Raw genomic sequence first — 70,877 nt, 5'->3', positions numbered from 1 at the left:
GACGAAGGCTTAAGGACGTTTCGCAAAACGCGATGCAGATTAACTGTTCCTTTTTCTGGAATGCATAGTACTAGTACCCATACGTGTAAACCCATTTGGAATCCTTTAGACCGATATCCACGGGTTATTAGGAAAAACCGTGGGCTGGAGCCAAATCTAAGGCAATCGCAGACTAGTGCGAGTTAGACTGGGACTCTAGGAGTACCACGCCAATGCGTCCATAATAATGCGTCCATAATTTATGGTTATTGAGTACAGGTCAGTGCACAAGTTTTCGAACCTACTTTTTAGCTGTTCGGAAATCTTGAGACGGAGCTCTTCGCTTCACAAACTGTTGCGGCTATTCAAACGACCGCACGCGTAGGCGTAAAAATTCACGCATGGATCAACGGTTTCATTCAGTCTGGAGACGATTCACGGGCTGAAAAATCACAACGGCTGACTTATTGTAGTGCCTGACAACGGCAACAGTGTCGGACTTAATTGTGTAACGGTATTTTTGCATAGTAGTATCGTGACCTTTAGCATTTACCCACCATCATGATTTCTAGCGCCGTTTTGCTAACAGCTTGCAGTTGTCCATGAGATACAAATTACTTCAATTCGTTATGTCTGCATTTGTTTATACATGGATCGGGTGTGTATCGGTTGATTTTTTTGGACCAGTTAGTAAGAAGAAGTTGGATTGCATGAATCGGCATTACGTCAAACGCACCAATGTCATGTGGATAAAAAAACTGCGATGGAAGGGAAACCAGTTTCAGATCACTGCTTATATTCGTTCAGCCTTGTGGACGCAATTTTATGGCATAAGCCAACTTGGCGGAATTCCGCCAGACCTTCGCATCCCGACAGCGCGAATGTCACACCCATCCAGGATTTTTTTGTCGGCTGCCCACACATGTTTTTAACACTGGATCATATCGCCGCACGCACTTTCCCGGGATTGCCTGCGCAAACTTTGCTGGGGAGATCGTCGCGCTCTTTTTTACTCCGAAAAGCCGGTAAATCAGTACCCCTTTCAATCATGGCTTGTACGATGTCCTTGGAGACTTTCCTACGTAAAATTTTCTTTTGACCCAGTTTCATAGTCTGCGCATAATTATCCTGCAAATAAGCGGTCGCGGGCGTAAGGCGCTGGTCTTCCTTGCCAGATCCAGGGCTGCCATAATGTTGCCGTCAAAAGCTCGTCGCACGAGATTTCGTGCGACTTAACGTCTTTCGCAACCTTGTAAGCTGCCTTCACGAACGGTAGCGTATGCGATCTGGGCAGGTTTCTGGCAACAGGGAAAGTGCGAAAACTATTGCTGGAACTGCGGGCAGGGCTAACGGAATTTTCATCATCCGAGGCTGAGTGGTGGCGGGTTCTTCGCGCTTGTTGTTGTACGACTTTGACGGGAGGGAACATCGTTGCTGGAGGTGGCCACGAAAGAAGAGTTGACAGCGTGCTGCAGAACAAAAACCTCAAGCTGATTGCGGTCGCGGGCGTTGGTGATAAAGTGCAAGTTGTCCGTAAATTTCCTGACCTCTGCCAACAAGGTAACATCACCAGAGTTGTATCCGTTGTGCAGTTGGGGAACAAACGCCGTCGGAAATTCCGATTGTTGTAGCCAGGTCAGATGGAGAGTCACCTACCTGCTGCAGCATCGTTTTCCGAATCAAGAGATTCATCTGGACGAAACAGATCGTAAAGTCGCAGGACAAGAGCCGGTTTCGTTTCATCGAACGCCTGCTCGCCTTCAACTTTGATGATGAGCCGTTTGACCTCTGCGAGGTCCAACGGCCCACCTTCTTCTGATTGAACGTGCGAGCTTCTTCAAGACAAACAGACATGTTAGATATATGAAGGCCACACGACCACAAACGTAAAAGAACGACCGTTACTGTAAAAAAATATTACTCAGCAAGCGACAGAAGTTGGCGCTGAACATTTCCCAATTTATACCATTTCACATAATATAAGTACACTCATAACTGTAACAGGGAGACCACTAAAAGTAGGCGTGTCATGTGTCGAAAACCCGTATTTCTTATCCCTCTGAATACATTCCAACAACCAGTCCAAACATAATTAAATTTAAAGAGAAACTGCGCTTAGCGGGAGGGGCACATTCCCGGGCTCGGATGAAATATCCCGGAAGTTTGTTTGTGTTTCATCTTACCGGAAAGATAAATTTAAATGTTATTATCTTTAGACCGATTACTGCTCAGCATTGGCACGTGTTTCTGTATTACTGATTATGTGTAGAGTACAGAATCAATTTCTGAATAGTATCTTAATTTTCTATTGTACAGCCGTACAGATACAGATAATGGGGATCGACATCCACTGTTCTGCCAAGTTACGAAACTTCAAGCCGTTTGCAGCCACCATAAGGCTATATTGTAACAGTGGCCTATCTGGCTGCTGTTCTAGTGGGGTGGCGATCAGCCTTTACCACGATTATGCGGCTGTTGGTATGAAAGGTGGCACGGCCGGCAACGATGCTGGCCGAGGACGCTCTTACAGATGTAACGCAATTACACTGGTGGCTCCGATTGGGATGACGCTAGTTCATCCCAAGCGGTCAAACGCAACAACGTAACTCAAGGCATGTTCAATGACAAGGGAATGAAGAACGCAGCAAGGTTGTAAGCAAGGGTTTCAACAAGAGGAAGAATCGAGTAGATGCAAGCTGTAGCAAGCGAGTGTCAAGACTGAATTCTAGAAATTCATGAGAAGGGAAACTAGCCGGTAAAATGGACACAAATTCATAACGCGATGGAATGAGTCATCATAACTGGGCGGTCTTATCGGGTGTACAAATATTATCGCTACAATATAACACCAGTTAGAAATGTTGAATTTTCCGATTACAGCGCTATTACCAAACAACACCACTATCAGCAGTTATAGTGTTAACAACAGCATTCTGTCTGTAGCAGAAAATGTAGTGTCCATGAAAACTGCCATTTAGAAAATACAATAGTATGAGAACTGATTCATCGTGTCAGATCGTTAACTGGAAATTTTGAATAAGATTCAGCAATCAGTAAAACACATCACGGGCAGTCTTTCAGTTATCTGGCAAGAAGGGCATTACGCCGAAACGGAGTACATATGGTACCCGTTTAAAGTGGATGACTGCATTTTTTTCGAATTTTGCCCATACTTTCCCTCTGCGCAACGTCGCTTGTGAAAATTAATGTTTGCATATTTTACGTATCATACTGTTGGCAACCATTTTGCACGTGAGCCACATACTTTTTTCATCACAGTGTGTGAACAAACAAGTCCAAACGTTTCACTTTTATAGAATAATTCGAACACAGAGCGCAAGATATGAGAACATGATAATACTAGCGGTGGTTGCGAACCACATTATTGCACGAGCGCGAGCGTCAATACCACTGGGAAATGGTATTGCGGTTGTGGAATTGGAAAAGCGTGACGTGCGCACTTCGTGGCTTCGGAGAAATTTTATGCTCTTGACGAAGACTTATTGCAGCACCTCGCGCTTCGCGCTCGGTGCAAATAATAATAAATAAATATAACAGATTAATCTCGATTAATTTATAGTCTAAGCTTGTTATGAATTACGACTCAAGTAAATAGCTATTTTTTTAGCAACAGTTAGTGCAACTGCAATGACGCTAGCTCTGTCAATTTTTCAATTTGATGATTCTCTGGAGTCTGGGGACAAGTTTACCGCTAGAAATACTTGAAGTAATGATACAAGCAAAAGTACATTTTCAGGTTGCTTGTGTTCATTCTTTTAGATTCTCTATCGCCACTCGCTTGAAAGAATTCCCTATCGCTTGTCCCTATCGATAAATTGTGAATAAATCTAATTTTTACTGTAAGGAAATTTGTCTACGGTTTATGCGAGGTTTTTCGGCGATTCCGTTAAATACCTATGTACCGATTGCATTCATTCAACAAAGTTTTTACTTAATGGGGCAATCATGATTCATGAGTACTGATTTCCCAGAGGAACAAAATCTCTGGGATGAAAATTCTGATTTTATCCGCAAAAAAACAGGCTGTTGGAAATGCGTTCAGCACCAGCCGCATATGGGCGCGTAATTTGCAATTTGCATATTTCTGTCTAAAGCGTCAAACGAAAAGAGGCACCAACCTAACGCTAGCATAACTGCCATTTCGATCTGCATTGCATTTGCTGCGCGTCGTGAATTGATGATTATTGCCAGGATGCCGCCCTGCGGCGGTTGGGAGCCGTGCGCCTAATTAGGCGCACCTTATAAGGTGCGCCGGGAAGTCTTCATAGGCCCATCACAACAATTTCTTATCCCGACACTTTTTAAACATCGCGCGTACGCAAACTGTAATGTTTGTTAATTGGTCAGAACCATGAAAATTCACAGAAAAAAATACAAATTTTTACACTATTTTTACTTTTACTATACTATTTTTATGAAAATTCACAGAAAACCATCCTCTACAAACGAACAAAAAAATGTGTGATAAAGTATTTACAGTATTCTTAAATCATGCGCCAGTGCTGTGGCCACGGTGTTGCACCACCGCCCGTATGACAGCTCACGAACAGAATCAGCTCGAATGCGTAGACCTCCTGTTAGCGCACCGTAAAATCCCTGTTTGCTAGTGACGTCAAAATGACACACTGCCAGTCTGCAATCCCGGCAAGAATCAGTGCAATGTGGGACCTTCCGGTTTTGCGCGGAATTAGTAAAAATGACACATTATACACCAAAAAGGAATCCCATAATTTATTATTTATTTTTCGACCACAGCAAGGCAAAACGAGACTTCTTTTCAGACAAAACTTCGAAAATCAAAAGAATGAGATATTTCAAAGATTTTTATAATGCTAGGCGAATCATGAAGTCAAACGGAACGTTCACGCTGCGGCACGCGTCGGAAATCCAAAGAATTCTTTTCTTTTAAACGTTTACCGTTGAGGTCTTTGGTAGATTTCAATGTTTGCGGAAATAAGTGGCTATTTGAAGGAAATTATTTATACACATTTCGTGATACGCGTGTCAAAGCGACCCCAGGAGTTATTTTAGAATTCTTAGAAATAAAGCGGTCGTTTGTTGAGAAATGTCCAAACTACTTTTAATTTATTGCAAAAATCAATCGTTATAAACTTTCATGTTTGATAAGGTCGTCAGTAAGACACATCCGAAGTACCATAGCTACGCTGCATTCCATAGGCGCTGAGTCTGAGTCTGAAAATGCTGAAGAAGCGAAACGTGGTCGGCAACTCTCGGTACGGGTGCTGTCACAAGTGTTTTGTGGAAAACTTACTGCAGTTTCCAGCGCTTCAGCTTGCTAGGACTGCAAAATTCCCCGCCGCTGTACTTCACATTTCCGACAAGCCACAATAGCCGGTACAATTTCGATGTTGCTCCGGTATTGCTGAAATTTATAACCAGCACAATTTTTCCGACAATATTTCAAAATTCTCCAAATTGGAAGCTGAATCTTCGAAAAACATTCTACACTTGAATGATTCGATAAACAGCGTTGGTATATAAAGACCTGCAGGCACATGCATAGACTACGTTAATCCTCTACTGATTCGGATTTTAAAAGGTCTATACACTTTTTTAAAATTTTCAACCGCCACCTTGCAAAATGTACGCCCTGCTTTTTTTGTCGTGCATAATTCTGTGCGGTGTGCAGCTCATCGTATACGCTCAGGATACCGCCGATTCGAGTAGCTTTCAAACTGGAGCTCGTACAGTTGGACTGAGCCTAACCGGACCAAACAGTGAATCAGCTGAAGAGCCCAACGTAAGTTATTTCGGTTGCTTGTAGTTTTTTTCTCATGGCGTTGTGCTCTTTCGTTGAAAAATCTTGAGCGATGAAATACGAGAAAAAAATTGCTGTAGTCGGATCTTAATCATACATTATTATCGTTCTAGTTGACTTGTGACATAAACGCTGCGTGTTTCTTTTTTAGGTTTACTGTTTAGTCAACGGGAACGAAAATACACCTATGTGCCGCGGTTTTTTTGCTGGATTGCAACACAGGCGTACGTAATGCATTATAATTAGGATAAACTTAATCAAAGGTCATTCATTTCATATTACCCAGCAAATTTAAGACACTAGTCAAAGTCTGTGGTGGAACAATTAATTTATGCTACCGACTGACCGAAACTGTAAAGGAAACTTTATGCAAACAGGCTTTGTTCACACTTCGAACCGTTCGTGTACAAGAAGCGTAAAGGCAATAATATTATTTTTTGCTTCAATAATATTGTTATCATTATTTACTTTTTTTCTGTGAAGCAGTTTGATTAATAGACCAGTTAGTTACAGTGAGCTGGGTTTTGCTGTAGTTGAACTTAAATCATAATTCACCGCTTGTTCGTTTTAGAAACACGCTGTTGAAAACGTTTGGAATGAACTTGCCATGAGTCTCCTCATAGGAAGTGCAAAGATTGAAGGAATTTTTGTTTATTCCTCCTGCTTTCCTTAATGTACGAATACGAATTGTTTTACTGTATTCGCTCGCACATCTTGAACCACAGAGTGTGTGTACGGGAAAAACGCGCATTCAATATACACACTCTAACCGGGCCAAATGCGCGATTCGCGATTTGATAAATTTCTGATGTCTTTGTAACATCTGCTGTGGAGAACTTCTTGAATATTAAAAAAAGTTAGAGCTCTAAGAATTTTTAACCATGTTTATGCTCGAAAGCAGCCATTAACATACAGCTTTGCCGTAAGCACGAGTTACAAACTGATTTGTTGTGGTTTTTGGGGTGCCCCTGGAGGGGGAGGGGTACGTTCAGCGTCAATATTCTTGATGGCGATGAACCACAGACAATGCTTTCAGCTACAGAACCTTTTTTTCCAGAGTGAACTGTCATTTAAATGAAAAGTCTTGATTTATTGGATAAATTCACAAGAAGAACTGTTCATCTTGAAACCAAATGAGCAATATTTCTTAGTCGTGCATTTTGCCCGGTTAGAGTGTGTATATTGAATGCGTGTTTTTCCCGTACACACACTCTGTGGTTCAAGATGTGCGAGCGAATACAGTATGTCTTTGCTGTATTAGGCGGGTTTTCCCCGTAGGGCAATGTACCCCATGGTTCCCCTGCCTCGATTCGTGTAGAAAATAAAATTTATGCGGAAGCAGTATGCAGTTTTCTAAACGAAGTATCGAAATGTCGTCATGCATGAACTATGCATGAACTATACTTACAAAAATAATTATTGGTGCGCTGACAAAAATCCAGCGGCTTGTCAAATACGCGTCAAAGTACTTATAACAAAATACTCCACTTCGGTTTACCATGGCACGCAAAAATTCACCGAAAAAAAAATTTTCGAATACTGCGAATTCGTCCTGATTCTACGGCTTGCGCTGCCAACTGCATACGGTCCTGGGTCGAGATTGGCAGGGAAGGCTGACTCTGGGTGCTTGTACTGAAAATTTCCTCCACACAGGCCGCACTCAGTTAAAGCGCTGGCATTCGCCCAAAGATTTTCAGTGGTAGTGACGTGTGGGAGTAGGATCACACGCCGGATGTACGTACGGATGCTGACTGTCCGCCTTCCACCTGCAACACAACGGATAATCTAGTCAATCTCTACTGTGATTTGTTGTTCTCTTTTACTAGCGATGTATATGATGTCATAACGCGAAGTCTATATAAGTTTTGGTTGTCACTAATATCGGAATCAGTAGTCTGAGATTGACTTCTGAGACTGCTTCTAATTACAATTTCCTAGCGTTGTGAACTGTGATGTGAATTGGATAAAGAGACAGCAATACTTGTTCCTTCTGATGTACATGATCGTTCCCGGATTATTGCATAGAATACAGGTTTGCTCGTGACACAATCGTCCTAGCTCTTGCCGATCCTCACAGGACTTACGACCGGAAGTTGTGGTTAGCCCGTTCCTGAGGGATTCCTGATCTTTCGTGTTCCTGAATCATCCGTCTTATTTCCACCATAGTTCCTCTGTTACAGTTTGAGAGTACGAGTGCCTACCGACTGACATTTACAGGCGTGGAAGAGTAAAGATTGTTCATGGAGCCTTAAACGGCGTGAACGCTTATACACGACATGGCGCCCACCTGTGTCTTTTAATTTTCCCGATGTAACAGATAATTATTGGTGGAAAGTTTGGTAGTAATTTACAGTAAAAGTGGTCCGTTTTGAAAGGCGTCGAACCGCAAAGGTGCGCCGAAGGAGGTCAGCGTTCCAGATCTGGCCTAGTTAATTTATTTTTAGCGTGCTTCCTCGCAAATGTGAGCTTCCTCACTGGTGAGCTTCCTCGCCAATTAAATTAAGTTTAATTAAATTGGACCGTAGGATTAAACAGTTGAAACCTTAAAGGTCGGCTGTGTAATTAATCGGTATTTGTGTGGGTAATTTCCGGGTTGTCTGCGCAAAGCAGTAACCGCGGTGAATAAAGCGTAATCTGCAGTGTCAGTGTACCTGGCCTGCAGATAGAGCAGATAGCAAGCACCGAACCACTGTCAGTGGCCAGGTGTGATAACGATCTCCAGCAGACTGATAAAGGCAAGCCGCAAGCGGTAGCCAGAATCAGCAGCCAGAGAGAGTTGACCGTGAAAAAGGTAAACACCGGCAAACGGTGATTGACCTGTGAATCTAAAATTACAGCAGCACGCAACGTTCAGCAGTGTAATTTTAGGAATTATTTACAGTCGAAACCGCAAAGGTCGGCTGCTGTTAAACTGTCACTGAACAATTCAAACCTAAAAGGAGGATTGGGAAGTGATTATTATTATTATTGCACAATAGCAATAACGGCAATTGTCGGAAATAGTGGCACAATTGCTGCTGTAACTAATATTTTAATTAACCGGAAAGGTTAACTTAAAATAAAAGTAGAATGTCGGGTAGCACAGTCGCAAAGACTCGTCCGCCACCGCGTAAAATACCGGAAGATAAGGTCATAATTGGTGCATATGAAGGAGCAATGGCTCAGACCCGATTTCGGTTTAAAACTAAAGAAATTCCGTTGGCATTAATGTATTTAGCTCTGAATGTTGAACCACCAGAAGCACAAGATGCGTTCTGTGGAAAAGAGTGGGTGGAATATCAGGAAATTAAGCGGTTCATTAACTCAAAAACAAAGCAGCCAAAATACCATAAGACGTGGGTAGACCACGAGGAGTGTATCCCAGAAGCTTACCTGGACATCACTGATGAGCAGTTCGCAAAAGCAGTTCAGGATGCGTACAAATGGCATGCTGGTTATATGGAAGATTTGGGTAAGCGCAGGCAAGCAGCCCAAGCAGCGCATGCAGCGTCTAAGGCGACGGAAAAAACTCCCAAAAGACAGGCGGCAAATGAGCGAGTCACGCGGGGTACCAAGGACAAAAATCCAGCCCAGGCGTCTGGTGCGATATTGGATGAACCCATATCGGAAACTCCAAGCGTGGCTGAGAGTCAGACAGAACCCCAGTCGTCCCAGTCGGACAATAACTTGATAGCAGTGTCGGCTGCGGATAAAGCGGATATATCCGAGGGATCTGAAACAAGAGCAAGTAAAAGCATTCGCGGTGGAACAATGACATTCCACCCGGCACAACTAAAATTACATAGTTTTATGTCTGAAAAGATTTTGAACCACCCGATGAGGACTTCCTGGCTCAAGCCATGGAAGTAGATGAGCAACTTGCAGCAGCTGAAACAGATCAGGATGTGGGATTAATCGCGCGAAAAACCATGCCGGTGTTGCTTCAGAGCCTTCGTACGCTCATCGCATCTACAAAAACAAAAGTAGATGAAATGGGTAATAAAATGTCTTTAGACGCCCGTGTCGATGAGGAACGAAATGATAAATTAAGGTTCCAAAACGATTTCAATGAAATGCGTATTAAATTTGAAAATGAACAAACAGAAAATGATAGGTTGGCCAACGAAATACGCATTGCGAATACTAATCTACATGACCTTCGACAAGCCAATAGAAATGCGGAGGTCGCGTTTAATGCTATGAAAGATGAACGCGATACTTTAACAGACACGAACCGAAATCTGGAAAAACAGTTGGAAAACGCTCAGAGAGATCTTTCAAACGCGAAAGCTACGATTGATGCTCTCAGTGCTCAACCAACACCGGATTCAGCGAAACAAATAACCGATTTGAACCAAAAACTGCTGAAAGCTCAGAAAGATTTTAATTCTGAGAAAGACGCGCACAAATTAGCTAATAAAAATTTAACGGATGCGCAAAGCCTGGTTACGAAACTCACCAAAGATTTGGAAGATGAAAAGAAGCGGGCTAGAGATGCGGAAGACTCTCTACAGCGTGAACTCACGCTTGTGAGAGTTCAGCTTAACAATAAGTCTTCGGTCGGCCCGATGCATATTCCCAAGGAAAAAGATGATCTGTCCCAAAAAGAAATTGAAAGGTTACAGGGCTTGTTGAATACTGAACGGGAAAATGTTAAGAAAGCTCAAAAGGAGTTAGATGATCTAAAAAATAATAAAAAATGTGATAATTGTGAGAATGCGACTCAGGCGAAGAATAAAGCACAAGCAGATGCTTATGAGAAAGCGGACAAATGCAATCGATTGTACGAAGAAAACACCCAGCTTAGAGCACAATGGTATGAAAAGCAAGAGCAACTTACCAAAATGGAAGATGATCTTAAACAGGCGGCCGAGGAGCTTCTCCAGTTTCGAAATCCAGACACTGCTCTTGGCGGCGGTGAGAGACACTTTCAAAGGGAAGCGCCGGTAGCAACAGGAGACGTATTACGTCCTCCTGCTTTTACACCATTTAATCCCCAAAATTTCTCGTCTTACGTGGATCAGCCTTTAGCTACTGGCAGTAATCCGGCTGGTATCTTGCGGAGGCCTAGACAGGAATCGCGAGTCGAATTTTCGGAGGCTCACTCCATGCCACGCTCGTCCTCAGAGAGCCAGATTCCCAGGGAAACGGTGCCACCTAAGCAAAAGAAAAATAAACCAATAGATTTACTCCAAGAGGTATTTAGAAGAATATCTGACGACGCTGGTCGCCAGATGCGCGGAACTGAAAACAGGGATAGTTCTGACACTGAGAACGAACTGATGGATGATGCCCTGATGGAGGATGAACACCGTCGCCCTAGCAGCACAACCAGTAATGAATCTGCTTCCAGAAATCCTCAGCTGGAGGAATGGCTGATTAAACAGACTCAAATTTCGGATAGAACTACGCTTACACAGGAAAGTGTTGTTGAACTATTAGCGAAATTTTCGGAAAAAGACAGTGATAAAACAGTGGGAGGCATGAAATTACTTGCCTTTGATGATGCTCACCCGGAAAAAATTCAAAGATGGCTCATGAACGTTGAACAATGCAGAGCCACGAATAACTGGAATGACGAAACAACATGTCGCAGAGTAATTGGTGCATTCACCGGGCCGTCTTTTCAATGGTTCGAAAAATTCTGGAAAGACAATAAAGGCAAATCGTGGTCAGATTTCTTTAAGCCGGCTATTGTAGAGCATTTTAACGGCTCTCTTTCTAAAGCCGATATTCGTCGGAAAATGAATAATCGCAAATTAGAATTCTATGAACCAGTTCGCGCCTACCTGGATAGTTTTCTTCCATGGTTTGAAGAGTTAAAAATATCCGACGAAGAGCAAGTTGAAGCACTTTTCGATGGCGTGCAAGATCATCGACCAGCCTGGTTCCGTGAAATCTATAATGCAGCGCCCAAAAATTATGTGGAATTTGAAAAGAAGTTACAGGAGTGCGAAAAATTATGGAAACGTATGAATAAAGATAAGAAGACACCTGAATCAACTCAGAGAAATGCTCCTGCTGAACCCAGAAGCGCTGGCAATAATAATAATTCGAATTATGAAAGTCGAGGCGGCCGCGGTGGCTCGTCTCAGAGAGGAAATTATTATTCGAACCGGGGAGGCAGAGGAAATTTCGGGAACAATCGCGGTGGATATTCCCGTTCGTACACGGAAACGGTGATTCCGCAGCCGCAGAATCCATCAGCTCCTGTTCAACCTGTCCTGAATGTACCCCAGCCGCAATTTGTCCCAGTTCGGGTGTACCATCAACCGCAATTCGTTGAACAGCAACCGGTGCAATTTGCGCAGACCTTTCCACAGCCTATTCCCATGCAGGCTGCGATGCCTGTTCCTATGCAGATGATGAATCCGATGATGCCGGTTATGCAACCGCAGTTCCAGCAACCGGTACAGAACTTTGATCCGCAGTACCAACAGGATGGCCCTGCGAATAATAACAATTATAATGGTGGCAACAATCGTGGGAATTACCGGAATAACAATAATAATTATCGCGGACGCGGTGGTTATAATAACAACAATAATCGCCAGCAGAATCAAAATCAGAATTACCGACAAAATCAGCAGGCTACTAGCCAGCTTCCGTTTGATGAGCGTAATATTTTAAAAGACAAATGGCGCACTAATCGCGGAGTTGAAATTTGCTTCCGCTGTCATGGCCTTCATCCGGCTGCAGGTTGCACGAATCAGTTTGTACTTCCCCGACAGTACGAGCCGTCTGCTGAATTATTGGCTCGATATAACAACCCGCAGCAACAAATAAACATGATGGAGTTGGACTTACCTGCTGGTTTGTCTTCTCCGACGCCGCAGTGTAATAAAATGGAAGTCCAGGACTTTTCGCAGTATCCTCTAGCGGATCATGTGTGTTTGTTGCCGACGCTTGACGCCCAGGCATGGTACTCCGTAATTGATATCAACTATCAGAAAGTGAAGACTATGCTGGATACCGGTTCTAGCATTTCCGTTATGTCCCTCAAAATGGCGAATGATTTAAAGTTGAATATTCACCGGTGCCCCGATCACATTAAGGGCAGAGTCGTCCATACGGCGTACCAGGGAAGACAGTTAATTGAGCCGTTGTCTGTGGTGGTCACCATCCATGAATTTGGGATGGCCTTCGAACACGCGGTGCTTGTGAGCTCCACTTTTGATAGGGACCACGTTGTTTTAGGTTTGGACTTTTTAGCTACAAAGCCTTTTATTTTAGATATGAATACTATGACTTGGCGCCTCTCGCGCAGACAGCCTAATGCTCCGGCATTCTTTCGTCGTGAAACTCACCTGATGTCGGATGTCATCCGCTCACACGATTTTGACCCGTTAATTCCTGCGGGAGTTAAGCCGTCCCCGTCGATTCCAGCGTTGATGTTAACAGAGCGCATCGGTGTCGCTAAAGAAGCAAAATTTGTGCTTTATGAGTCGGCTCATTTAATTTTAGCAAAAGCAGATCCGGAAATTTGTATTTTACACTTACAAAAAGCCAAGCAGGAGTGGCCGCGTCCAGTCGCACCGCCACCAGCGATTAAAGTGGCTGATGCTCCAGCAAGAACGGAAGTTAAAGAAATTGTGCCCGTGCAGGCGGCACCGAATAAAAAGGGATCCGACCAGCGTGATGAAGAGTTTGTGCGTAGTGTAGTACAGGAGATGATTCGTCAATATCTCCCGAGAGCAGCTTCCATCGCGGATGAACCTGTTCGCCCTGCAATCAAAAAGGAAATCAAAGTAGAGAAAAACCCAGAACCAAGTCAAGTTCGTGGGGGAGGCGGTGAATTAATTGTGAATAGTATGCAGTCAAGTTCGCGGGGGAGAGAACAGGCGTCCTTTCAGCCGCCAATTAAAAAGGAAAAAGTTGTGCAGCCGTCTCCGGCAAGCAGTTCGAGTACCTCGTCTTCGGCATCGGTCAGTCCTGTGCCTAATTCTGGCTCCAGTCAAGTTCGTGGGGGTGAAGACTCCCTGCAACTTCCAATTCAAATTTCGTCAGTGGACGCAGTATTGAAGCAACATCCTGCGGCAAAGTATCTCTACATGGGCGTTTTAGAGAAATCAGTGAAGGTTGTCGAATGTCTTAGCATGGATAATAAGCTGTTAAATGTTATACCTGTTGAGCGCGACCGCAGAGAAGTCGATGACGTCCACGATTATCCGTCTTACATGGCACGCAATCCAGAGTTGAAAAAGTGGATGACGCCGATGGACAGGCCACAGGATAAGCAGCTATTCCCTACAGAGAAAAGATTTCGTAATCCGCAGTTTTGGCGCGAAACTCAACAGCAGTGTGTTGATAGCCGGATGTGGTACAAGATGTACAAAAAGCCGTCGCATGCTAATACGAATTTTACTAAGTACGAAATAAATCGGTTCATAATCTGCGAAGGAATTCTATGCAGAGTGCCCGATCACAGCGGCGCGTGCCCGAGGATTTACGTGCCGCACCAATGGCGACAAAAGCTGATAGCCTGCTTTCACGAAATTTTAATTCATAAGCAAGCGTATGGCCGGCATGAAAAATTATATCCGTATTTGGTAAAGCTATTTTACTGGCCGGATTGTATAATTGAAATTGAACGGTATGAAAAGAATTGTGACGTATGTCGAAATTCAATAAATGATCGTCGGCATTTTGAAACTTTGAAGCGTACCGAGCAGTTACACGCACAGAAAGCGTCAGGAAAACGCAAAGTTACCTTTTCCGTCGATAATCCAGCTCCGGCAGGAGAATTCGTAAATGGTAGCTTTATTCCCGCAGACGGTATGCAGCCAATCAGTATCGGCTCGTGTCCGGTCTCCTACGAAGATAAACAGGCGGAGAAGCAAAGGGAAATTAACTCCCAAATAATTAATAACTCACCGCAGAAGGAGTGTTTGGAGTTTACGTCAGAACAGGCCAAAGTGGCATATGACTTAGCTAAAAATGTTAACATTAATGAACAGTGGGAAATCTGGAATGAAATTCAGAAACAAAAAGCATTGAGCGAATCTGCAGCTGTTAATCCAGCACAACCCACCGTGGAAAACTATGAATTGTCACCGGAAAGTTCGGGAAGGAGTTCGCCCAGGCGTAAAAAATCCAGTTACAGCCGCAGAATTCGGCGGGAATACGCAGAGCGTGAGGCTGCAAGCCAGATGTCAGCTGAAACGGTGCAGCAGGCCCCCGTCCAACAGTCACAGGTGGCTAAAATTTACCGAAACGGTCTCAGGACGTTCGTGAATCCCAGCATGCGTGTACGGGAAAGATGTCATCGAGTTGGCGTACAGGGACGCCCATCTGAAACAGGCGCAAGCACAGGTTGAAGTCAATCCGGTCGAATATGATATTTACCGTTTTGAACCAGAACCCGGTCCGATCGATTGTTTTAAAATGGAACTGTTTCCAGCTTCACCGGTCATAATTCAGCCCCATTCGCAGGGAATTATTCGCGCTACGACGTCTATGTCCGATGAGCAATTCATGGAGTTCCAGGATGAGTATTTATATACTCAGCCGTTTCTCTATGAAGGGAAAATTCCTGAATCAAATAAAAATGCAGTACTGTTGGACGGCGTTTTAACACTGAATGAGTACGGTAATTGCAGAGTTTGTGTGGTTAATGTTTCGGATAAACCTTTGGTTCTAAATGAAGAGACTAACCGCGGAGAAGTTGCGCTTGTCGATGCGGTCTATCAGATGGACTCTCCGGAGTTCCAGGAGAATTGTCAAGAAGCCATCGGTGGCGTTCCCAGTGAGGAGGAAGGTGTCCCGGCACCGGAGAAAATTAACAAATGTGCGGCTATGCAGTTGCCGCCACCCGCCGTCAGCGCTGTTGATCCTCAAACGGAAGAAACCTTTGCGAAAATTAAAGTTGGAGACATTTGTCCGAGTAAGGATGAATTAAAAGCTATATTTTACCAGGCGAAATCAGTGTTACCAACTAAAGCGCGTCCGGTGGGATGCTGTACCATATATGAGCACTCAGTTGATACTGGCACAAGTTTGCCGGTTAGAACTCCTCCGTATCGAACATCCTTTGAAGATCGAAAATGGCTCCAGGCTAAAACACAGGAAATGAATAAAACGGTATAATCGAGCCAACAAATTCGGCTTGGGGAAGTCCTATATGCATCGTTAAAAAGAAAGATAAATCCCGGCGTTTAACCGTGGACTTTCGTAAGTAAAATGAACGATTAATGGGCAGTAGTTACCCGCTTCCCAGAGTTGACGACATTTTGAACGCGTTGGATAAAGCTACGGTCTTTAGCAAAATTGATTTAAAGAGCGGATTTTGGCAAATAAAAATCAAACCAGAAGACCGGTGTAAAACAACAATGGTGGGCGAAGAATTCACATTTCAATATAAAGTCTTACCTTTTGGGATGAAGGACGCGCCTTCTGCTTTCCAGCGCGCCATGGACTTGACGCTCGCAAATATGAAATGGAGGAACGTGTTGGTTTTTATTGATGACATTATTGCCTTCAGTAAAACCTGGCAGATCATATGCGGGATTTACAGGAGCTTTTTCTGAGGCTCCAGGAATGCGGCTGGACCATTAACCCTGAAAAGACAGAATTATTTGTAAATTCAATGACGTTCCTGGATAATCAAACTCAATATCAGAGTCATCCGAGTCGGGTTCCAGTTGTTCTCCTGGATTTCTGCTCAAGGCGTCAGCAATTACGTTCTCTTTGCCAGGTATGTGAACAGGTTTAGTGTTAAATTGCTGGATATACAACGCCCAGCGCCCGAGGCGGCCAGCGGCATCACGCATATTATTGAGAAAGACCAGCGCCTGGTGATCAGTTTGGACTTCGAACTGATAGTCTGAAAGATAGTATTTCCATTTTTTTAAGGCACATATAACCGCATAAGCCTCAAGCTCAGTAGGGAAATACAATCTTTTCTGTGTCTCAGTCAACTTGCGGCTTAAATATGCGATAGGACGCCAGTTCGTCGGCACATCAGTCGGTTTATTCCGCGGGCACTGCATAAGTACTGCCCCGACAGCAATAGTGCTAGCATCGACGACGACCCGCGACAAAGCCTCTGGATCATAACGGGCCAAGACCGGCGCCGTCACCAAGGCCTCCTTTAGCTGTTCGACTGCACGGCACTGATCTGTTCCCCATTCGAAGGTGACTTTTTTAGGAATTAATTTCTGAAGCGGCTCAGCGATTTCTTGAAAGTTCTTAATAAATTGGCGATAATATCCTACCATGCCCAGGAAGCGCAGTATATCCTTTTTGTCTTTTATAGGGCCGAATTCCTTTACCGCCTGGATTTTTTCTGGATCCGTGCTGATACCGAACTGGTCAACCGTGTGACCGGCAAACTTACCCTTTTGCCGGTGATGCAGCGGTGATTGAGTGTTGCTTTGCGGTTTTGGAGAGAGATTATGTTGATGTCCGGTTTGAAATGATGTTGGCCGAGGTGAAGGCGGTCTCTCAAGATGATATGCAAGCCTTTGACGCCGATAAAGTTCAAAAGTTGATTACGGATGACAAAGCCTCACACTGGGCCGAGGAGCAGTCTCGAGATGCACGGATTGTCCGATGGCGATTGCTCCTAGAAAACAAAAAGGAAAAGATGTCAGAGCATGAGAAATTACATCTAAACAAGTTTGTGGTGAAACAGGGCGTCGTATACTACAAGTTTGAATTAAACCGGAAGATTTATTATTGCATGTATGTGCCCGTGCATTGGCGGTTACAATTCCTTCAGGATAATCATGACTCACCATTAGCGGCACACTTGGGAGTTTAAGCCACCTATAAACGAATGTACAAGTATTTTTATTGGCCCCGTATGTTCGAGTCTGTTAAAAACTATTGTGTCTCTTGCCCAGCGTGCCTTGCACAAAATCCTCTTGCCACGGCTCCGGCCGGCGCTCTACAGTCAAACCCGACCGTTCCTCCTCGGTTAGCTTGGGCAATTGATGTTGCCCCGGCCCTCCCAACGACGGAATCTGGAAATAAAAACATTATTATTGCAGTGGATTATAGAAGCAAATATATAGTTGCAGAGGCAGTTGAGAGAAATGATGCCGCCACATTGGCGTTGTTCTTTTATCGTCGTATTCTCACGGTCTTTGGTATGCCTGTACACCTCACTTCAGACCGCGGCAGTAATTTCATGTCTGAAATGTTTCGGGAGCTTCTCGCTCTCGCTGGTGTTGCTCACGCACCGATGGCGTCAGGCCACCAGCAGGGCATTGGACTTGTTGAGAAACGCGTAGGAGAAATCAAAAAGGCATTAGCGAAGTATGTCAATGAACAACAAAGTGACTGGGATATCTTCCTTACAGCCCTCTGTGCTGCCTTTAACAGTAAGGTTGTGGAGAGAACGGGACGCACACCATTCTTCATGATGCACGGCACCGAGATGCGCTTACCGTTGAATAACTTCCTGCCATTTGAAGAGGATTTCGTGATTCCCGCTCACGTCTATGTACAGCAAATGCAGCGTGGCCTCGGTGAGGCTTTGGACTTAGTAAACGCAGAGGAGTTTCGCCATAAACTAAAAGATAAAATACGATATGATTCGAATATCTCACACGCTACGTATAAAGCCGGAGATCAAGTCTTGGTGTACGTATTACATCGGAAAGTGGGGAAAAATCCATCCCTTATGCCCCGTTGGGCTGCTGGATGGGAAATTGTTCGTCAGTCAGGGCCAGTGCATTACGTAGTTAAGAGTAATAGGCGTGGGAACGTCAAAACTGACACAGTCCATGTCAGCCGCCTAAAGCCGTATAATTTTTGCGATGTCGATACTATCCTGCAAGATGAGCACCTACCGAAATTGCTCGACTGTGTGGAAAAGGAATGCCCTGATGAATTAGTTGAGGCACCCGCGCCGCCGCCGGTGGTTCCGTCCGTTGATTCAGCATCGTCGCGCCTTGATGCTGAGTACGCAGAATACTTGGACAGTCAGATGGAGGCGGTTCCGCTTTTAAAGACTCGCTCCGGGCGTGTGGTCAAGCCTGTCGAGAGACTGGTAAATCAAATGAATGATAAAAAGCGTAAAAGAGACCCGTCGGTTGATGTTAAGAAGCGTATGGCCACAAGTAATAAAGATCCGCTTATTCTGAATGTATCCCAGCCGGGAAGGGGCCAATCTAAATCAGTGGAGCCAGTGGCCAGTGATATTCCGTTAATCACCTGTAATGCAATGGAGATCGGGCTGCAACAGCCAATGAAGACTTCGCCGCCTATCGTAGAAGACAGAATTCTTCCAGCCCCAGCTTGGGCACGTCCAATTGAGCAGTTCTGGCCTCAGGGCGTAATATCCGATAATGCCTTAGACAAGCAGGAATTCTGGAAGTATCGCCAGCTGGAGTGCAGTGACATGATGTTGTGGGACGCCGTTGTTGACGGAGACTGTACCTTAGAGGAATCCCCGTATGCTGCCTGGCACCTTCCCCTTGTACTAAAAATAAACGGCATTATTTGCCATTATGGTGAAAAAGGCGACATTCCAAAAAGAATTCCAAAAATTCTGATCCCGTTTCAATGGCGTAAGATAGTGGCTGAATCAGTGCACCGCCGTTTATTGCACAAATATTGTAGTGCTATTACGCCGTATGAGTACTTGTATAAAACCCTGCGATTCTTTTGGCCAGAGATGAAATCGGACTTAACGAAGTTTTCCCGGATTTGTACTTTATGTAATAATGATTAAAGAGGCCGAGCGGCCGTGTAAATTTGTACATTTATTTTATTTTATTTTATTTTTGAATTTTAAGACTTGAAATTTTTATTCTCTACTGCATTAAATTATCTGGAAAATTCCCAAAAATTATTTGTACGTACAGATTGAGTGTGCATAGTCGCCAATGGACAGTCCGCAGTGACGTAGTAGCGTTCGCTGCTCCTCCTGCATATCAGCTGCGTAGAAAAGCTGCCTTTAGCTGGCCACAAAAGCGATTTTTACCTGCAAAGATCAGTGTCATTTATTAATTCGCTCTCAGTCTTGTGCGAATTTGCTTCTTCTCTACACTGATTTTACGGCTGATAATTTCTGATATACCGCTGTAATGCATCGTCCAAAAGTGCCGTCGCATCCTTCCTATCAGCATGAGGATATCACGAGTTCCTCGGAGGATTCGGTGCAAGTTGAAGCGGACATTCCGCCGCCAGAGAATCCTGATCCTCATGTTGGATGGCCAGAACCAACATTCGAATGGTCGACGCGTATGGTGGATTGTGGCCTTCGGCCATCTCCGTATGATTATGCTCGTGGAGCGGAGAGCTACATTCCTCCTTCGGGTCTGCAACGTTCTCATTATAGTCCAGATGCTGAATATGTGGAATTGCATCCGGATACTCGTCTGCGTTTCCGTGGCAAGATTTTTCACAATGGTTCGCAGATGATGGTGGACAAATATAACCGCTTTGTCCACACTCTGAACCTGTCAAAAGATGCCCACTATGCTTTACTTCGATACCTGCGGGTGGACTTCCGACAAGGATGGCTCATTGGGCAGATTGTCTGCGAGCTCCGACGGAACTATGGTATTAATGTCGTGCGGAACCCAGTGGAATTTCTCACTGCTTTGAATTATCATCCGGGAGAGATTGGTGACCGTGGAGCCATTGTCACGTTGGTGGACGTCTACAATCAGCATATTCAGGATGATGTTTCGATGATTGACGAAGACTTACGATTGGAAGCGGAGCAACGTTATTATCAACGCTTGGATGCTGTTCAGCAACGCTCACCTGGTCGAAAAAGGCAGGAATTGAAAGTCCGTTGGCTCTTGGCGGAAGGACAGGAGAAACGCGGCCCGGGCAAGCTGGATGCTCCGATCGCCAAACGTCACCGCCCGCGCCGTGATGACAATGATGATAACATGGGCGCAGCTGTGTAACGAGTTCCCTTTTAAGCACAGCATTTAGTTGGCTGTTCTGTATGTTCTCTTTTATGCACCACGTTTTACTACGATGTAGAGTTTCACGCAGTTCGAAATGACAGGCCTCTTCCTTAGTTTTTAAGCTTCTGTACAGCCTTTTATCTGTCAGATTTCTACAATTGGCCCTTTGGCACTGTTTCACAGTATGCATATCCTTCTACGAATTGGCTTACCGTTGTTGGCCTTGTGGGATATAAAATTAGCAGCCTAGCAATAAATAGCGGAAGAGTACTTCAATCCGGTTGTTCAAAACAGAATTTGGTGAAAATTCCGCGGAAATGATTCAGATAATTGCAAAAGTCTAAATCTTATAGTTCTCACAAGAAAAACTGATATTCCTATGCTTTCAAATGTAAACATTCCTGTCGTCGTGCTGACCGCCTGTATGTAGTCAAATGTTAGGGCAGTGGCCGTCTGACTGCACATAGCTGTTTCCGGTTGGCTACAGTGTATCAGCACTTTTCTTGTTCAGACTTGTCAGTTGACTTTCGCTCGCGCTTTTGCGAAATTCTAAATTTAGACTTTTGGTGTAAGTTTAAGCTTCTATCCACTCGGTTTTAAAGATGGACTAATTCAAAGGCCCTTTTAGTTACAAGGGTAGTTTCGGCCGTATCATTTCCGACGAGCATGCGGAGGAGCTGCGATGTAAGTGTGTCGAGCTCCGCCTATTTCTGAGACTAAGCCACTATGGTATTTACTGTATTTGATTTGTGATAATTGCATGCCGTATGCCTTTGTGAATAAGTCCAGATCTTGACTTTGCTCCTCTGTCAATTTTAGTGGAAAAACCTGAAGAATTTGAGATGTTGGTTAATTATGAGGAGGACAGAATCCGTGCGGATCGAACGGAGTTTTTCTACGTCCGTAGCGGAATCTGGCCTGGGCCTGATACTTTAGTTTGCCGTGCTGCAGCGGATCGCATCCGTGCTGATCTGGGTCTTTCCCCGATGCCTCCTAGACCGGAATCTCCGCGCACACGCCGCCGCCGTGCAGAGGCCGAAAGAGCTGAAGAGAAAATGCGCATGGAGGAGGAACTCTGTTGCGTCGACTGCGAGAATTTTGGCCCAGGTACCTGCGGTCGTATTCGATGGTCTGAGCCTGAGCTTTAACAGGCAGCTGAACCAGCTGTTGAAGCTGACGAACCAATCCCGAATATCTGGGGATCTGGCAATCTCGAGGACTGGAAAGGGCCTGACTCGGATCTTGCTGACTGGTGGGCAGAGAACAAGCTGGACATTCTGGATCCAGTCAAGGTCTTGCACGTGGATATGCTGTGGGTGGATGAAGACTTCGGCTCCGATCAGAAACCGAAGAAGAAACGTAAGCACATCGTTGTGCAGCGCCACTCTCTGCCTGGCATTCCCTACAGCTATTGGAAGTGAGGATTTTTGCCGATCGGCCGTTTGCGTGTCAGATTACGGCTTGATGATTTAAACTGTATGGGCTCTTTTTGTTTAAATCTCTTGCTGCTTTGTCCTTTTCTGCGCGTTTTAATAATGACTCAGCACGCTTCTAGTGAATAATTTTACAGCCGCTGCGTTGTAATCCTCAGAATGAGCGCTGTTTGCTCCTCTCAACAGTTGTGATAAGCCTGATCGTTGGGGCTTTGTTTTCTGTGAATTATGCGGTGGTTCTATAATTTTCAGGTACTGCTGTATATCCTTATATCTCTTTGTGAATGGTGGAATAAATTAAAATAGTTTCAAAGTAAATGGAAATATAGCTGTGCTGCAAAGAATTGACGGCAGGCCCACCGCCGGGTGGCACTCTCATTTGATGGACTTCGCTGGTTACGAAGCATGCGGTCGCCAGCGTGGACGGTTGTCAGAATCGTAATCTGAATGTATCCTAGTTGGTACTTTTGTTAAAATTTAATCGTTTACAGTTTTCTGTGTTTTATTCCGCTAAATTTAGCTGCATGGACTTTGTCCAGAGGAATTTAAGAAATAATCACCATCTCTTAATCACTATGTCACCGCCGGCTAACGAGAAGAAGAAAGCGGCCAAGCAGGCGCTGGAGAACCGTGTCACGGCATGGACGGAGATTGTGGCGCAGAAGATGGCCGAGCGCACAGAAGCCCAGCAGCGTTTTGAGCGTGGCAGAATTGCTGTCAAGGAGGCCGTGTCCAAGCTCCCTCCGAAAACCCTGTGATATGGCGCCCTTAGATGAACTTTCAGAGGCGGATTTCGCGCAGTAAAAGTCCAGTGTTTTGTGAATGGAGAGTGTGTAATGTCCCTCAAGCGTACGGATTTTAGGCACCTTTATTCTTTTACTTCTTATTCTTTTGATGGCATTTGCACTGGTTGATCTCATATTATGGACATTATTGATCTTTTAGTTTTTCCGCCGTGTTATTCGTGTCGGATGTGTTTGATCATTTTTAGGTTCAGTTTTTGTTTGATTGTGTTAGTTGTGTACGGTTTGGGCAGTATCGATTTTGCGTTTGGTTCCGTGCCGAGTTTATTTGGTTATTCATTATGCAGAGTGCGAATTTAATAAAGTCTAAGTAGTCACCGTCGGTGCTGTCTGTCGGTAATTTCGGAACAGTGTAACGTACGACCGCACGAGACTACACTTCCGTTGGGACGTTGTGTGGGTTTTCATGCAGCTGGTCACTTGGGTGGGTAGGTCACAGGCATACTGACTACTGTTAGTATTCGCCTTTGGCGCTGCCGTTTTTAGGGATTTTTGTGTAGGGCGACCCCGCTGGTATAGTAGTGGCTTCCGTTGCTTCGTCATGGCTGATCGGAGGTTCGAGTCCACACAAAAATGCGATTTTGTAAATACCCCTCTTTTTTGTTTCTATTTTGTGAATCGTTGTGTTTCTACTTACGGGGCTTAACTCTAGGAATATTACACGAGTCGCTGTTGAGAGGTGTTGATACAAATGCTGACATTGCATCCAGTGTTATTCGCAGTATTATCGTCGATGACTCTTGTAGTCGAGTGGTCTAGTAAAGTGGACAATACCAGGCGAATCCGTTTACCTGTTGCTGGTCCTGGGTTCCAATCCCTAAAAATTTAAAAGCGTTTTCTTAAAACCTTCTTTTTCGTGTCTAAATTGTTGCACTTTGTTGTACTTACATATTCGGTGTGATACCGTCAATTTCCTATTAATTTTCAATCAGCGGCGCACAGATGTACAACCCTTATCGTTCGGATTTTGTTCTTTTGCCGTAGGACGTCGTAGTGTAGTGGTTGAGCGGCCAATTTCCGCGATCACCCGGTCAATTTAGGGCCTTGGGTTCGAAAACCCTACAAGTAATGCACATTTCTTAAAACCTCCTTTTTGGGTTTTATTTTGTTGTAATAACATCGAATATGCATTGCTGTTGACCGTTGTAATTTTATGCTCCCCTCCGATGTGTGAATTCAAACGTTTCGCCGTAGATAATTCCGTAGTGTAGTAGGAAGATCTGTTGAACTACAGCAACGGGGAAATTAAAAGGTTTCGGGTTCAGGTCCCTTACAGCTAATTTGCATTTTCTGAGAAACTTACTTTTTTCATTCTCTATTTCTGTTTTCGCCTTGGGAAAAGTTTTGACAGTAGTTTCCAGAATATCAGAATTAAACTCAAAGAGCTGGGCGTAAAATTGTATGCACACTCGATGCTTGCCATTGTATACGGTCGTGTGTTTCCTTGCATTCGAATGACTTCGTAGTTCAGTGGCTATGAATGATGGCCGTTCGTTTCATGTACTACCTCCTTAATGTCTCGGTTCGAATCTCAGGGTTGCATGTTGCATGTTTAAAACTACATTTTTCTGTCCTATATTTTTGTACTTTTGTGGAGGAAGTTGTGCCCAAATTCTGGATTTTCCGATTAACGGGAAGAGCAATTTACAGGCCGCTCAGTGCCTTTTTGCAGTCTGAATAAATATACACGACATGGCGCTTCCGGTGTTAAATCTAACCTGGTTTTAACGTAGAGCAACTTGTGGCGTAGTGGCTAGACTGACAATCCATACCGACCCGCTTCTTACAAAGTCTAGAGTTCAAATCCCTGAAAGTTAGTTCGTTTAATTTAAAACCTCCTTTTTGGGTTTTATATTTTTATATTAATATGCAGTATTGTGTTGGCTTTGAAATCAGTAATTTTCCGATCAGTCCCGATGAGCGAATTAAAAGTTTAACGTCGTAGATTGTTGTGGCGTAGTGCTCTGAACCGTTGAACCACAACAACAGGTGCAATGAAGGTTGCGGGTTCGAAACCCTTTGCAAATAATTCGCATTTTCTGAAACCTTACTTTTTGGTTTCCATATTTTTATTGCCACTATTGTGAAAATATTCCCGTTGTCGGAGTGAATTTTATAGCCATGGTGATGATGAAATTTTAAAACCCATCCGCGGCTATGGTGGTGAATTCTCGTTGTATTGTGAATTTTCGTAGTACAGCGCCTTTAGTGATTGCCAAATTAAAAGTAAAATGTGGTATAGCCATGCTAGCGTATGGGCAAGAGCAGGATTAAGTTGTCCACCTAGATGCAAGGTTCAATCCTGCGTGAATACAAATTTTGCAAGTTTTAAAAGTTTCCCTACATTCTTTTTCTTTTCTTTGGTGATTTTTGTAGCTTTATTCCCCTGATGGAATATTAGAATTGTTTTTAGCATTTCATTCACGGTTGCGGGTGTGGTATTTGATTTTAAACTGTTAATTTGTCATTCTACACCGGAATTTACTGTAGTTACGATCGCGCGCTACTGTTACACCGATTTTATTGCAGTTATTAAAATGCTACATAAATCCAAAATTAATCCCGGATTAAAACAAATCTGTCCGACCAGCACAATTAACGACTATATGAGAATCTGTATGAATGAGAATTATAAAACCAACAGGAGTGAGATTAAACGGAAGAAATAACAGTCGGCTGAATTTCGGAGCACAACTATTAGACAGCTGCGGGAAAAACAACGCGTATTACAACATCGCCGTTCAGTCTAAATCCAGTTTATCCTTGGCGATTTTCAAGTTATTTAGACGCTGCTCCAGCGCCTCGCGGATGTATGCGATGTGTTTGGCATCCATCGTCGCTCGTGCCTTCAGCGTGTTTACCAGCGCTTTGCAGTTGTCCATAATATCTTTTTCGCGCTCAACCTGCTGTAGTAATTTATCGATGGCATCCGGTTCAGCAGCGCTCACTTCAGCGCCAAGTTTTTCAGCCTTCTCCCTGGTCTTCTGGTTTTTCTTTTCGGTATCCGCATTTTTCGATCGGGGAACGTATTTAGGACGGCCGCCCCTGGCTTTCAGCTGAGTGAGAGTGATAATTGGCTCTCTTTCAATTCGCGCGTCCTTGCTGGCCCGGATTACCAAATTCTTGTCAGTTGTGTTATTCTTCGAGGGTTCAATCGCGTCCAGACGCTCCATGACGCCATCAACGACTAAATCAACATCCTCTCCCACGAAACCAAAACTGCAATCTGTCATATGTTGCTCGGTTTCTCTTCCGTTGATTACGACCTTCATAATGCCCATTTCCACATCTGTAAATAATTTGGTGATTGTAGTGCACGTGCGGTTAACGAACCGATAAAGGTATAAACCGCTAAGCAAATGGCAAAGGCAGCATCCCCGGATGCTCCGCAGCCACAGGTCGATGCAACTGTCGACCAACAAATTTCCGTAGACCACGATGACGTGCTTTTCCTTCACCAGTCGGCGCAGTCCTCGCTCGAGCCAGTAATCGCGATCTTCGAGCTGTACGTCGTACGTGCAGGCCCAATGCTGGATCTCGGCCCGTGACATTGCATATCGGCCATGATACAGGACAGCACGAATCATTCGACGAAATTTTCCATATGTGTCGATCACTTTCACTTCGGGATCGCGGTTCTTATGCACCACTTCGGCCACTTCGAGAACGAAGCGCCCATCGCGCGACATCTTTTTCAGCAGAATTCCGGCGTTGATCGCATCGCCGAGGAAAAATCCACTCGATCAGCGGTGAAGTCGTCGTGCATGTCAATGATAAACCGTTTGACGGAAGCCATATCCACGTAAAAACCACAAATATCTGCCTCCAGAATGCAGGCGTGGGCTGCGGTATGCATCGCCAGTTGTCGACGGCTTTGCGTGGTTTCCTTCGCTGTCAAAGGCTCCGCCATGGCAAACTGGATTGATTCGCGAGTTCGCTCCTTCCAATAACGAACATGTTCAATCGCATCCGTTTCGGGTGATGGTAGTGGCTCTCCAGCTGGCCCCACAGGCTGTCCGGACATGGTGCTCAGATGATTGAAAGGTTAAAATAAAATTCAGAAGAATGAAATAAAAGCTAGTAATAAAATGAAAACAGAAAACCCGTCACCACGAAAGGATAAATATTGTTGGGTTCTTCGCTTTTTATGAATAAACAGCTGATATTTTCTGTGCTTGCGATGCGGCATTCTGTCACTTGCCAGCCGCCCTGATATGGCAATGCTATCGGAAACTGCGCAGTTTCCGGTCTGTGTTCTGAATATTTCCCAGCCGCGTGTTTTGACTTCAGTTTCCCTTCTTCGTGTCCTTTTAATCGTTAAGATTTATATTTTGTATTAAAATCTGGTTTTTGAGGTGGTATTTTGTAAAATCTTGGTTAAACAATTGGTATTCTGTGTGATTTAAGGTAAACAATCAAAGTGCGTACAGATTTTCAAAAATCCACTTGTCGCCTGTCAACCGCCAGGTAGTGCGCTCAGTGAATTCTGCATTTCCGGTGTCGGTGCCAGCTCAGATTCTCTGTTGTGCTTTTTATCCGCACTTCGGGTTTTCAAGCTTTCTGGCACTGATTTTATTCGATTGTTCCTCCTCTTTCTACGATTTATTATTTTTACGTTTTCACAATGTCTCCTCCTGCTAAGAAGCCTACGGCGCGCAAGACTGCTTCGCGTACACCGCGCCCGAGTCGTGCAACAGCCGGACTGAGCTTTGGTTATTCTCCTGACAGCGATGAAGCCCGTTCTTCATCTCGTGTCACTAGAGCACGGGTTTCTCGCCGCACTTCTGCTCAGCCGGTGTTCTCTGCGCAATCCTCTGCACCATCTGGACGTGTGAGTGTGACAGTGGCTCGGCAGCCTTCTACGAGTCGGGCAGATGCGGTTGGGGATGCTTTACATCGCCGATACGACAAGCAAAGGCGACGTACAATTCTGCGACGCAATGCTGCTGTGGTTCGCCGCCATGCCCGCCGAGGATCGTTTCCTGCTAATCCTGACGTTGAGATTCGTCAGCCATCACCGAAGAAACTGCAGATGACGGCGGAGAGACAGTTGGGTACTCCGGATCTCACGGAGGAAGAGCCATCATCCTCTGAGACTCCGTCTGTGCGCGCAAAACGAGGTATTGTGTCGTTTGTGTTCTGGCTAGTCTTTATTGGTGGGGTATTTATTAGACACATATTTTGATTGCTTTTCACCATGTCATAACTGTCCATAATCGCACCGATATTGTTTGTCCACTTGTGTGATTTGGCTAATTCTGATTAACTGATATTTAACCACTTCCAATTATTTTGCACATCTGTATAGTGTTGTTACAATTTGGCTAAAGCCTATCGTTTAGCCTGTATTCATGATAACTGCTGGTTTTCGTTTAATGACAGATGAAGAGCATTTGCGTAAAGGTGGCATCCTCTATGTTCCGTATAACCCGGATGCACCGCGGCCGGTCTTTAAGACCAAGCAGACGGCTCGCAAACGAGCGCATTCCGGAGTATTTCCAAGAATGGCTGTTGCGGATAAGCGCGGTGAGATGGTTATTTCTTCAGCCTATTTTCCTGGCCTAAATCGCTTCCATCATTATTATCCTCGGCTTTATTTGTCTCGTTTTCTGTTTTGTAATGGCCGATTGATTAATCGTTACGATTTATCTACAATCACTATGAAATTACCTACTGAGCTTGCGTTTGAATTACGACGCCAATTCCTTTATCTTCATCCTACTTTTATTCGTTTATTTGAAGAATTGGGGAAGCACCAGCGAATGGATGCGGTTGCGCGTCAAGCGGTTGCTGATGCTGGTGCCGTGGAAAATGCTTAACCGCAGGCTTCAACTTCAGCCGCCAGCCCGTATTATTTTCGCACTCGTGGGGAGAAGCGCAAGTACAAGGAGGTCTCGCCGTCCTCGTCTTCAGCGCCAAGTGAAGTTTCGGTTTCGGATGATGGGGAAGATCGTGAGGATCCTTCGGCCGTATTATCCCCTGATCAGAGTGCTGATGTCGAAGCTGATGAGAACGCGGACATGGTAGTTGATTGTGAGGGCGATGATGGATCCGATCTGGAAAAAATGGATGTTGACCCGCTGCCATCATTGCAGCCAGCTGTCGTTCTTCCACCATCGGTTGTTGTGGCCCCGATTGTGTTTGTCCCGCGGGAAGATTCGCCTGAATTTGAGGAACAGCCACCGTATGTTGCTCCGGTAGTTGTTCAACCTGTTGCTCCTGCTAGCCGTAATTTGCTGCAGCAGCCACACTCTGCTGAATGGTAATCTTGCTGTAACGGGTGTGGTATTTCGTTTTGATCTTTCTATTTTGCGCTGCCAATTTTGCAAATGCCGTCGTTCTTTATCTTGTTCACGGCCATGGATCTGAATTAATCATGAATTAATCTGTTGCAATCACAATTTGTGTTTTCGATTAATGTGAACTGTGCGCTCTTAAGTTTTATTTTTACAATTTATTCTCTGATTTTACCCGCGCGCTGAGTCAATGCACTGGTCTTTTGTGCATCTGCATTTGTACCATATTTACCAGTGCTGAATCTTCTGTTATACCTGGATAGATCTGATCGGATGATTAAGTCGAATTAAAAGGATATAGCGCGAAGCGCTGATTGGTTGTTTTGCTTACCTGTATGGAATCTGCCGCACTTTAAAACTTCGCTCTAGCAGACGCGTATAAAATCACTTGCGAGTGGCGTGCAGAAATCGGCATTGTGGATTTTTCGTTTCGGCATCAGCGGTGTATTAGATTCTTCGCTTTTCTGAATGTGATTTTCACGCTTTTTCTCTTTACACTTTAAGCGTTAAGGTCACTAGTTTTCTTTAATTTGGGCATGCCGCCTATCGATCCTAACCGTGCTTTCGATAAATTGGTAGACGCTATTTTTCATTCGTCTTCCAACTAGCAGCAACAGTATAATGCCGGTTATAATCACAGAGGAAAGGGTGGAGCCCGTGGTGCTTTCCGTGGCAACTTTCGTCCGTACGGCCGAGGAAATCATAGGAATTTTGGAGACAATAATCTCCGTCGCGGAAACGATCACTGGCGTCGTAATGGGCGACATCTGGGCGCACCGGAGATTATTGAAGTACCTGATGGAGCTCCTCACCCAGCTGCACCAGTAGAAGCTGCCCCCGCAAACATGGAGGTTGATGACCCGGGAAACCAAGCGGCGATTGCACCGAATCAGGGCCAAGTCGGCGGAGCTGTGGTTCCAGGTCAGCCCGATGCTGTCAACCCTCCTGTCAGTCTACATGGCCCGCCAGCCTTGAATGCTGTTGTCGTTCCTCCGGCTGTAATTCTGCCTGTGCAAGCCCAGCAAAACGCTGAATTTCCGGGTTTGCCACCAAATGTGTTGCCACTTCCTGAAGTGCCGATTGTCCGCGATGCCCGCGACCGTTCTCCAGCTGATCGCCCTCGTGCGCCGTCTGCTCCTTCCGGTCCTGTTGGTTCTGCTGAACATAATTTTGTGCCTGGTTATTTGGCTCAGCAACAGCAGCGGGAATTGGATGCCGATCGCCGACGACAGATGGCTGCTGACGTTTCTCGCCGTTTGGATGCCGCTGCAGCGTCTTAGTCTGGTATCACCGGTTTGTTTTCATTGTCTCCCAGTGCTGGCAAGTAACCTTGACTCACCTTTGCCGTTTACCTTGTCTGTCTTCTTTGATCTCATATTGTTACTGGCTTTATTGCACCGAAGCTACTTTCACCTTGATTCTATTGTTGTTTCTTTACTGGTTTAAATTTCCCTTCCCTTGTACCAGTAATTTGTACTCATGATTTTTATGCGGATATTTTTGCTTGTTTGTTGTTGTTGACCGTTGTTACTGGATGGTGTAGTACTCGAGAATTCGTAAGAATACTACTGGTTGGTTGATTTGGTGCTTTTGCTCGTTTAATCCATAGTGCTACAGAATCGCACATAATCACATTTTAAGATTTTAATTTCACAATTAATAAAGCTTTATGTCGTATACTGTACATACACAACACCATCCAAACTCAAACGGCACACTGGTCGTAAATTCATAGTTGCCTTCCTGGATCCTTGGACCTCCGCCCTGCCAAACCCGTGGACTTCCGGATGCCTCTTCGCCAAGGATTCCACACATTCACTCATTCGGAATCGCGGCGTACAGTCACATTGGGCATCGGATGGACGCGTGGATTGTGCGGTGGAACGGGATCGGGATGGATGGAAGTGCACAATCGCACTGGGATGTTGCGGGATGGATTGCTTACATTGGCACGGCTAAGCATTGTTCGTGGGGGTGACGTGTGGGAGTAGGATCACACGCCGGATGTACGTACGGATGCTGACTGTCCGCCTTCCACCTGCAACACAACGGATAATCTAGTCAATCTCTACTGTGATTTGTTGTTCTCTTTTACTAGCGATGTATATGATGTCATAACGCGAAGTCTATATAAGTTTTGGTTGTCACTAATATCGGAATCAGTAGTCTGAGATTGACTTCTGAGACTGCTTCTAATTACAATTTCCTAGCGTTGTGAACTGTGATGTGAATTGGATAAAGAGACAGCAATACTTGTTCCTTCTGATGTACATGATCGTTCCCGGATTATTGCATAGAATACAGGTTTGCTCGTGACACAATCGTCCTAGCTCTTGCCGATCCTCACAGGACTTACGACCGGAAGTTGTGGTTAGCCCGTTCCTGAGGGATTCCTGATCTTTCGTGTTCCTGAATCATCCGTCTTATTTCCACCATAGTTCCTCTGTTACAGTTTGAGAGTACGAGTGCCTACCGACTGACATTTACAGGCGTGGAAGAGTAAAGATTGTTCATGGAGCCTTAAACGGCGTGAACGCTTATACACAACAGTAGCTCCAGGAAAAGGACTGGTCGGCAACTGTAAATTGTTGCTGGCATTTTTTACTGGGCAGAATACTTGCAAGTTGCAAGGAATCATACTCTATAGCGAATAAAGTTATCAGATCCATTATTCCAAGAGGGACTTGACAAAAGAACTACCGTAAATTTTCGACCGAAGCGTAGCGAAGGACTTCTATGTTTAAGGATAATGAAAAACGTGGTGTCTGTGCGTCGGTCACCGCTACCAAATGCACATATGCGCGTTGGTGTTTGCTACCAGATGCACTCATGCACGCTGGCCGTATATACTCAAGCCACATAGAACTCGTGGTGTCTGGGCGTCGGTCACTATTTTTGTAATTGATAATACTAATAGACATTTTTAAAGGTCACTGATTTCTTGATGACCACCTTTTGATGTGGTTCCTCATGTCACACGTACGAGCATAAGCATATGGGCACTGTTTTTGGTGAAGTTGCCGTTGGTACGAGGCTTTTTGCCAGTCACAGGCTATGGATTCCGCAAGCACTACCAGAATGTTTAGTCCATATTGATCAATGATCAAGCTTCACTGCATCACTAAAGTTTTTGCACCAGTTCGGCTGTCAGACATTTGGGCAACATAACAAAATTTAGAAGCCTAGGAACGCTAAGTTCAGATAGACCTTCAGTTATGTGCGCCTCCGGGCAAACATGTCCCCACGGATGTTTTTTCCTGCCCCTTTTCCTTATCACAAATGGCAACTCTTTAGACAGATTGGTGGCATGAAAGAAGTATGCGAGAAAGTTGTTTTCAGGCCAATCGATAGCCTTTTAAAACTTTCTTTCCAGATCCAATATTGAGACAGCAATGACAGCATTCAGCAGCAAACACTACCTACGGTACATTAATTAGTCGACAGGAGCCGAAGAAATTATAATTTTTTCCTGTGATTTCCAAACATTGTTAACAATTTCTACGTAAATGCTGACCGGGACCGAGGTCGAGGGTTCACTTTTCAGTGTCCTAAAACTTCTACGAAACTGGAATGCGAATGTTAAGTAGTCGAAGAGGTTTGAAACGCGAAACGGGGTAAGCAAGTACTGGTGGCGGTGCCAGTTACTCTTTCCTATAGCATAGGTGATCCTGCTATGCTTCGGTCATGCAATGCCCGCAAAAAGCGAGTGCACTTTCCTAGTTCATAAAAGTATCGTAAATATCGAAAACAAAAACTAAAACAAAACCTAACTCTAACAGCCAAAGACGTTGTTAAAAATTGTGCAATCGATTAAAATATCGATAACGTATACTACCCAACAGTTGTTTTTGCAAAATACAGTAGATTTTCTATAATAGAGCAAGGTTACGTTACTCCAGGTGTGAATGTCCGGCCTTTAGATCATACAGAGTTATCGTTTGTGGGCAAAAAACCTGCAGTATGAACACTTACAACAATTTTTAACTCAAAAATACTGTACGCTTGGTGCACATAAACAGCTGGCTAAGAATTCTGAAATGGAAAGTATGTGTAACAGAGGATAGCCATAGGTCAAGTTTTGTCCATTAGTTTACGGATGCCATCAGTTTTGCTGTTATCGGTGTTATGTTTGTGGCAAGGTCATTGTGCGCTCAAGTAATAAGCACTTATCGGACCACGCGCTAGTAAAAATTTCCTGACGAATGGCACTTTTGATTACTTATGAGTTAGGGTATATGCAACAGCCATTCCTTTCACCCGGTTTACTATAGGCGTCACTTTTCAACTAGTTTTTGCAAGCACCTTGTTTTCCCGCGGTCTTTAGGTATACCCCGTTGAGAAACGGTTTTGTTCGAAGCACTGGTAAAACATTTTGATAGTTTATTATTGAAGACAATATTTTGCGCCCTAAAAGATCCGTTTTCCTTGCCTTGGCTTTTTCGTAAACCTTGCATTGGTTTTCAATTTTTTCAAGTTCAACCTATCCGCCTTTGGCGCTTATTTGCGTATCTGCAATGTCTTGACTTGAAAATTCCATCACCAGGCGCCGAACTCATTGCAAAATTTCCACAGGTTAGTTCCTTGCACAGTTTACACTGGCATGTAACTCTGTGCACTCTGTTTATCGATGACTCGTCTTTAAATTATAGCGTGATACTGACTAAGCGCATCTGCCACGAAATTGATTACTTCCGCTATATGATTCCGCAAAGTATTACATAAACACTAGTCAGATGCATGCTAATTCTATACTGGCCACAGTTTATGGAATTATATGAATACAAATTTTCCGGATTTGCCGCTAGACATATTTGCTACAAACGGCGTTTAAATGCATTATTATAGACTTTTCCAGTTGAATAATTATGCCCTAGGGCTGCAAATCAGTGCTTCAATTTTTGAACGTTTTTCACTACAGAGTATGTCCTGCCATCCAGATTGTTATAATTCTCCGAAGAATCCGTCTGGAGAGACTCGGATCGCTTTTTGGGGTGCGGCGGATGCTTGTAACACTGTTTCTTTTTTCTTATTCGAAAGTCACTTCAGTTCGGTGATCTGACGAAGGTTTTAAAAACCTGCAGTAACTGCGATCTGATTGTTTTGGTAGAACTTACTGTCTAAGGAAGCAACCGCGCGATGTTACTGTTAGACGTGGTTGGATTTCTGACCATAGCAACCAGTTTAATACAAGCAACCGGGAGGGTGCAGATATCTACTCCCGTTTGCACGTCGAATCTTTGCAGACAAGTTGGTATGTGGTACAGCTTTCGGTTGAATAATAGTTAAAAAAGCTATATCCGGAAAACTGCAGGGAAAATTTCCATGCATTCCTGTATTTCAAATTAAATACCCAATTGTAAATCGGATCTTGGCAGCTATCAGTCACTACGATGACGTTAAGTCGGCCTTAAGCTATTCGTTTGTGGTTATTTTAGCCAGTCTAATCGAAACCTGCATGGATGACACGGTTGACCCGTGCGTGGATTTCTACACCTACGCATGCAACCGTTGGAATAGGAGTTCCGCTCCTGCGCACGCCGTGCTCGAATTAACGATTTCCAAACAACTTAAAGGTACGTGCGGCACGGTGTACGTAGACACATGTCCAATAACCGACCTTTCAGTACATCGATAACATCCGCAAATTGGCCTAGTTCACTGTACGGATCAGCAGTCTGAGCACCAACACTGTCTGGCGTGTTATGGAAGCAGAGGTCTCAAACCGTACAAACTTTTCGTACGGTTACGTACGGTACTCAGCCTACGCTTCTACGGTACGGTACTGTTACAGTATTAACAATAACCGGATTTGCCGTACCGTATACCGTAAACGGTTTGCCATAATGTTAAAACCACGTTCTCGGATTACGGTTACGTACGGTAGAGCATTTACCGTATTGGCTTTTTGTACGGTTCCTTACGGTCTAACCGTACCGTATACCCTATACAGTGGTGCCGTATACGGTTTGCGACCTCGCTTCGCTACATCGTTAATCCACAAGTCACTACTGATTACTATATTCACGCAAGTTATGACTGAAAGAGGCAACCAATATCTTACCAGGGCCCCGTCACCGGCTATAAATTCAGAAAACTTTTATGTTTTGGAGAAAGATAGAGGAACACTGGAACAAAAAACTATTTTCACCTGCTGTGATCAATGGGCGTGGCCAGAACAAAAATTGAAAGCAAATTCTACACTGTGCTCTAGCCTGTGGGCAATGTACCGCATCGTACGTTTAACGTTACTGAACAACCTGTGCGAGAGAAGTTCAACTTTAAATCCTTTCCTCAAAATTTTTATGTATTTCTTATAGATTTAAACATACATAAATTTCACAATCCAGCCGCTTGTGAAACGGGTTTGCAAATGGTACGCAGCGCGCCCTTCAGCTTCTTTCTGCCGAGATAGTTCGGTGCGCGCGAGTATCTTCGATCTCGTAATGGTTGAAAAAATAGCTAACACAAAAACGTAAGTGTAAACTGCATCATCTCAAGAAAGAACAGAGAAAAGCGAGAAAAGCGTTGAACACAGAGAACACAGAAAAGCGTTGAACGAGTATTTACAGTTAACTGACCTCGTACAGATTGTTCGGTATTAGCGGCATAATACTGCATTCAGCATAGCCGATAGTTCCATAGACTACAGCACAGTGTAAACTTTAGTTTCAAATTTTGTTCTGGCAACGCCCATTGATCACAGCAGCTGAAAATAATTTTTTTTGTTTATTTCAGTGTTACTCTGTCTCTCTGCAAAATTTTTCTGAATTTATAGCCGTTGACGGGGCCCTGGTTAGTGTACTGTTGAATACGTTTTTGAGCTTTTTTAACTTATTAAATTTACACGAAAGAAGCGTTGGAAATCCACCGAGACACTTTTGAAGTGGCCCTGATATTAAAATTAAATTCTTTAAATTTAGTGTAATACTTGCGGCTTCTATGAGAGATTTATTCATTAGGTAATACTTGGGCAACCAGACATTTTAGCGCCTAGAATACAATGGCGCAAACAATGAACCCAGTCGTATGGGCAAGCGAGAAAGCAAATACAGCAGTGAGTACAGTAGTGTTGTTGATCTATTGTGAATGTATGAAGCTTCAAACCATTAAAAAAGTATTAGAGAGAGAAAGCGCGCATATGCCGTGGGCTTTCGATAGCATGCCAATTAAACTACAACATTGAACGTTCTAATTATCAAATTTGGCCGCGTTTGACATCATCAGAAAGGGAACGAAGTTCTACAGGTAAAATGATTATGTTTAAAGTTCCAAAAGTCTGGAAAGTTTAGAACCATAAGCGTTTATTCGAGCGAGAAAATTTCTCTACGATGGCTTAACATAGGCGTTCTCTCTGTTCCCTTTCTCAGTCTCCGGATCAGCTCGAAAGTTTTACGATCAGTAGCAAGCCTGTGTGAGGAGAGAAGCCGCTCACGTACAGCGATAAAGTCTTTCAAAAATTTCAACGTATTGCGCGTTTTGCGCCGTGGTGCAGTGGTACTGTTCTACTGCCTACGCGGATCTAACGACGCAGCCGGAGTTCGATACCCCCATCGGCGCCTTTTTCAGCCGTTTCTCGGTTTCCCTCGGATTGCGCCCTGCTTAGACTAGCTTCGCCACTAGCCTATACTACTGTAGAGCGGCACTGATACAGCATAGCATGTGTTTATCATCTTGAAATTTTTGCCCTTTTTAGAACTGTTCGGCAATGGTAACTACACCAATCCCACGGAGAAAAAAGCAAAGGACATATACAACCAGTGCCTCAACGAAACGCATGGTATGCAAAGTTGATTTTGCCTTGTACTTGAAAGATAAAACCATTATCATACAGCGGCAGTTATCTGCAATACATTATAATATAAGGCACACGGTTTGAAGGCAGTACCGACTGCACGCCGTGATCTAAGGCTCTAATAGGCGCTTGTAACAGCAGAACGCAACGCAGTATTTCGGGGTTTTTGTCACCTCCAGGACTCCCATGTAACACCAACTAATATAATATTTAACCTTTAGCAGTATACTTAAAGAAGAATCCGACCACCATCCTATAAAATTCAGAAAATGTATTATTATATTTTGAGGTTTTTAATGGCGAGCTAATTTTCACTTAAACCGGCTTAGTTTTCTTATAGTTTCTTAGTGGGTTTCTGTTTTCTTATGATCTCTTGTGTTTCTTCTTGTGTTTTCTCTGGTTTCTTATGTTTACCTAGCTGTCGCTCTCGTGACAGTCGACGAAGACTTCGTCAATGTCGGTGAGCCACCTTGCTTAAGTTTGCATATTCACCGCTGCAAAATACACTTCAACCTTTTTTGCATTTTCATTTAAAAGTGAATTAGTAAGAAACGCCTCGTATGACAATGATTTGCATTTTTTTCGCATGAAAATTCAAAAATCCAAGTTTTTTATCCAAAACGCAGAATGTCGGCTATTATCAGCTTTTGTCAACAGAGCTGCCATTTGACGACCGCACTATAGTGCGCGCTGTTGACGACTTGTTGGGCGGATGGTCCCTGTTGAAAGACAATCCCAATGTGTCCGATTTTCCTCTGGACGAAGCACTCGTTCGCCTGCAGCAGAACGATATTCGAACCTTCAGCGACCTCTCGGTGCTAGCAGACGACTTGTCCAGCGACAAAAGCATTCTGTTTTTCAACATGCCGGTCCGTCTCTCGCAACGATGGGAACTAAAGACACTGTCGAGCGTCACACTGCTCACCAATCCAATTAATGCAACTACGCAGTTAATGAACAAGTGGACGCCGATTGTGAAGCGTTTATTGAAAGCAACTAATGCAAGTGCGCAATGGTCTTCAGTTGAAAAGCGATTTGAGGAAGCTGTTAATTTAGACGTGATGCTTGCGATGGTGCGAGCTACTGTAAGTTGCGAAAATCTGCTAGACCATTCGTGGTTTTTTTCAAAAAATATTGTAAAAATCCGATTCTGCAAAGCTGTTACTCCTTTGATAGCTAAAGTTTCAATGCACATTTAATTGTTTTCCAATTTTTTTGTACATTTTATTTCAGCTTCACTGAATTTTCATTTTGTTTTCTTTTTGATTTTATGTAAGGTTTTTTTTATCACAGTTTCATTTAACTTTTTATTTGCCGTTACTCAAATATTATACTATTGTACAAGTATTTATTAAATTTCGTCAGATTTTAAACGCCTTTTTGTTTTGTCATCTTTCTTAAATTTTTCAAAATTGTTTGGTTTTTAGCGGCCATTTGGGCCTACGGACTATCTGAAGCGCTTAACGTTTGGCGATCTGTCTAGACCACCATTCCGTTCGCGATTTTTAGCAAACTTCTTGCCGCTTTTCAACGCCATGCTGGGAGCATCCGCTGTGAAATTTCAAGCCACGAACGCTACACAGTTCGGAGCCCCGCAGCTAGAATATCTGTACAAGTTGGATCAGAGGATGGCGCAGCTGGAATTGGACGAGGATGCCGGACTGGTAATACTTGGTGATTGGCTGTGGTGGATCGCCCTCTATCACTATCACTTAGTATATCGAGGGACGGGGAATTGCATACGGCTTGTGAAAGCGGCCATGCCGTTGGCCGTTTCGGGAATGTTCTCCAAGACATACATAACAAGCGAAGCCGTTCAAAAGGTCTAGCAGAAACAAACCAATTTCCTCATAAAATAAATTGTGTGGCATTATTCATAACAAGCAATGCGCCGGATAAAAGAGTGTTGAAATGTTTAACGGCTATTTGCGTGCAACAGGCAGAAGAGCTGACATCGGAAATTTATAACGGGGTTTGCGACGCAGTCATTCTTGAGACCACCTGGATGGATCGAGAAACCCAGGAAGCCGCAATAGATAAGCTAAATCATACACTGCGGAATATCGGTTATCCAGAGGAGTTTTTGCACAACTGGACAGTTATTGAGGACCTTTACTCCAAGGCAGGTCTATCTCGGCGCACCGTCAAGTTTTAAAAAGAATCTTTGCAGGTTGACTTAGTGCAAATTAAGACAAGCTTCGCTTGGAGAAATCCATGTTTTAATATGCGTTTGCCAACGGGAACAAGGACACCAGTCAATATACGAAACGCTCAACAATTTGACGAGAGCATTTTTACTCAGGAGTGACGTGCGCTGTTTCTATAAATTTGATGGGCATTGTCTATAAAAGATCGAACCAGCATTTATCACTAGATTAATATGCCATTTTATTTTAAAAAGTTCATAAATCGTAGTAAATTGGTGTATTAACCAGCTGCATACGTTAACGAGTGACAAAGCACTAGTGAAAAAGTTTTCAATTGCGATGAAATGCGTTGAAGCCATTCCTGTCATATTTGCAGGTTCAAGCGGGGGTTTCTTTCTTCGACACACTGCGGACCATCGATCAAAGCAACAGTTGGATTAACTTGCGAAAACTTTCACGCACCAACGCTCGCAATGATCCCTTTAGCCCGACCGATCTTACTGCGATATTCGCCGAGATGGTCCCGTTCAGCAATCACATTGGTATCTCACTAGCTTGTTTAATTTACTTTAAATGATCCTTCAAAAATTATTTTTCTTGCCACGGGTAAGTATTTTAAGTCGGTCCGTGAAAAGTTGTTCTGTAGATTTTGGCGTTTATGATTTTTTTACACTCCTTTTTGCTGTGGGAATGAACATTCCTAAATTTTATTTTGTACGTCTACTATAAATTTTGTCTGGTCTGTTTTATTATTTAAACTTTATTTTTGATTTACTATTTTGTAATTCTGCTTTGTGTGTGCTTCGAACGTTAATTTTTTTGCACCTGAGAATGATCGCTGGTCGGGTTTGCAGTTATTCCAGCTTCCCCATTACAGCCACCTATGCTTTACACAAACGATTATTTTGCAATTTTCAACTACGCACGCTTGGGTTTTGACATTGGCCACGAATTCACCCATGCTTTGGACACTGGAGGCTAGTATGGCTTCCTCAAGAGTGCAAAAAAGCTATATTCTAAAGAGGGGATAATTTCCCCAAATATATAACTGTAACTATTGTGTTCAGGTAGACAATTTGGGAAAGACGGGAAACCGTTTAACTGGTGGACAAATGCGACGCAGAACAGCTACAATACGAGAAACTACTCTTTAGTGGATTTCTACAACAATATCACCATAAAAAGCGGCATTGTCGATGGGCGCCAAACACTCATCGAAAACACTGCCGACAACGGCGGATACCGCGCTGCTCACTGGGTCTGTACTTCAGTTGTGTTCCAGATATTTGCACGGTGAGCAAGGAGTGGTTCTTTGCAGGCTTTTAAAAACTTTGTGCGTCGCACGGGATACCGCATCAAATTGCCGGGCTTAGAAGACCTGAATGAGGAGCAATTGTTCTGGTTAATAGGGGCTCAGGTGACCTCTGTTGTCCATTTCAAAGGGGCAGGGTAGCAGGGGGATTTGTTTTCAGATATGGTGTATCAGTGATCCAGCATATACCGACGGAACACACGCGCCGTTTAGATATCGTGTGCTGGGACCGTACATGAATAACGCGGATTTCGGTGCAGCTTACAATTGTACGCTGGGATCTCCGATGAATCCTCTGAAAAAGTCGTGGTAGTGATGCTTTGGCTCTTTAAAGCTGGTTTTAACTTTTAACAGCAAAAGAGCTATTACTGTATAAGGGCTTGGTTATCACACCATTACACACCCAGATATTTACCAACGCAATATTTTACCAAATGCGCTTCATTATTATTACTGCAACTACAATAGCGAAGGTCCAGACTCCAGAGACAGAGACTTTAACAGGCCGCTTCCGAAATCGGTTTGCTTGATTTTGAAAGCTTATTTTTTCTTTGGTTTGATTTTATGAGATTAAAGTAACCCCACTTAGAAGTCGAACCCAGGAGATACGATCTTAAAGCCAGACGTACTTACTACCACCAGACCTTGGGTAATTTCCATTAAACATGTAATGATAATTACATACAAGTATCGGTCGCGCTAGCGCGCGACCAGTTGTGTTCGAGGTATGGAAGAACGAAAGAAACACAAAACATACTTCCTTCGTACAGCAATAAAAAAAATTTGAGAAATATTTCAAATATAAATCCCCAGCGAGGCCAGCACGAAAATATTCTGAACATGTAGAATGCGGAAAGTTTTCAAGCTTTCCGGTTAAATTCAAACCAGTTTATAAAACTGTGAAAGCCACCGTAATTTTCTTGTTTCACGGTCCTTTTTCACGTTTTTAATGTAACTTTATATTTCCGATCTAACGAACTGAAAACTTAAATTTTTTGGTACGACAGATAATATTACACGATGCCCATAAAAAACGATTCAGCCGATATTTCAGCGCAGAATTATTGGAAACTTCAAACTTGTGGTTGTGGGAAACGATTAACGGTTGCCCGAGGTGACCTCGCAGGCTGCATCTTTAGCTACGAAGTGAATGTAAGATTTTCAGCCATTCAGTCAAGCTCTTCAGTATTTATCATAACAAAATAAATACATATTTATCAGATTTCGAGGTTAGTGAATACCCAAGCTACCACCAGAATTACAGAGCAACGTAGGTTAGTGAATGCCCAAGCTGCCACCAGTATCATAGAGCCGCTACGTGAGTGGATACAATTTCCGGGCCGCGGGCCGTTTTTATATATTCGGAAATTACATAATTATAAGTTAGACAATTTACACCGTGATATATATATATATATATATATATATATATATATATATATATATATATATATATATATATATATATATATATATATATATATATATATATATATATATATATATATATATATATATATATATAAATATATATATATATATATATATATATATATATATATATATATATATAAGAAGAAACAGTATATTGTATAAACATAAAATGGCGTCGGTTACGTCATAAACTGGAGTTGGGAGCTGCACTTTCCAGCTGCAATTCCCGGTTGGACTTTATGACTACAGCTTCCAACTCCAGAATATGAGTCATCACAATTTGTATAGTGTATAGTATAGTATATATATATATATATATATATATATATATATATATATATATATATATATATATATATATATATATATATATATATATATATATATATGTAGTTAAAATTTTATACAATAGTTAACTAATTACAGTCTTTCGGGAGGAAGTAAGTATTAAAGGCACCACGGAACGCATAAAAACCTAGAAAAAAAAAATAAGTGACTTTTGCTACAATGGCGCGCATTGTGTGTAAAAAAAACTTTTGCGAAGCCGTGGTGGGGACTTGCATTATTGTTATGTTAATTCTTATAATACTGCTGGAAGCATTTTTCGGAGCAAGCCACAGTGTCAGGACCTTTATTAACAATTGCACCGCACTGGAAGTTGATGATTTACTCAATCGAAACATCACCCCATGGGCGAGTGTTAAAATCAGAGTCAACAATTCTACGTTTTGAGTAAGTAAGTTTAAATCGTTTGTTAATTTCCGCCGACGAAACTTCCAGCTTGCGCTTATTGCGTGTTATGTTGAACGGATAATTCACGGTAATTCCGCTTGGCTGGTCCGGTGGTGCCAGGCTTTCCAGTAGCATCTCTTTCAGGCTTTCCAGGTTTAGCTGTTTTTTTCGCTTGCCGTGTCAACGTAAATCCCTTGACTTTTATCGTTTCACATCCAGTATTTGTCCGGTAAGCATAGCTTTTTGGTCCTGGGACAACAAAGAATTAACATTTTAAGTTGCTCGCATATTATTATCTAGATAATTATTCTTTTACCAAGCGCTACAAATTCGTCAATGTACTCGTCAGGCTGTAAAGACGAGGACAAATCACCCAAGCACGTTCCCGTTGGTGGATCGGGCAAATCGTCTCTATGGATGTGGAAAATGCTGTCTGCAAAATAAAGAAGTGGATGACCAATTTGCCGATAATACTGTTTCGCGCGTTCACCTGTATCGTGGTATAACAAACGGTCTCCAACCATTTCCATGAATTTTAATAAGTGTAGCCGTGCGTACGCAGTCGTAAAAGCTGCGATAACAACATTGGTCTTTTTGCTCGTCGCAATGTAGTCCTTCTTGGAGCGGTATTGAACTGCCATAACTTCATCGGTGACCAAATCGAACCCGGCGACTTCGTACTTGTTAGAAAACAAGTAATCATGGAATACCTCTTTCTTTTCCACCATATCCGTGTTGGATCGGTCTTCCTGTTGACCAAATTTTCCCTGCAATGAGCGTAAAAATAATGAACATGCACAAATTAAATAAGTTCACATGTGTACCAAAACTATTTAGCATAAGCTTGCAAAGAGCTCTCAATGCGTCGTTTTTCGCAATATTCTTTTTATCCAGTAGAATATTTTCTTTAGCAAGGAATTCTTGAATATATCTGTCTTTTTCATCTTCCGTTTGACACTGTGGTGGATATCCAGAAGCTTCCGTTTTCAGCTTCAAAAACAGGTCAATGTATTCTCTGAATAAATACTGCATTTGTTCTGGATAGTGCCAAGCCGAGTATATTTTATCGATACGATAGCCAACTTCTAATGCTCGATGAATTTCTTGAGTGCACCAAGTTCCTTCCAGAGCCCTGTCCTCATCATCGTGAGAACATGGTTCGTTTACGCGTTCCGTCACGCATTTAGCGCATAAAGGAAAAGTCAGTTTATCAGTTTTGTAAGGTAGCACCGGTAAAAAACAACGACGGTAGAGGAATGACGCGACATTTAATTATTCCAAAATACTCTCCACAGGCGGAAAATCTTTAGTAATGATAACAGGCGGTCCCACCGGATAAGGTAGATTTTTGTTAATATAAGGGTATTCGCTGATAACGTCGAGCGAATAGATTTTTTCTCCAGGATCGCACTTGTGGTACAACTTGATAGCGTTTGTCCTGCCACCAGTAAATGCGTCTCGGGGGTGCATAGGTTCTTCAATACCGGTCAACTGAATTATTTTCTGAAATTCCAGGTCAGTAGTGAGCCGGCTATCATAGTCGTGTTCCCAGATCGAAACTACGGAATAGCCCATAGTTTTGATAGCTTCAAGGCGTAAGGCAGTTGCTTTGTTAACTTCCTCCATTGGCCGTTTCAGAAGGGGATGCAGCGTGCTTTTTGTTGTGCATTCGCTGCAGCCGTGCCACATACATCCTGCACAAAAACATTGAAGGTGAATTGCGTTTTGAATGTGATCGATAACATTTATATCGAGCTGACTAACCTAAAAACTCGTAAGCGGTTTTGTATCCCGATCAAAACCATCCACAGTCCAGTGACCGATTCGATGCTCTTTTGCAATTTTACATCATTTTCCATTTCAATCCAGCGTAGCCAACGCTCTCCTTTGACAGATGACTTTTTGCCCTGACCAGGAGGGCCGATCAACGCAATTTGGTTTTCCTTCAGCATTCGCGCTCTCCAAAAGTAATTGCACATGCCGGGTGTGGTTAGTCCAGACGCAAATGGGCATAATCCATCGGTTACCTGTTGGAAAAGCGCTCGAAATTTTTCGCACGCTTGTTGCAAAATGAGGACATCTTGTGAGCAATACCTAAAACGAATCGGATAAGTTCGATTCTGTAAATAGCATAAGGGTTTAGCTTACTTGATAAAGTGTGCATTAAAGTCGAATTTGTTCCTGTGACGGCGTCGCTCTTTGCGGTACCATTTCATGAAGCGCTTTCGTTCTTTCTTTTCATAGACTGATAGCCATAGTCATGACGATCGGGCCAAGCAGTTATTTTATTCCAGTTTTCAGGGGTTATTAAGTTTGTGTGGAAATCTCCTTTGGTTTCTTGCAAACCAAATGCTTTCAAAATTTTTTAACGATGATGGTACATAGTTCATAGAGTCACGAAATTTTATTTTGAGTTTGGGCACGTCCATCTGCATAACCTTGCTCCCGTTGAAAATAAGCGGACGTGGAATAACGCCGTTTTTCACGAGATAATTCAAAATGAAGTATCCATCAAATCCCTGAAAAATAAATTATCAATTTATTTAATAAAGAAGTTAAGTTGCAGACAAACACTGGTGGCACTTGAACTCGCAGCGGTGATACTGTCTTTGATCGTAGCCTTTCATGCAACGGTAACAGTAATAGTGGTGCTCAAAATAGGCCGGTAAAGATGTTAAAACATCAAAATGTTGATCGTGATGCAGCAGCATAATTCGCTTTTCGCAGTAGGCGCCGCAGTAGACGATAGAATTTCCATGATCCACAGATACCACAATAAACTGATAATTCGGTAAAACTTCTTCAAAGCGGGGAATATCTTGCACGTTGAATTCTCTGTTTGGCAGGTTGGCAGTCAACAATAATTCTTTTGTCTTCTGGTCTTGCAACTTTATGGTTCGGTAAAGCTTTGTGTACAGCTCTTTGTCGCCATCTGCATGCGCTTGTGCCACAACTATAGCCCTGGCCATACACAAACAGTCCGTATTTCGAATCTGGGTAATACATCTTTTGTTGTCTAAAATCCGCTGCAACAATTTTGATACATTTTTTCTGCATGATCCGGATGGCAAATCAGTGTGCTGGACTGACAGTTCAAATGATTCGTCTAGCAGAAAAGCCTGATTAGAGTTTAGAATCCGCCTTATTGTCGTCATCCACCGTTCAATTGTTATTTGGTCCCGCCGAATAGGTGGCATCCAAATTGGATACTGCAGAGCATTTTGATACATGCGGATTCGCACCAGGTTATGCGCTGGAATCGCAGCAATCACACTCTCAGAATATCTTTCAAAACGAGTGTTATCGTTTTAACAGCATACTTGAACGATAGATTATCCAGCCCCGTCACTGTACATTTGTAAGTTTCGAACGAAACTGAAAATTTCTGGGAATATTTTGCTCCGATATTTTCGAGCACATAATAATCTTTAATGTCATTCAAGTCTGGATCGACTTCGTCAGCTATATTCAAAGCTGGCAGATCAGCTCGTGGTACAGTATAATTATGATCAAGAAGAGCATAATCATGATTGAAAAGTGCGGTATCAGCAAACTGTGGGTTACTAGTACAGGCACCCGTACTCAGAGTTGCTACAGCTGTTACATCGATCAGATCGCTCAATGATTCATGCGTGACATGTATGCGATCAGTGTCACCGGAAATATGCGGATGCAGCACCAGCTTGTCCAACGCAGATTGAAAACTGCCATCGTCCGAAATTGCATGGAAGTCAGATTTTAATAAGCATCTGTCATTGATAATAACCGCAATCAGATTTTAATAAATCCTGGAACCTTTTGCGTAGAAAACAACGCTTAGGGGGTCTTTAACGTTTTGCAGATAGTTTCTGAACGCTCGATTTATCTGAATCTCCAGGTCCGAGAAAGCTTTAACAAATATTTCATCGACATTCGTGGAACTGATGCCGTACTTGCTAACAATGTAATTATCCGGAGGAAGCAAAAATCGGGTGTAATATAGACAATGGAAATCAACAGAACTAATTGCCAGTTCCGTTATAATTGACTTCTCATTACGATTATACCATTTGATGTCCACAACAATTCGAAAAACCATTCTGCTTCGCCAAATAGAAATAGATGCAGTAAGGAAAAACTTCTATGAAGCACATGTTTTTGGCAAGACCACGAGTACAAAATGCGATGTCCTGTTTATATTTCGAAACAAAACATCCACATGGCAGCGCAATGTTGCTGTAGTGTAATATTTTGTTGCACTGCAATTTGTTGCGGTACAAAGTAACTACACCTACACTCATACGTAAGGGTTTGGATGGCCAGACTTTATTGCATTATTTGACGGAAAACAGACTGAATTATCATAGAGCGATCACGTATTACAGTGTTCAAATCAAAATAATGATTAATATAAGCACAAACCATTCGATCATTCGACGATTTGCTATTGGTGAACAAATGAATAAGAGAGGTAAATGACTCGCCGGAGCATCGTTTTAGAATAAAAAAGCAGCAGTACTGTCCGCACACGGTACTCCATTCCATTTGTAAACGATGCGCTTGCGAAATAACTAACTCGGCGTTCTTGCAAAAACTTTCAATATGGATGCCGTAAAATCTCGGTTCGTGACCATAAGAGTCAAAATATTCCAATTTTCCCGGGACGTCCTGGTAGAACGCCAACCAATGTGAGCCTGGCTTTGCAGCTTCGTCAGTATTGACAACGCATGCCCATGGCAGCTTCATTGGCAGGGACGGTGGTAACATGTCCGCAGCAAATACACCAATAAAAGCATCTTTCGTCACGGTACTTGAACGTAGCACGTGGTCGATTTCAGCAGTGTCCATTTTAGTGCCGATCTGCATTCAAAATAAAATCTGAATTTTTTTTTTTTACACTTTGTCCTGTAAACAACGGGCGACCGAGAGCGCGAAGCGCTCCGGTCGCCCATTGTTTACCACATCCGTCACGATTCTCTTCAGCGTCAAAAGGGGCCGACGGCGCGCCCACCCCCGCTGGCGACCCTGAAGCTTACCGCGCAGGCAACAACACGGCATTTTTAAGTCTTACAACACTTACGTTAGGTTTTTACGCTGTAAAATCCGCAATTAGCTGGCGATGTGAATTAACTTCAATAATATTATCCCACACCATCATCGTAATGGCCATAATTGGTTCAGTTAATTGGGCGGCGAACTGCAGGCGGATTGATAGATTTCCTTGGCGCACGGTGCTCATCGGTCCCCGGCCTGTCCGTGAAGGTGTCAGATCGAATCCCCAAATAGAAAATCCTTCCGCAAATGCTTTACGGTCGAAAGGCAGCGCCCCGTCCGGTGCGTGCAAGCGGCCGAGCGTCTCCAACAGACCGTCATATGATTGCAAATAATCACCCGTGGCGAAATTTGGTCGGTAGGCTTGTGCGGGATACGACTGTCCGTCGACTTCGACACTTATATAGTTGAGATTGAAATGTTCAAAGTTAAACGGATTACCTCGGCGCAGCCCGTGAAAACTCGAGCTTTTTACAAATCCCACAAAAACACATTTGGGTACTGCTCCAATATGTAAATTAGCCAGCACTGTGCTCTGAATCATACCAATATCATTAACACGCATACACACTCGCTCAATAGGGTATTTCACAGTCTTTGTCGATAATTGGGCAGTAAGCGCAGACAAATATGCCGGATTAGGCACAAAGCGTTTGACGTACAACCGCGGATTGCGAATGTATGCTTTAAAGGTATCCACTGGAAGATTGGCATATGTACGCAGGTAGAATTCCGGCTTATTCAAAATGAGGCGCACATGTAGCGGTACACCGGTGATCAAATTTTTTCCCTGCTGAAAAATGTCCGTACATAATTTGGCGCTGAACGGGACGTACTCGTTGGTCACAAACATAGCTTTTCGCGTTACTTCTCCAGCGTTATTGGCATGATCTTCTAGGTACCCGGGAGTGTCTATATAAAATCCAGCACTTGTTGCCTGGCTTTTAGGGCAGCCGGTGTGTACCCCAACAAATTTTCCAAGTACGCTCGGTAGGCATATAATGGGGTGGAATTAGTTATCAGGCGGTTGGCCATTGTTACCTCTACCGAGCTGAATATAGAATGCGCAATCAAGTTCACTGGTGCTACCAGATCCGTGTTTTCAATATGCGTAGCCGCACCAAGTCCTGCAATTTGCTTTTTGATTGCAATATCCATTTCTAGCGTAATTTCCGGTAGCACTAGCAGCGCCGACGTTGAAGGGGAATGTAAAGGAAATTTCTCCAGAACTAATTTCTTCTGTTTGCCCTGATGTTGGTAGAATGCGTTCTTCTTCTGTCCGCACAAAATCCGCTAGAGTGGCCGGAACGGAGAATAAATCCGACTCGACCTGCATAGCTGGCACGCTTCCTTCCAAAATAAAAGCCATTTTAAAATGCGTCCTCAAATTCTCTTGGGGAATCCGTTTAAGCCGTTTAAGTCGGAAGGAAGGTTTCTTTATCTTTTGTCCTCTTGTGCTGCTGCTTGAGCCGTTTGATGCCTCCTTGCTGTTGAGGTTGCGCAGTTAACGCTTCCGAAATTTTCTCTCCTACCTTCTTGGATGTTTCACTTAAAACTGTTGTCGCTGCGTCGCGTAAGTGGGGCTTTGCTGCTTCCATTGCTGCTCTGGCATGTGGTGCCGCTGCTTTAATAACCGGGGCAGCAAAATGCGCTAATTTACGGGCATTTTTTAGCGATAGTAATACTGAATGGGGCGGAAATGCAGCTTTACCATTGACTTTCCAGTCTGAAAAATTGCCGCTTCTCCGAGATCAGTTGCAATGTTGATATCAATAGTGTCCAGTCGATCGTATAAAACAGGTAAATAATGTGGATCCTCAAACCTTTCGGAAACAATTTCGAAGCGAGGAACACTTGCTTTAATGGGGAAAGCGCGCAAAAGCTGCATAGTTTCATCGCCCACAATATTGTAGTCGCACTTGTTGCAGTAGACAAAAATTGACTGGTTCCCAATGTGCATATTTACGGGCTTATCTGCTGTCATTGTTATAGACGTCTCCAACAGTTGCAACTCTGCCAGGGCTTTCAGCTGGTCGGACAGTGTTGTAGCTGCGGAAGCAAAATTCGTTTTTTCCATTAAAAAATTTTCATATTGTTCAGACTGTGCAGCAGAAAATCGTCGTTCTTTAAATCCAAGCATACGGGATAGATGCAAAGATGAGGGAGGAAAATCCAGAAAAACACGTACGCTGGGAAATTTGACTTTGAGCTTGGGCTCGGTTGCAAATAATTCTAGTTGGAAAGCCGCCTGTTCTTTCGCTGAAGAATCGCGAAATGGCTTTAACCGTGGTACTTTACTGTTGATAAAATTAATGATGTCACTTTTCTCATAGATCCCTGCAGGTACCGTAATTGTGTCCCTCTCCATAGCGAAAACACCGTTGCTATCCATAGAAGTAATTTGGTCAACGTGCAACGTTTGGGGACTGGGTAAATTGTACATTGAATTAGGATACTGTATTTCCACCAATGCCATTTCCCATTGTCCCGGTAGCGATATCACGCTCTTTAACTTTGTGGTCCATTCAGCTGCATTATTCTTTGGGAACTGTTGCATACAGGCATCAGATGGAAGCGTGACATAAAAGCTATTATGAGCCATTTCTGACACGACTGAGTTCGGCTTCGTAATATTTCCCGCGAATTAAGTCCCCGTCTTCATCCAGTAATACGTAGAGGGGCTCGGGCTGTTGTGGTAATACTTGGTGTATCTTGTAAATTTCCTCCTTAAATGTTGACTCATATCCTTTTTCAAAAAGTGTTTTGTCGATGGCTACTCGTACTGTGTCACCTACGCTGTACTTTGGCTTTTTCTGCTTTCCCAATAATAATTCTGCATATAGTCGATTGAATATTTGCAGAGAATTGGACTGGCTAACCTCATTAGGCGTGACTTTATGCGAAGAATGAATTGCGTTGTTGTAACTGTTTACCAAATCTCCCAGAACGTCCCAGTACACTTTAGACTGTCGGTGTCGAAATAATTTCCATATTCGTTTCTTGAGATTGCGTATGCCATTTTCAGCTAAGGATGCTTTGATTGCTTTATTTTCAGAAGAGAACAAAAAAACCTTTTAGGCTGTCAAAAAACTCTTAACGTCCTTATTGTAAAATTCAAGACCTTTGTCCGTTTGCAATTTAATGGGAGCTCCGAGTTCTGCAAACACCTTTTCCAACCCAAGTTTTACTTCTAGACCGCTTTTATTCTTTAGTAGTTGACAGCTCACTTTCTTCCTGAAGACGTCGATCACAAACAATATCCAACGGTATCCTTTGTTCTGCTTCGCATATTTTGACATGTCTGCCAGATCGGCTTGATATTGCTCCGCTAGGTTTGAGACAACTACGGGGTTTCTTTTGAACCTTTTGCGTCGAGATTTGTGGACTGTATATGGATCCAGATGCTCCAGCTGTTCCCGCGTTTGTTGATAGTTTGGTGCTTGTGGAAAGTGGCTGCGAAACTTTTGAATCCCTGTTAAGCTGCCCGGGTGCTGAGGGTTCAGATACGCTTGTCGTAGCAGTAGATTGGCCATCGTATTCGTCGTCGCTACTGCTTGATCCATCGCAACAGCTAGATGTGCAGTTCCATGTCATACCTTCACCCAAAGACAAAGAAAAGGGAACGCATCCACCACCACTCATTTGTTATTAATAGTCATCCAGTTGAACTGGGATTTGGTTCTTGAACCGATGGGACCTTCGATTTGTAAAGTGTTTTCATCAAATACTTCTCGCTTTGCACGCTTGCGTTTTGCCGGGGTGCAGGTGGAATAGGAGGAAAGCATCTAACATACGATCAGGCATATTAGGGGGTACCCACGGCTTCTTTAATAGTTGTACTGGAATGGGGGGCACAGATGCTGGAGGCGGAATAACCATTTGGTCAGGGCCGAACGCCGACTCTTTCAGCGCCAAAAAGCGAGCCAAGTTTCTTGATAACAGTTCCGCTTTCTCCCATTCGCTTAGCGTATTCCGTGAAATTATATCTCTCATCAAATCGTCCAGTTTTACAATATCCACAACTGCAGTGGGCTGCTGTTGTAATTGGACATCCGTTACAATACGACCAACCGTGTCACTTGCAAGTCTTTTCATTTCGCTCGCGGGAACAATATAATGCACTTCCGGTTTCATTTCAGTAAGGCAGTTCCCAAAACAGCTGCCAATACAGGTAGAACCGCAGGTAAGAATCCTCCGCGCTGTAATAAAATTTCCCTCTTGCTTCGTAAAGGATATTTTTTGAGGGCAATCAGCTTTAATGGTCGACGCCAACGCTGACACACCTTTAGCTGATCGGTGGTAAGAGGCACTGAATTCTTTACCAAATTCAAACAAATTTCTTCAAAACAGCGAAGTTGTCGTTTCGAAATATTTTCCAAAAGAAAACGACGCTGCTTGGGTTTCAGCGATCGCAGGGTAAGGAGAAACGGTGCAAAGTCTTTTAAAATCTGATCACACATTCTTGGGCAAGGTTGTCGTATGTGGATTAATGTAAATTTTAGTCAACTCTCCCGGTAATATTGCTGAACGAATCCTTAAATAGGCAGGTGTGTCCGGTTTCATATCCAGAATGAGAGGTTGAAATGGTTCCTGGCCGACTTCCTCGTAAGCTCCGCTGAGATGTTTTAAACCAGTCTGCCTTTCTAGAATCTTGATTTGGTTCACATCACGATTATTTTTGAACAGTATAAGATATTGTGCATTAAGATGCACGTCTCGCATAGCAGACCCTTGTTTATATAGGTTATTGAATAATAGAAATACACAAAGCCGTTTATGGTGTACTTTTTGAGTGAAGAGTTTAGCCAAATGCTCATTTTTCACCAAACCACTTGCCACGTCATCCAGTATCAACAAAATATTTTGTTTACCATCAAAATAATTTTCATCCTCCACAATTTGTTGAATATTTTTTGTCAGTTCAATCCAAGGGACTTTGCGCTGAAGCACTTCGTAGGCTGGCTGCATTTCTCCGTACACCAAAATAATTCGTCCAAATGGTTGGTCAAATAATTTATCGCGCTCCATAATTAATTTTGACACATATGTCGTTTTCCCCGAAGTCGTTGGCCCCACAACAAGGACTGAAGCGGGTAGTCGGAATCTCAAATCAGCTGTCGTGCGCGGATACCTATTTAAGGAATCCATTTCCAAAGGGCGGAGCTATTGCTAGCGTACCGATAACAGAATGGAGACTTCAAAGCGGAGGGTTGTCTTAGATATTGATTGGTTTATCGCTGGCTCCCAACGGCTTATAAAACAGCTGGCATTTTGTGATTGCCCAACTAGTGTTAGCAGGTGCTACACATTCACCATTCCATCCCACTTTAATCCTTACCGCGTTGAATTTAGGAGCCAATCGCGTCACTCACACGGACTTGTCTGGCATAATCGTGGAGATTATTTATACTTGGACATCGCCAGGGCGATTCAGGATATGCTGGAGCTTATTGGTGAACGACCTGCGCGTTTGACGTTTTTTGCCAAAGGATTGGAAAAGCAAAAGATTTCGGAAAATTATTTGCCTGAAGTGTTTAATCTTGAAGACATTGGGTGCCCGAAGTTTAAGGAGCTTACTTCATTACCACAAACAACGCTTTCAAAAGCGGAGACATTTGCAAATTGGCTGAATGGCGAAAATAACTAACGTTGTTGCAACTGCTGACCTTGGCTGCGCAATTGACTTACCCAGCTTATCCGAACGCGCTCCGCTTGCTCATTATGCACCACATAAATTTTCCGGGCTTCTTCTCCGTTCCATTCGTCCTTACAAATCGCACTGCCAAGTGTACCGCAACGGCAAGATCACAGTTAATGGTGCAAAGTCCATCAGTGATGCTCTCGCGTTATTGGATCACTATTACCGGAAACTGCAAAAATACGGCTATCAAAAAGCATCGTTAAAGAATCCAAGAATTGTTAACATTGTCGCCACTTTCAATTTTGGGAAATTTCTTAGTTTAGAGAAATTATACAACTCAATAAGAGCAAAAGCTGATGCCATGTTTGAACCTGAAATATTTCCGGCCATGCGAGTCCGGCTTCAAGGTTGTACGGCGATGATTTTCCTTTCTGGAAAAATTAATTTATTAGGTGCAAAAGATGCTGATACTCTTCATACTGCTGAAAACGAATTGCGCCTGTTATTAGGAACCTAAATGCAGCAGTAAATAAAATTACAAAAAAAGCTATCGTTGCATATTTCTGTTACCTGGCATTACAAAGCATTAGTGCTAAATTTATTAAGAAATGTAAAGAACGTTTACCCTTAAAAGTATCTGGTACATACTACATATACAGTGCAATACTGTACAATACATTACTCATTAATTATGATAATTAGATTTTATTACGAAATGTATTTTTTTGTTATAAAAGCATTGAGCAAACATACAAGCATATAATAATAATTTTTGTAATCAGGAAACTGCGGAATCAGCAAATTACGCCATACCGTTGACAAGGTGGAAAAATTCTTTGAGAAGTTCAGGCCAACTTTTTCCACTCAAACCCTCGTAGTTTATAGCAGCCCCGAAACTATGTACACATGACAAATACAGCATGGGTTACAACGTAATATAAACTAAAAACACTTGCTTCACTTACTTCGTGTACAAGAAATTCATAAATTCTGCAATTAGCGGAGTAATCGTTAACAGAAACGTGGCTTTGGCTCCAGTGGAAAAAATTTTGCAACGACCCTGGCGGACTTTTTCCAGTTGATCTGCACGCACGCATAAGCATGCACGCAGTAGACTGCAAATAATTGTCAAAATTGATTACACACTACAGGCATAATGTACAGTAATAAAGAAGATAATATTCCATCGTACCTGTTAGTTTCCATGATTATATATGTATAAATAAATTGAGAATAGAGCAGCTAGTAATATCCACTGAAAAGTAATTATATTTCACTTACTATGCGTTGAAAGGCTTTGACGAGCCAGATGCGTTAAAGTGCTCCTCCATAGTGTAAAAGAATGTAAACAACTTGTTGAATCAAGCAGTGAAAGTAAACCAATATAACTGTACAGTGTACAGTAGTATCCATATAGTACAGTACCATCCATCCATCCGTACAGTACTCCAACCATTGGGCGCATGTCAAGTTTCACAATTATATATAAGCCGTGCACAATCCAGTTAAGCAATTAAACTACTCGATAAGTTGACAAATAATTTGTATATTATAAGTGCGCAGCATTACTATAAGTGTTTTCAATCAATAAGAGACGCGCATGGTATGCAGCACCATCGCTGACGAGCCAGTTGCGCTAATGTGCCAATGCCGCTCCATGCGGTAAAAGAATGTAAACAACCACTTGCACGCGTGCAACACGGCTGCACAGGTAGCTGCATCTGGGCTGCGAGCATCCTTGAGGTATGCACAGCAGATGCACCAGCGTGTGTGTGTGTGATTATCAGTAAGTGAGTAAATTAGTTAGTGTACTTCTATACGTGTACATATGCAGTAATCATATGCTGCAGTTGTGCTGAATCATATGCTGCAGTTGGGAGCTGCAAGTACAAAGTACAACCGGGAATTGTAACTAGAAAGTCCAGCTCCCAACTCCAGTTTATGACGTAACCGACGCCATCTTATGTTTATACAGTATACTGTTTCTTCTTATATATATATATATATATATATATATATATATATATATGAGACAATTTACACCGGTACTCAGATTTCTAGCTATTTTCAAAATTTAGAAACTCTGGAAGCTAGAAATATTTAGAGGTAACGACCCCGCGGAGCGGCCGAGTCGAAATATTTAGAAATTCTTGAAATGTAAAAGCTTTAAAGCCGACTTGGGAAGAACTTATAGTGATTTTAAGGTAATCGAACGGATTTTAGAACGTCTTAAAGGTTTCAAGAATTAGAAAAAGTAAAATTATGGTTGATGTAATTGGCAGTCTTAATTCAATAACCATTGTTTACGTTGCTAAATTGCGAACTCTCTAGAAGCATTTATTTACTTTAAGTCACTTGAATAAACAGCATTAAGTCACTGGAATAAACCGCATTAAGTCACTTGAATAAACAGCATTAAGTCACTTGAATAAACCGCTTCTCGATCACAAGTGAAACAACTACAACAACAACAACAACTTTCAAAAATTCATGATACGCCGGCGATTAAGTAATAAGTAAGTACTACATTTGATTACTGTACTATAAATCCTAAGTAAAGTGCTTACTACTACACTGCCACATTTAAGTACTATACCCTTTAGGTACTAACAACCCTTAAGTACTACAAATTTTAAAAGTTTTCTTAGACCTTCTTCAAAACTTATGATTTTTTTTTAGGTAAAAGTAGGAACGTTTGTGCGATGTTCTATTTTATAAAATTAACAACTTACTGAAAAAATCAATGTTGATTTAGAGATAATTTCCAAAACTAACGACCTTTAAGTACTATCGACCCTTAATTACCACAACTTTTGAAAGATTTTTTTAGACCTTCTCCAAACTTAAGATTTTTTTAAAGATCAAGGTAGGAACGTTTGTGTGATGCTTTATTTTCTAAAATTATCAACTTATTGAAAAAATCACTCTTGATTTAGGAGATAATTTCCAAAAAATAGGGACGTAAGGATATATGAATCTATTGATATGAAGAATCCGGCACCGCGACATTTCGCCGAGGACAATTAGTAGCAGAACTTTTGGTTGCAGACATTTCGCCGCAAGGTCATCTCGCTGCGCGACATTTCGTCGTGGGACGTTTCGTCGGCAGGACATCAAGCCGCGAGACAACTCGTTGGGAGGCTCTATCGACGCCGAGAGATTTAGCCTCGAGGCTCATTCAACGAAACGATTTTCTTTTAAAAGACATACTTTTTATTAGCCGGAATAAATAAAACATAAGAAACTAAAAAAATTTTCAGGAAACCAAGAAAATACGAGATTTAAGAAACCAAAAAATAACTTACATAACTTTAAATAACCTAAGAAATCTGAGAATAACTTTGACCCTAAAAAACCTAAGAAAACCTAAAAAGCCTCAGAATATCCCAAGAAACCTAACACACCTAAAAATCAAAGAAATTCAAGAAACCTAAGAACCTAAGAACACGTATGAAAAATTACAAGAAGCCCCTAAGAACTGAGAGCGTCCTATTCTTTTACGGCGAAGTGTCCGCGATCAGACGTCTTGCGCGAAAATGTCACAAAGTTACAATTTCGCAATGCAAATTGTCCCAAACCGAAGTGTCCAGCGCCTGACTGTTCTGCGGTAGACGATATCGTTCGAGTGATCAGCAAGGTGTAATCTTAAGTGGTGCTAGTACATAATTGTAAAAATAAAATTCGAACAAATCGGTTTCCGGATTCAGGGTGTGAATTCGGCCTATACAAAAATAATGATCGGTATTACGCGCGTCCCCCCCCCCACGGTCTGGAGATCTCTGTAACCAAAAACTTTTGAAGAAATCTGATACCACAGTTAGATCGGCGGTGGTTTTTGAATACGTCCGATTCGAATCGTGCCGGCACGATGCCGAACACGATCAACCCAGGTTCAAGGTGATCCTGAAACTTAGAAAAATTTTGCCTGGATACAATACGTGACTTACATTATTAATTACGCAAATTAAACGGAACAAACTGGACTTATATTCGTACAACACCAACCATAAAATAAGTAATCACAAGTATAACCTATCGATTTTCGTTGTCGGCACATTTGTCATAAATGGTAGGTCTTAACCATACGGACATCGGGCTGTTCGATTTTGGCGGGACCACTCTTCTAATGAACTGCTAAAAGCAAAGAGCCTCATTTCTTATTTTAAGGTGTCCACCGGTTTATGATTTAAAGTGTTACCTGACCAGCGAGCAAAATCGCTTATTGACTGAGTCAGTTACGGAGCTACCTCCGACTGCTGTCCAGTGGGCAAAACCACTAACTGGGCAAAGGCCATCAATATGACGTTTAAAATGTTGTGTAAAAATGTAGAACGTTTAAATTGTGGTGCAAGTCCAAGTTAAATACTCACGTTTTAGAACTGTAGTCCAAAGTCGAGCTTGAGCGCGGGCTGATTCGGCCATACTTGTACGCACTGCCGCAACGTCATGCTCCCGGCTGACGGTAGCAAATTGCGGGATTTGTATGTGCTACTAGCTACCGGAATCCCCTAGTATGTTAATATGTGTTTCGTTCGTAAATTAAAGAGAGCCTGGCCCGTAATTGGATTTTTTATGGTCATACTCTCATAGTTCTAATTTAATGCAAGAAAATATTGCTTCTCTAACTGGTACGCAACATGCGCAACCTCATGTCGATATGATATTGTCTAAACTGTATTACCAAGCCAAGTTTGTTTCTTATGAAGTACAAGCCAGTCAACGAGATGCAAACCATGCAACATTGAAATCCGAAAAGCGATGTCTTCAGGTCATGAATTTACGATGTTACCGTAAATTTGCTAAATTAAAATGTCTGAAACTATCTTTGCGTTTTATGGGGTAGTCTACTAAGATTGTGTGGTCGAATGGTAATCGAATGTATCATGAATATTATGAACTTGCCGACGACTAACGAGGCATTCGTTAGCACTTGTACCTGGCAAACATTCATGCCCACGTTGTCCCGTTAATTTGAATAAAACATTTCCTTCCTCACTGTTGATAATAATGTTGATGAATTGTCTGGCAGCACTGAAGTAGTCTAGGTAAACGGAATTTGTCTCGGGACCTTTCTGCGGTTGGTGTGATACGGGCTGCCGCTATAACAGGTCGGCGGTTTTTCTAACGACAGCCAATCGTCAAAGGAGTAAATAACAAGTGCAAAGTAAACGCGCATATCATTGGCAATTTCGATATTGTTGCCTGATTGGTTTAAAATCATTGTGAAACCACGATACAGTACGTACTCGCTACCCGAAAAGTATGTGCATATTTTGTTCAGGCCATAGCCAACATTATAATCACATTCCTACACTAACAGATATTGACACCAAATAAAATATTTCAAATTTACACATTAAAGAAGCAGCATAAGTTTTAAAGGTCATATTGCAAGCTTCCGGTCGCGCATTTAGTGCATATCCATAAACAGTAGCCAAATTGTTTTCCTCTAACAACAGCAGACTGAAAATTCTGCTTTAAGTACACCCTTAAATCAAGATTGGCTGTCACATTATAATATTGTCTCAAGAAAGAGTAATTATAATGTTAAATGCCCTGTTAGAAGACTTAGTACAAAAGCACTCGTATTCTTCGTGTAGTTACGACTCGTTCGTATTCAGTGAATTGATCTGATCATGATCGCTGCACCTTTCACCTCAGCATATCACTTATTTGTTTAGTTAAATGAATAAACCATGGCCGAAGATAATGCCATCTCTGCTACACCTTAATCCGCGGGTTCATCGGGGATCCCAGCCGACAGTTGTAAGCAGCAGCAAAATCAGCGCTATTCATGTACGGTCCCATCACACGGATTCGGAATGATGCGTGCGTTGCGTCGCTAAATTCTGGATTACTGGCGCACCATCCCTGAAAATAATAATTCCTGGTTTAGCCATGCGCCGTTTTAACGGTCCAAATAGTTAACCTGGGCTCCTGTTAACCAGAACAGTTGCTCCTCACTCAGGTCTTCTAAGCCCGGTAGTTTGATGCGGTATCCAGTGCGGCGCATAAAATTATGAAAAGCCTGCAGAAAAAAAGTTTCCTTGAGGACTATACATTTTATGCATTAGAATAAGAAATACGAAACTAACCAAGTAAGCAGCACGGTATCCACCGTTGTCGGCAGTGTTCTCGACCAGAGTGTGTCTGCCATCTACACTGTTGTTCTTCGTGCTAATATTGTTGTAGAAGTCCACCAAAGTGTAGTTTCTCGCGTTATAATTGTTTTGCGTCGTTTCGGTCCACCACTTGAGACGTTTCCCGTCTTTCTCAAATTCTTCCACTGTACACGAAATTTATAATTATGTGTTGGAACAAACGCCCTTTTAAAGGAAGTGACCGGTGTATCACACAATCTCCAAATTTGGTGTAAATGATTTGGATTGTCTACGAGCACTCGTTGACACTTTTTTCATTTTTGTTCCGTGACGTTGTATACCCAGAAGATTAGATATGGCGCGTTTCGTTTACATTTTAACCTACATTGCTTTACCTACATTATTGGTGGTCAAAATCTCTGTGTATTCTTTACGCGGCAGTTTGCGCGGCAGTTGGGTAAAAAGCGTGAGTCAACGGCGCGTAAACAAGCAAACGTGCTCATTCGTAAACAAGAATTTTGGGATGGGTTATCAGCTTACTCTTCCATGTAAGCGTTTCGCTTCGATATCGAAGCGCAACCATTACTTACCCAGACTTACACACATATGTCAGCCAGCAGAACTCTTTGCTTTAAACGTCTTGCCAACAACTGTGTACACCGGATTTGTATAATATTATATATTATGGACTGATATGTCGCTTGTTTAATTAATTACGGAATTACCAGTATATTATAATAGAGCACATATAACACGTCGGGTGTACCGTAAAGCTGTCCCGGCGCTAATTCCAAATTTCCTTGACACCATACCCACACCGTGCCATACCTTTGGAGGCAGCATTAGTGCTGAAACGGTGCAAAGCGACAACGAGTTGCTCTTGCTTGTGGATTGTCAGATACGGTATTAAATATGGAGTGATTTTCGATTAAAGATGCAATTTTAAAAAAAGCATCTCTGGACATTCGCAGTTCCTGGCGCAAACTGTCATCGTCTAAAGCCGGTAAAACATGTTCCAAAAAAACCTGCTTTTAGGAATTTTTTGCCGGCTTAAATACCGACGGCTTTGAAGACACACTTTAAATTTCAACATGAGCTCAACATCCTCGTCTTCTGATTCAAGCGGAATATCAGAATCACTATCGCTGATGCTGTAGGAATCGCTTTCTAATAAGGCTTACTCCGATTCATCACTGATTAACTCTTCGATCTTTAAACTGATAATCCTTTTGTCGCATAAATTAAGAAATTTTTGCCGTTTAGATGGTGGGGCCATTGCAGAAATCACAACAGTTACAAGTTTATACACGTGTAATTAATTTTTGAACTCCTCGCAGATAAAGAACACCTGCATTATGGCTGGCGCAGCGATGTCTTGCTTATGCCGTCGCATGATGCAGGCTAGCTCGTGTGGCGCCGCATTTGGAATTAAACGTAACTGTGTTGTTTCCTTTTCGGTGGTCAGTTTCCTTCCTGGCACGCAAACATACTCGTCTTATCATTTGTTGACAGTTTTTTGGCTGATTCATCGGGTTGGTTTTACTTGTTCTGGCCTTTACCCGACACGCATCGATTACACAGAAGATTTTGACCACCCATATTAACTTATAACTAACAATAGCTTACGCAAGCTTATGCGAACTTATGCATACTCACGTTATTAACATTCACTTGACAGTTTGTCACGTACTCTACTAATTCACACTAGTAAAACCTGCTCTAACAACCTTTTACGTTTAGTAACAGCGTTTCACGCGCACTTGCAATGCTTACACTATATGTTCCCAAGTTTTTCCATAAACGATACGTGCCATAAGTGTAGATGATTTGTATGCATTGGCGTGAAAGAAATTTGTGCAGACAACATTCAGCCGGAAAATTACAGCTGTAAAAAATCTTCACTAGTCCAAACGCAACCATTTGTATAAAAAGTCTAGTTAGCAATCGATCTTCGAATTCTGCGTAAAAACGCACATTAGCTTGAGGCTGACTTTTACGCTGAACCAGGTCTCCACCATTTTTCAGATTATGTTTTAATGTCCGCACACAATATGGGCTAAATCCCAGTCTGCGGCAACAGACATGCCATAAAGCCCGTCATCAAATCGAAAACAAGAAACCCAAATCCCAAATAACTTCGAAAATGGTTGCAGTTTATTCTGGCATTTTAAAACAAGGTGAAAAACTGGTTCAGTGCAAACGGAATTGGTGTTAATGTGCGTAATCGTGCACATTTTGACAAAGATCGGTCTACAATGAGACTATAGGAACACCTGAGATTTAAACTTATTGAAATTTTTCGATAACCATAAATCTCCAACTGGTTAGTGCGCGCAAACGCTTCTCGCGCCCATCCTGCTACAGAATGCCATGAAAAAATGCAAAAAAAGTTTTCGGTGTGCGAAAATTAAAATTTTCGTGCTTGAACAATTTCCAGGTAACTTCCCTTAAGAAATCTGTACTCGCCTTCAATATCGAAAACATGAGTGAACTCGTGGCCGATGGTAGCACCCAAGCGAGCGTAGTTAAGAATGTCCAAGCCGCTTGAGTAAAACAAAGGTGGTTGTAAAAGGGGCGCCGGAATAACTGCAAAGCGGACCATCTAAGTTGATTGTCTTGCTTGATATTTTGTTTGGTCAATTAACTTTCGACAAAGGAAGAAGAAATGAAGAAGAAATCAGAAATGAGAACTAAAAACCGCAACAGATGAAAAATTATGAACATGTAAAGGCTATGGGAAAATATCGTAACCTATAATTAGAACAAGTACTTCTACTGATTGAAAAAGCGAAATAAAAATGTGAACCAATGTGTTACTGTTGACTTCAAAATCTGTGAAAATCAAAAACCTTACACTTATCAACCGAAGTATCCGTATACATTGCAGTTATGGCAAAAACAGATTCAAAAATAAGCAGCAAGCAATATACCAATATAATTTCTGTCCGAATACATCTTGGCATCACGCAATATGAGATCAACCGGAAAAAACGGATCATTGCGGGCGTTGCGCCGGCAGAGTTGTTGCACGTTGATCCAACTATTGCTTTTATCGATACTGCGCAATGTGTCGAAGAAAGAAATTTCCACATGGATCTGGGAACACCATAGCATTCGGCCGAGCGCTTTTCATGCTAATTGTAGCTACATTATGCCGTTCAATATTATCTCGAAGCACTTCGCAATGGAAACGCTTTCGTTATATGAATGACCATATCCCCGCTTTCGATGTTCGAAGATCTCACTGAAGGATTCTGGTTTTTCTTTCAGTTTACCCATCTTGAAAGGGTTTCGAAGATTGAGATGTGTCAAGAGACTTAAGGGGATCACTAGCAGCAGAAAGCGGTTTAGGGAAAACGGGACTGGCTTGAAAACGATGGAAAGACATATGTTTGCACGACTTTGACTGAACGCAGAGAGGATTTACTTACACAAGTCCCGCGCTGAAAGTCTGAATCTGATGCTGATTCTGAATGCTAAAAGTCTGAGTCTGAATATTGAAACTCTGATTCTGATTACTGAAATTCTGAATCTGAATAAGAAAACTTAGAATCTGGCCGGTGATGACCAAAGTCTCTATAATAAAACCATAATAATTAATTAATTATGGTTATCTCGAATGCTTCAGTTAAAAATTAACTGAAGCATGCGAGCGAGTCTACAGCGTACATGGATTTTATTATTATAAAACTGTAATTCAGACAATCCAGTAGCGATAATCATAAGAGACAATAAAAGCGGCGGTAACAAATCTGTAGAAGTACAGACGAGTATTTGTGCTGCAGATCTCAATGTACAGTACTGTAACGCTTGCCGCTAGAGATATCCTATGGTACCACAGAGTATATTTATTGCAGAATGCAGATGTTGTTCTTGATTTGTTTCTTCCAACGGTTGGAAGAAACGTCTATGTCTGGGCAAGGTTAGTCTATGCCAGACCTGGCTATGTTTCTCTTTATTGTCACAATCGTTGCTGAAATGTTTCGAGCGAGACTTTTGATGTGTCAGTTCTAAATATTTTGCTTAATATTACTGTGATTGCAGAACGTCTTAAAAAACTTAGAGGGTGAAGTAAGGTATTTTTCTCACAGAATGCACCACATTCCTCTATGTTTCAGCTTTTCTGCTTCCATAAATTCAAGACTCTGCATGAATAAAAAGCGAAATTGATGGCTTTCCCTGATAATCGGGGATACCTATAAACTTTTGGTTGCAACGACAAATTTTTTCATGCATTCTGCCGTCCTGTTGCTGAGAAGCTTCCCCTGTCTGTGACATACATAGTCGCAGCACAAATACTCGCATTGTACTCTGTACTTCCATAGATTTGTTACCGCCGTTTTTATTGTTTCTTATGTTTATCGCTACTGGATAGTCTGAATTGTAGTTTTATAATAGCAGAATCCATGTACGCTGTAGACTCACCCGCACGCTTCGGTTTACTATGGCTTTACCAGAGACTTCGGTCATCACCGGCCGGATTCTGCGTTTTCTTATTCAGATTCAGAATTTCAGTATTCAAAATTCCAGTAATCAGAATCAGAGTTTCAGTATTCAGACTCAGACTTTTAGCATTCAGAACCAGAATCAGACTCAGACTTTCAGCGCAGGCCCTTACACAACGGTGTGACGCGCTCCTCTCTGACCTGTGTCTAGAACGAGCTATTCTTCAAACAAAGAAAACACTTCGAAACCAAAAGTTGAATGAGAAAGTTTCTTTGTTTATGAAGCAACATACATTGTTCTGCGTGATTCTCTCTAAAAAGCTTATATACCGAAACACGGCGTGAGAAAAGTCTCAAATTTTCAAATTAAACAATAAAAACACTTTTTGAAAGTGTTTTTTGCAGTTATTTGGAGTGCAATCTGTTGTGCAACAGAGGAGTTTCGGTATAAAGCTTTCTAGGGGAAAACACGCAGAACAATGTATTGCCTCATAAACAAAGAAACTTTCTCATTAAACTTTTGGTATCAAAGTTTTTTCTTTGTTTGATGAATAGCTCGGTCTAGACACAGGTCAGAGAGGATCACGTCACACCATTGTGTAGCTAAATCCTCTCTGAGTTAAGTCAAAGCTGGGAAAACACGTATCTGGCCATCGTTTTCAAGCAGTTCCCGTTTTCCCAAACCCGCTTTCTGCTGCTGGTGGTTCCCTTAAGGGAAATGGCCTGGTACATGGTGTTAAAAGAGGGATGCATGCACCAAAACTTTCGCTTCCGCGCATTCGGAATCATTTTCTGTAAAACTTTATGTCATACTAAAGCTAAATGATTTGTTGTATACATTGTTCTGAAAACCGACTGCCCCGCGCAACATCCGGTTGCCGAGTTATGGCGTACTAAAATGGGTGAAAAGTTTAAATGTGATGTGGTCTACCAAAAGTTTTGTCAATACCCGATCTTCTTGAAACTTCGCTACAAAAGACGTATCGCCAACAAGTCGAAGGTTATCCAATATCCGAGCCACATCATTTTTTTCCGATTTTAAAATGAATTTTTAAAGTTACGGGAAAATGCTATGGCTCAAGTATCAGATCACTTTCGACTTTTTGGCCAAATGCCTTTTATGGTAAAGTTTCAAGAAGATCGGGTAATAACCAGACTTTTGGCACACAACTAAGCATTTAAAGCTTTCATCATTTTAGTACGCCATAACTCGGCAACCGGATGCTGCGCACTGCGCAGGCATACGGTCTTCAGAACAATGTAAAAAATCCTTTAGCTTTAGAATGATATAATTATTACAAAAACGTGATTCAGAGTGCGCGAAAGCGAAAGTTTTAGTGTATGTATCCCATTTTTGGAGCTATTTACAGGGTTATTTTCCTTAAGAAACTAACCTTGTCATAGAGGTCATCTATGATGGTCCAGTTGTCCAGGAACACTTTGGGGTAACAGATATTCAGCAGTGTATGGTTCAGCTTGTCCATTGCGGCTTCCTTCGTTTCTATATCCATCCAAGGCGTTTCGAGAAGGACTGCATCGCGAACCGCGTTTTCAATTTCGGCCGTCAGGACCTTCGCCTGTTGGACATCAATAACCGTTGATTATTTAACCTTCTGATTACCTGATTTTCGACTGGACGCCGCATCTTGAAAGAATTAGATCTTGAAGTATTTTTCTTCGTAATAAAATATCTGTGCACCTTTTGGACGGCATTACTCGCTGTGTAGGTCTTGAAGTACATTCCCGAGACGGTCAGTGGCATGGCCGCTTTTACGAGCCCCACGCAGGTGCCTTTCCCTCGATATACAGTGTGGTAGTGATAGATGGCGGTCCACCACAACCAATCAGCCAGTGTCACCAGTCCTGCATCCCCGTCAAATTCTAACTGCGCCATCTTCCGATCCAGATTGTGGAGATACTCAAGCTGAACCGGGACGGCAAACTGCGTAGCGGTCGTAGCTCGAAATTTTACCGAAAGAGCTTTAAGCATAGCGTTAAACAGGGGCAAGAACCTTGCAAAAAATTGCGAACGGAATGGCGGTTTAGAAAGATCGCCGAAGGTTAAGCGCCTTCGAAAGTACACAGGTGTTGCTGGCCCCTAAAAAAATTAATCTTTTTAAATATTAAGAAAGTAAAAACAAGCACTGAGAAAAAATCACAAAATGGAAGACGAGAGATTTTTGTAACACAGCTCGCACCGTCGCCAGCATAACATCAAACATAAGGGCTTTCTCCAATCGTTTTTCAACTTCAGACCATTGCACACTTGCATTGGCTGCTTTTAATAAACGCAGCACAATCGGTGCCCATTTTTTCATCAACTGCGCCGTTCCATCGCGAACAGTGGGCGTCAAATGGGCAGTGGTCAGTGCATCCCATCCCCACCGCACCCAAAGACGGCCTGGAATTGTAAAGAACAGGATATTCTCATTGCTAGAAAACTCGTTTCTTGATACGGTAAGATCGCTGAAGGTCCGAATGTTGTTCTGCTGCAGGCGGACAAAAGCGTCTTCCAGACGAAAAGCGGACACATTGCTATGGTCTTTCAAAAGCGACCATCCACCTAACAGGTCCTCGACAGCGCGTGCAAGAGTGCGGTCTTCGAATGGCCGTTCTGTCGACAAGCAAAAATTTAATATTGTTCAACATTCCACTTTTTCAGCATTACAGGTGCTTTCGCTCAAGCCAAATGCTAATGCTCGTTATATAACAAGCATTTGCATTTGTTTCGAGTGCATTTTTTCTTACCGATGCGCATATACGTAAGTAGTAAAATGCAAAACAAACATGAAAGTATATGTTGCAGCGGTGATTAAGCACCAGATTACCGTAGCGAAACCCTGCAGTTATAAGATTGTTTTGAAGTTCAGACAATTGACACAAATCGTTCGTTGTACAAGGACGTTCGCAATTTAAATATACTGGTGTGAGGCGATGGCTGCCCTGCGTCCACCTTCGTGACGCTACGGGAGTGCTTCGTTGCACTACTCCGTGGGGAATTGCCGTCTGTGGCGTGTCTCTCTTGTGACTGGTTGACGGCTACAGCCGTTCATTATGTTCACTGTGTGTAGCTATTTTAGCATTGCCGAGAGCAGATGGAATTTGGCTCTCTAAGCGGTGTGAACGTCAGTGTGTTTTGGTTCTCAATCGAAGACGCTAATAAAGTGTTCCATGCTATCTGGATGCCGTGCGTTGTGCATTTATCCATATTCCCGTAGCATCTCACACTACACAGAGTCCTGTCAGTCTGGGCTTCTGTCCTGGACTCATATCCAGTCCACGGTAATACTGGCTTACAGATAACTGGCATACCCACCCATGTGTTTCGTTCTGCGACTGAACCATTTACTCGTTAACGCGTCCGATCACTTCGGCAGCGTTACATTTCGGCCGCATGCGATCACTTCGGCCAGCGTTCATTTCGGCAACAGGACATTTGGCCATCTTAAATTCCCCAAGTTTTCCTATTTTTCATTATATTGCTTCGGTTTTCTCAAATTTCTTAGGTTTCCTTAGGTTTCTTAGGTTATTCTTAGGTTTCTGAGGTTTTCTTAAATTTTCTTAGTTTTCTTAGGCCGAGGGGAACCTGTGAGGCCGAAATGTAACGCGGCCGAAGTGATCGGACGCGAGTTTTGTTAGGTTTTCTTGGGGTATTCTTGGGTTATGCTTTGGCTTTCTTAAAATTTCTTAGGTTATTTTTAGATTAAACTCAAGTTACCTATTCTTAGTTTATCTGGTACCATCCAAACGTTGTTGCGTCGAAAGTAACGTTTTCTTGCCGATATTAGACCAAAATAAGCGTCGGCCGAAATGAACTGCGGCCGAAGTGAACGGCGGTGGAAGTAATGGCGGCCGAAAAAGTTTGGCCGAAATGAACACGGCCGAAATAAAAACGGCCGAAGTGATCGGTAGCCACTTGTTAAATACAGTCCGTTTCCTGTTTTTAGTTCAGAGGCAAATATAAGGAGTGTGGCGCATACACATCCTTACAGAGAATGACAATGCTTTGGCTCTGTGCGAAATTCCTTACAGTACGTTTGAAAAAAAAATTAAGAAACGGACTGTATATTGTATAATGTCGGCAGGCGCAGCAAACGCCTTGCGAAGATGCTTTAACGTTCAAGGGTACTTTACAGCAATTTTAAATCGGTTGTCCGATTTATACCATGCGTCTGGTTGAAGCACTGTTTGTATAAGTCGACTGCTTTTTTTTCCGTGGGGTTGCTGTAATTTCCACTGTCAAAGAGTTCTAAATAAAGCAAAAATTTCAATAAGATACAGACATGATAGTGATATACAGTATACGTAAAATTTAGCATTCCTTGATGCATTTTAATTTGGTATTTAACTGAAAGCTCTATAATGTGTCTGAAAAAATAGGCACCATGCAAAAAATTTTTAGACCGGAGCACAGCGAACATTCTATTATTCAACAAAAATTGGAATTTGTCTGTTTATAAACCTGTCTGTCCGTCTCGGAAGTGGACGATAACGTCTCTATTACGCAATATTTTTCTTATCCCGCACTTATTTAATACGTCATTAGTTTTTTATCTCATAAGTCATTGTTTCGTCAGGATCTCTTTATCATTTATCGCTCTTATTACGCTCTCATGCACGCTACCGAGGCCGAGTAGATCAACACACCAATTTGCAAATTCCGCGAACAGTGGGACAATTGCGCTCGAAGGGAAAGTGAGCTAAACACGGAGACAAACCGAAAAAGTTAACGCAAACAGGAAAAACATCAGCCGTCTACGAGCGCTTAAAAGAAACCAGGAGACAAACAGTGGCAGCTAAGTCGAAAGGTCGAAAGGGGTAGTCTACAGCGCGTGGTGTCTCGTGCAGCAAAATCCGCAGAAATGCGGGTACTAGCTGAACGAGCGCAGAATGCGCGCATCTGATCAGCGTATCGAAAACTATCGAAGCTTAGGGTACGACGAATGGGCCGCGGAAGCCGGAGCGCTCCGACAAGCGCACAGGTACTGCAAAACTTATTCAACAGTATAGTGTATCTGAGCAATGCAGTTTTGTCCTTTGAGTCGGTTCTTAGGCTTTGCTATTAGTTCCGCTAGAATTTAGCGTCTCAGAAAACTTGCTCTAACGATCTACAGTCTACGGCTCTTGCTCAGCCCAAATGTAACTAAATTTAAGAACATGTAAATTGTGAAGGCAGCGGCTCCTGCCAGGTGCGATAAAAAAACTTCGTGTACGGATAGTGTCATTATGCCTCATCATTACGCAACTTTGCCTTCGCTCAAGTGTCTGTTGTCCTACCGTAACAGACAAAAAAATTACGCTTCAACGAATCAAGGAAGAGCATTCAACCGCATAAAAAAAGTTACTGAACTTCTGAACATGTTGTGCGTCTGGCTAAGCGTCAACATTGTGTGCGCTGGTGAAAATGCAACGACACCTCAAGTATGCGGTAAAAATATATAATGAGCTACCTGCAGCTGTTCACGCTGTGCTCCGGTCTAACAATGCACGCTAAAGTGCATTTTCGTAGTTATGTTTAGGATTATTGAATACTAGTAAGAACACACATTCCCGTAGCACCTTGAAGTTGTTTGGAAATCGTGGGAACTGGCACGTCACGGCCCAGAGCACTGCTGCTATTCCAACGGTTGCATGCGTGAGCGTAGAAATCCACACACGGATCAACGCTTTCGTCCCTGCTAGAGACGATTACCCAGGCTAAAAAAACACAAGCCAAGCAAATTGATGAACCCAAAAAAAACAACGAAAACCAAAAACTAAGAACACCAAAAAAAGTGGGTCGGGAAAATTTACGGCGGACGTTTTGGACGGTTTAGGAGCGAAAGCGTCCACCGGATGTCTCAGACGTCCGGACTTTTTGGACGGTTACAAACGTCTACATAACATCACCGTAGTGACTGACCTTGACATAATTTTGATACAAAACAAATATTTTAATCGGAATTCGACGTAAAATAAAGCAAAGCAGAAAGCTGTTCCGGAGCAATTTATGTTGGATGAAGCTGCTTTCTGCTCTCATTGAATTTGACGGATGTGCTACATACCGACTTGTTGGCAAAGATCCGACGTGCAAACCGGGGTCGGTAACCGCGACTTCCCGGTAGCTTGTACAACTTTAGCAGCAGTGACTAGAAATCCTACCACATCCATAAGTATCATCGCGCGCCCGCTTTAAAATGAACTTAAGTTCCGTTAAGATCTCTGAAATATATTCACTGATTATCCTTCATAGAAACGAACGTTTGTATTAAATAAAGGAAGCAGTCTTATAAACATCCGTCACACTCTCAAAACACTGATTCTGGTTCTCCACACTGATTCTTCGAAGAATAAAGCATTAGCAATCCAGCAAGTGCTGAAACGTTGAAAGCACTTGTTTGCCCTAGGGGATTATTCAGTTGGCAAAAATCTTTGATCTGTAATTAAACGCTGCGTCTTTAACAAATATTGCCAGCGGCAAATCCGGCAAACAGGTATTTATACAATCGTCTACAGATGTAGCATGCCTGAGACTGCATGTGATTACGTAGTGCTATGCGGATTCAGGAGGCGGTCGTAATTAGTGTCGTGGTGGAAGGAATTGGTTCGGGATCAACCCCGGATAATTACAAGTTCAATACGAATTATGAGTATCAATGTCGCTAGCCTCTTTAAAAGTAGTGAAATCTATAGCAATCCGGGGTCTCCTGATGTCTTTGCAAGTTAGGTCATTAACTGCTGTAATAGAGTTACACATGTTTGCCTTATTCTATTAATTCGATAATCAGTTGATGAACATCACATCAAGTCTGTGTGCTTTATTCGTACCCAGTCCGAACATATTTTATATTTATTTCAGTGATTCTTGCATTGCGGACATTAGGAACCGTAAAGAGGAGAAACAAAGTAACGGCTCCGAATTTGTAATTTAGTCGGCTAGGTGGCCTGCAACCGCAAGGGCCAAACAAACACTCGACACACAGTTTGACATTTGAAGAAAACCGATCACGTCACATACAATGGATATTTCCAAAGTAATCCCTATTTTGTTTCTCCGGCCAGAAACTCATTCAGTTACTAATGTCCTAATATCATTGCATACC

The 70,877-nt window shown here is 42.7% G+C and overlaps 4 protein-coding genes and 1 long non-coding RNA gene across 10 annotated transcripts; 1 reads left to right on the top strand and 4 right to left on the bottom strand.

Moving 5' to 3' along the window:
* Positions 1–34,092: 34,092 nt before the first annotated feature.
* Positions 34,093–40,981, top strand: LOC129594575 (neprilysin-like). 2 transcript variants are annotated; one of them, XM_055491310.1, is made up of 11 exons: positions 34,093–34,411; positions 34,596–34,733; positions 36,854–36,937; positions 37,610–38,037; positions 38,380–38,775; positions 38,892–39,074; positions 39,476–39,641; positions 39,954–40,076; positions 40,167–40,357; positions 40,418–40,516; positions 40,572–40,981. In XM_055491310.1, exons 1-11 carry the CDS (start codon positions 34,297–34,299, stop codon positions 40,722–40,724), a joined length of 2,076 nt encoding a protein of 691 aa, XP_055347285.1. In that variant the 5' UTR covers positions 34,093–34,296; the 3' UTR covers positions 40,725–40,981. The 2 variants fall into 2 exon arrangements, with proteins under 2 accessions (XP_055347285.1, XP_055347286.1); XM_055491311.1 differs by lacking the exons at positions 40,418–40,516; positions 40,572–40,981 and having other exon boundaries at positions 39,954–40,080; positions 40,171–40,285.
* Positions 40,982–42,291: 1,310 nt separating this feature from the next.
* On the bottom strand, positions 42,292–43,339 carry LOC129594579 (uncharacterized). Its single transcript, XM_055491318.1, has 3 exons — positions 43,068–43,339; positions 42,894–43,010; positions 42,292–42,826 (listed from the first exon to the last, which is right to left on the bottom strand). The coding sequence occupies exons 1-3, from the start codon at positions 43,303–43,305 to the stop codon at positions 42,633–42,635; spliced, it is 549 nt and encodes a 182-aa protein (XP_055347293.1). The 5' UTR covers positions 43,306–43,339; the 3' UTR covers positions 42,292–42,632.
* Positions 43,340–44,966: 1,627 nt separating this feature from the next.
* LOC129594580 (uncharacterized) lies at positions 44,967–55,191 on the bottom strand. 4 transcript variants are annotated; one of them, XR_008691211.1, is made up of 6 exons: positions 54,531–55,191; positions 54,215–54,364; positions 54,063–54,145; positions 53,621–53,680; positions 53,297–53,478; positions 44,967–45,096 (listed from the first exon to the last, which is right to left on the bottom strand). It is a non-coding gene; the product is annotated as an uncharacterized LOC129594580 (long non-coding RNA). The 4 variants fall into 4 exon arrangements; XR_008691209.1 differs by lacking the exon at positions 44,967–45,096 and adding an exon at positions 45,144–45,830; XR_008691210.1 differs by lacking the exon at positions 44,967–45,096 and adding an exon at positions 51,391–53,070.
* On the bottom strand, positions 46,665–48,802 carry LOC129594578 (uncharacterized protein F54H12.2-like). Its single transcript, XM_055491317.1, has 2 exons — positions 47,637–48,802; positions 46,665–47,416 (listed from the first exon to the last, which is right to left on the bottom strand). The coding sequence occupies exon 1, from the start codon at positions 48,459–48,461 to the stop codon at positions 47,646–47,648; it is 816 nt and encodes a 271-aa protein (XP_055347292.1). The 5' UTR covers positions 48,462–48,802; the 3' UTR covers positions 46,665–47,416; positions 47,637–47,645.
* A 3,339-nt stretch (positions 55,192–58,530) lies between the features above and the next one.
* Positions 58,531–70,101, bottom strand: LOC129594576 (endothelin-converting enzyme 1-like). 2 transcript variants are annotated; one of them, XM_055491312.1, is made up of 11 exons: positions 69,840–70,101; positions 69,355–69,492; positions 67,961–68,044; positions 65,994–66,409; positions 65,495–65,893; positions 65,190–65,372; positions 62,281–62,446; positions 61,817–61,936; positions 59,345–59,535; positions 59,179–59,277; positions 58,531–59,120 (listed from the first exon to the last, which is right to left on the bottom strand). In XM_055491312.1, exons 1-11 carry the CDS (start codon positions 69,952–69,954, stop codon positions 58,971–58,973), a joined length of 2,061 nt encoding a protein of 686 aa, XP_055347287.1. In that variant the 5' UTR covers positions 69,955–70,101; the 3' UTR covers positions 58,531–58,970. The 2 variants fall into 2 exon arrangements, with proteins under 2 accessions (XP_055347287.1, XP_055347288.1); XM_055491313.1 differs by lacking the exons at positions 67,961–68,044; positions 69,355–69,492.
* Positions 70,102–70,877: the final 776 nt, after the last annotated feature.

Source organism: Paramacrobiotus metropolitanus, unplaced genomic scaffold (assembly GCF_019649055.1).
Source record: "Paramacrobiotus metropolitanus isolate TYO unplaced genomic scaffold, Prichtersi_v1.0 Parri_scaffold0000069, whole genome shotgun sequence".
Classification (NCBI taxonomy): domain Eukaryota; kingdom Metazoa; phylum Tardigrada; class Eutardigrada; order Parachela; family Macrobiotidae; genus Paramacrobiotus; species Paramacrobiotus metropolitanus.
This window is presented reverse-complemented; position numbering and strand designations above follow the sequence as displayed.

Bases quoted from the DNA above. Each gene is read 5' to 3' on its own strand.
- LOC129594575 (XM_055491310.1), top strand. From the start codon at position 34,297: ATGTTACTGTTAGACGTGGTTGGATTTCTGACCATAGCAACCAGTTTA. The intron at 38,776-38,891 runs GTCTAGCAGAAA...TGCGTGCAACAG, and splicing joins CAAGCGAAGCCGTTCAAAAG to GCAGAAGAGCTGACATCGGA. The intron at 39,642-39,953 runs GTATCTCACTAG...TCGGGTTTGCAG, and splicing joins CCCGTTCAGCAATCACATTG to TTATTCCAGCTTCCCCATTA.
- LOC129594579 (XM_055491318.1), bottom strand. From the start codon at position 43,305: ATGGTGGAAAAGAAAGAGGTATTCCATGATTACTTGTTTTCTAACAAG. The intron at 43,011-43,067 runs GTGAACGCGCGA...TTTATTTTGCAG, and splicing joins TTTGTTATACCACGATACAG to ACAGCATTTTCCACATCCAT. The intron at 42,827-42,893 runs GTAAAAGAATAA...TTGTTGTCCCAG, and splicing joins TGACGAATTTGTAGCGCTTG to GACCAAAAAGCTATGCTTAC.
- LOC129594578 (XM_055491317.1), bottom strand. From the start codon at position 48,461: ATGTTTGTGACCAACGAGTACGTCCCGTTCAGCGCCAAATTATGTACG.
- LOC129594576 (XM_055491312.1), bottom strand. From the start codon at position 69,954: ATGATACTTATGGATGTGGTAGGATTTCTAGTCACTGCTGCTAAAGTT. The intron at 69,493-69,839 runs GTATGTAGCACA...GTGTTTTTTTAG, and splicing joins GGATCTTTGCCAACAAGTCG to CCTGGGTAATCGTCTCTAGC. The intron at 65,373-65,494 runs GTGCACAGATAT...GATGTCCAACAG, and splicing joins CGAGTAATGCCGTCCAAAAG to GCGAAGGTCCTGACGGCCGA.